General features: G+C 36.2%; 4 protein-coding genes across 14 annotated transcripts in view; 3 read left to right on the plus strand and 1 right to left on the minus strand.

The window, feature by feature from the left end:
- The window catches only part of LOC145040574 (AMP-dependent synthetase and ligase family protein), an 8,304-nt gene extending 2,165 nt beyond the window's left edge, over positions 1 to 6,139 (minus strand). For all 4 annotated transcript variants that reach the window (XM_078988499.1, XM_078988489.1, XM_078988493.1 and 1 more), the window contains exons 1-10: positions 5,687 to 6,139; positions 4,864 to 5,292; positions 4,554 to 4,750; positions 3,737 to 3,940; positions 2,933 to 3,619; positions 1,543 to 2,153; positions 1,298 to 1,373; positions 1,107 to 1,193; positions 189 to 232; positions 1 to 65 (exon numbers count right to left, since the gene is read on the minus strand). The exon at positions 1 to 65 is cut by the window's left edge and continues 44 nt beyond it. In XM_078988499.1, the coding sequence (XP_078844625.1) occupies positions 1 to 65; positions 189 to 232; positions 1,107 to 1,193; positions 1,298 to 1,373; positions 1,543 to 2,153; positions 2,933 to 3,619; positions 3,737 to 3,940; positions 4,554 to 4,750; positions 4,864 to 5,292; positions 5,687 to 5,990 (2,704 nt within the window). In that variant the 5' untranslated portion in view covers positions 5,991 to 6,139. The remainder of the gene's footprint in view (positions 66 to 188; positions 233 to 1,106; positions 1,194 to 1,297; positions 1,374 to 1,542; positions 2,154 to 2,932; positions 3,620 to 3,736; positions 3,941 to 4,553; positions 4,751 to 4,863; positions 5,293 to 5,686) is intronic.
- Positions 6,140 to 22,169: 16,030 nt separating this feature from the next.
- LOC145040592 (uncharacterized) lies at positions 22,170 to 35,434 on the plus strand. 8 transcript variants are annotated; one of them, XM_078988527.1, is made up of 20 exons: positions 22,170 to 22,397; positions 23,202 to 23,285; positions 24,787 to 25,022; positions 25,642 to 25,711; positions 26,036 to 26,113; positions 26,203 to 26,262; positions 26,656 to 26,760; positions 26,834 to 26,944; positions 27,280 to 27,321; positions 28,733 to 28,926; positions 29,033 to 29,154; positions 29,918 to 30,024; positions 30,163 to 30,205; positions 31,609 to 31,700; positions 32,114 to 32,162; positions 32,281 to 32,351; positions 33,611 to 33,730; positions 34,220 to 34,308; positions 34,914 to 34,959; positions 35,093 to 35,434. In XM_078988527.1, the coding sequence occupies exons 3-20, from the start codon at positions 24,907 to 24,909 to the stop codon at positions 35,123 to 35,125; spliced, it is 1,548 nt and encodes a 515-aa protein (XP_078844653.1). In that variant the 5' UTR covers positions 22,170 to 22,397; positions 23,202 to 23,285; positions 24,787 to 24,906; the 3' UTR covers positions 35,126 to 35,434. The 8 variants fall into 8 exon arrangements, with proteins under 8 accessions (XP_078844653.1, XP_078844656.1, XP_078844629.1 ...); XM_078988530.1 differs by having other exon boundaries at positions 26,042 to 26,113; positions 29,915 to 30,024; XM_078988503.1 differs by having other exon boundaries at positions 22,171 to 22,397; positions 29,915 to 30,024.
- A 2,788-nt stretch (positions 35,435 to 38,222) lies between these two features.
- On the plus strand, positions 38,223 to 41,773 carry LOC145040624 (putative serine/threonine-protein kinase PBL22). The gene is made up of 3 exons (XM_078988536.1): positions 38,223 to 39,181; positions 40,597 to 41,526; positions 41,634 to 41,773. The coding sequence occupies exons 1-3, from the start codon at positions 38,750 to 38,752 to the stop codon at positions 41,646 to 41,648; spliced, it is 1,377 nt and encodes a 458-aa protein (XP_078844662.1). The 5' UTR covers positions 38,223 to 38,749; the 3' UTR covers positions 41,649 to 41,773.
- Positions 41,774 to 58,543: 16,770 nt separating this feature from the next.
- Positions 58,544 to 59,962, plus strand: LOC145009198 (uncharacterized). Its single transcript, XM_078967879.1, has one exon. The coding sequence runs from the start codon at positions 58,544 to 58,546 to the stop codon at positions 59,960 to 59,962; it is 1,419 nt and encodes a 472-aa protein (XP_078824005.1).
- Positions 59,963 to 72,089: the final 12,127 nt, after the last annotated feature.

The following is a 72,089-nucleotide window of genomic DNA, read 5'->3' on the forward strand; positions in this document are numbered from 1 at the left end:
GGTTATAGACACAAGAATGAGTTTGATAATCAAGGGCATATAGATTATGATCATAAGATCCACACCTATATATTATTATAGAATATTTTTTTTTTTTTTAAAAAAAAAAAAATTAGGAGTTAAAACAGGAATATTTATCGGACAAATTAAAAAAAAAATGTGAAAGTGTGAAAAAAGGTGAATATTACCAGACTAGATGCCTCTGCTTGTCTACCACTGGTTGTGACTTTACCTTCAAAAAGAAAAAAAAAAAATAGTCAAAAATTATCAAATATATACAATTTAAGGGCACATGTAGGAAGTCATGCAATATTTGCAGAAATGGTCGCTGTTTAACTGGAAAATTACAGATATGGTCCATGTGTTTCATAAAAATACAGAATCCATCCATGACTTTTAGCAAATTTACAGAAATGGTCCATGTGTTTCACAAAGTTACATAGATGGTCCCTGCATAAAAGTGACTTTACAGAAATTGTCCCTCCATTTCACAAAATTACAGAAACGGTCCCTACATTTGACAAAATTACAGAAATGGTCCCTACTTAGCTGAATTATCACAGAATTGGTCCATGTGTTTCATAGAATTACGGAAATAGCCTCTGTCAAATAGGGGATTAACAGACGCAATCCCTGTGTTTCATAAAATTACAGAACTTCTCCATAACTTTTAGGAAATTTACAGAAATGGTCCCTTTGTTTCACAAAGTTACAACGATTGTCCCTGCCTAATAGTAGCTTTACAGAAATTGTCCCTCAGTTTCACAAAACTACAGAAATGGCCCCTATGTTTCACAAACTTACGAAAATGGTCCCTACTTAACTTAATTATTACAGAATTGGTCCACGTATTTCATAAAATCACAGAAATAGCCTCTGTCTAATAGGGGATTAACAAAAATATTCTGTGTTTCACAAAGTTACAGAAATGGCCTCTGCCTAATAACAAATTGATAGAAATGGTCCCTGTGTTTCACAAAAATTACAGAAACGGTCCCTGCCTAATAGCAAAATTACCGACATGGTCCCCATTTTTCACAGAAACTACAGAAATGGACCCTGTGTAACACAATACTACCTGAGTTCAATAAAGAGAGGAGATGTACCTCACCACCTGTGTGGAAAGTCCAAGTGATGCTTCCATTCATGGAATTGAGAAAATATATGTTCCCTTTGTAACACCCAACTACAACCTAAATATGTAAAAGATCTTTTGTCATAATGTGTATATATTATATATAATATAAAAGGGTATTATATAATTATAATTATAATGACTGTTGAAATATAAGTTAACCTGAGAAAAATCTCCCAAAATTGTTGCTGAGCACTCTACTCGCCCTTCTAATTCAACCTCCCACTGGATAACACCACTGTACAATTCAATTCATGTGATTTATTATTAAACAGATACAAAAGTGAATGTACAATTCTACCCTTCTGCTAAACTTGGATTCGAGTCACTATTAACATAAACAAATAGAGATCCTTTTGCTATTTCTTTTTTACTTAACATAAACAATTAAGAAACTAAACACTTACTTCGAGGCTTTAACACAGATAAATTTCCTTGAATGAGATCCAATGTACAAAAAAACTCCCTCTTCTCTCACAACAACAAGTGGTGATGCATCAACACAAGACTCCATGTTAACTCTCCACACTTCTCTTATAAAACCCTTTTTCTCACAAATAGTTGCTTGAAATGATGTATTAATGTTGTCATATTTCTCCCCAAACATTACTTTGTTACAACGAGTAATTGCACAAAAACACATGTGATTTGAGATGGAGTTCCAATGATCATCTTCCATTTTTAAAACCTTGTGAGGAGGATGATTATTAGAGCTAGATTCATCAAGCTCATTAGATAACCTTGTATGTAGCTTTTTTGTTTTCAGATGGGTCCCACTAGATACAATAGGAAGTGGTTTGCTCTCTTTCAACACTTTCATATCGATTTCCTTGTGAACATTTATTTTAGGATCCATGAGAGCAATAAGGAGGTTTAATGGAGAAGGAAAAGAATACAATAACTTCATATTGATTCCTAGTTTATGAGAAGCATGAGCTGCTGAAATTGAATCACCACCCAAGTCAAAGAAATCATCATTGTTGTTGACTTTTTCCACCATTAAAGCATCACAAAAGGCCTGCATAAGTAAGATAAAAATTTCTAGGAGTGGTATAAATTTTATAAATAAGAAATCATTAAGTTGCGTAAGTTACTAATTGCTCTAAAAAACTTAGATTGTATAAAAGTGTTATGAATTTTTTAATACACAAGAAACTGTTTAGTTTCGGATGTTAATACTTAATACAATATAATGATATTGGATTAACTTCAGAATAAAATATATGAAAATGAAAAAGCATGAAGTTTAAGTAACAACAAATTTGATCTCATAAAAGACTATATTTTGTGTTCTTACCAGATTAAACCTCAAACTTATTTTTTGCCTGAAAAATACCTTGTACGTTTTCGTTTTTTCAGAAAAAAAACCCTCAACGTTGTACTTTTTTTTTTCATAAAAAAAGTTTCAACCTTCTAAATGCTTCCAAATAAACCCTCAACTTTTTTTTATTTTTTCTCGAAAAAACCCTCACATTTTACAATTTTTTTTGGAAAAAAAATGACTAAAAGGGCCAAATCGGAAAAAATAATAAAAATACAAGGCCTTTTTCAGGCAAAAAATAAACTTGAGGTTTAATCCGGAAAAAACACAAAATATAACGTCTTTTATGAGATTAACCCTTGAAATAAAATATATATGATATACCCACTTTAAAAAAATAAAAGAGTGAAATATAAACATCATCCTCATGTATAAGAGATACATACATACATACATATATATATATATATATATAAGGAACAAAAAAGGTTATTATTTAGTATTTAGGGAAAGTTGAAGAGGAAAAAGAGAAAAACCTCTTTTATTGTCTGCAAACGATTGCTATCAAGAATCTCATCCATTTCACTACAAATATCTGACACTAAACACCTTGAACTCTCCAACAAACCATAATCCACCTTCCCAGAAGAAGAAGAAATCGGTATCGAATCCACAAACAAAAACTTTCTAGGAATCATTGATAATGGAAGCTTCTCAAACATCCAACCTCGAATACAACAACTCAAACTTCTTCCATGTTTCACAACTACATAAGCTTCAATATATGCAACTTCTCCAACTCTTTTAAAAGTCACAACAACATCATCCACATCATTGTGTAATCTCAATGTATTTTCAATCTCCTCTAATGCAATTCTATTACCATTCACCTTTACAATTCGGTCATTTCTCCCTACAAAAACCAAGTCACCACTAGGAAGTTGTTTGGCAAAATCACCTGTCTTGAACACCACTACACTTTCCTTTTCATCAATTGAAGAGAAAAAAGCGGACCCCGGATGAAAATTTGCAGTATCAAGAGGCATAATGTCATGATTTATGTATCCCGTTGCATTACATATTCCAGAAACATATATTTCTTCTCGAAGAAGTGATACATTACAGTTAGGAAGAGGCATTCCTATTGGAACAGTAGTAAGTGACTCAATCTCCAAAATAGATGGAAGTTTTCTACAGTCAAAATATGTACAATCACCTGAAACCTTGGATTGAAAGTTAAAAGTTAAATCCATTAGGACTAATAAGTAAATAAACAAGTGAAGACACATGATATATGATATAAGGTGATTTTAGGATGTAGTGCACAATCTTTGACTCACCTCTGTGCTACCATATAGGTTCAAGATTGTGGTGTTGGGTAGTAACTTTATAAGAGAACTCCATAAGGATAAATGAAGGATTTCTCCACTTAGTATTAACAATTGTAAAGAGGTTTGAATCGTTGTATAATATGAACTCTGAAGAGATGGAAGAAGCATCCTCATTAGTGATGGTATAGCAACAAGCCTATTGATAGAATAGTCCTGCCAATTGTTCCAAAAGATCATATTTAGGCTATGTTTGGCATAGTAGCTGAAAAACTAGTTGTTAGTTGAAAAGCTAGCTCATAAAAATTGACATTAGGAAAAAAACTAGTTGAAAGATATAAAATGACATAAAAGGGCATTTAGAAGAATATGTTTTTTAATTAATTAAGGGTATATTTGGAAAAACATTAAAAAAGCTTCTGAAAAGCTAGCCTAAGGTTGTGTTTGGCATGCTACAGCTAGCTTATTTTTCTGAGTTTTCTAAAATTGACATGTTTGGCAAGCCAAAAAATAGCTGATAAGCTAACTTTATAAAAAGATACTTAGCCTATGTTTGGTAGACTAGCTGAAAAGCTAGCTGGTAGCTTACAAAAATGATGTTTGGTAAAAACTAGCAGATAAGCTAGCTGAAATATATAAAATGACATAAAAGGACATTTAAAAGAATATATTTATCAACTACTTTTTGGCTTGCCAAACATGAGAACTTAAAGAAGCTCGAAAAATAAGCTAGTTGTGACGTGCCAAACACAGCCTTAGTAAAATAAAACCAGCTTCTTACCTATTTGGCTAAAATTACTTGTCTAAAACTTGACTTGTGTTAACGTACCTGTAAATACTCAGTGATGGAAAGTATATTTTCTTTTAGCACACTAAAAGGGGGAATAACCAAGGTACAAGTAGTAAGTAGAGCTCCCAAAATTTCTTGCAGATGATCAATAAAGCCAATGGATGTTTTGAACAACAAAGTTTCCTCACCACATAAGGGATACATGTCTTGCATCCATACGAAGCGATTAAGAAGACCTAAAAGATGCAAATTCCACAAATAATATAACATGAACAAGTATAAATGTTGTCTTAGTTTTAGGGAAAAAAATCAATTGCATTGTGAATACCGATCGTTGGAGTTTACTCACCTTGTTCAGTGCCACAAACACCTTTAGGTTTTCCCGTTGATCCAGAGGTGTACATCAAGTAACAAAATGGTCTCAGAGTCTTATGTTCACATGGCCAAAGCAAAGAAGGGGAAGAAAAGTAGTTGTTAAGGTTGGTTTTCATGGAAATTACTAAAACAGGACAGCCACCATTATCAACAAGAAAACGATATTTGTTGATTTGGTGAGAGTAGTTTTCATCAAATGAAGTAGAACCACAAAGAATGAGTTTGGAATTTGAAGAAGAAACAACGGATAATACTCTTTCTTTTGGCCATGAAGGGTCTAGTGGCATGAAAGCCTCCCCACATCTTAAAATAGAAAGAACAGATATAATATATTCTACAGAAGGAACCATGTATAACCCCACAACTCTTGGGGTGTTTGTGGATTGATCAATAGGAGTAGAGCCTGAAAAGAGAAAGTTGTAGTCTTGTAGATTAATATCCAACAAATATATAATCTTTCATTGGATCAAATTGAACATTTAAATTATAACTTCCAATTTTGTAGTGTTATTTGGGTAAAAGATTTGTAGATGATGGTATGATGGAATCTCACTAATCAAAGAATCATTAGCAATGTCAAACTGCTAAGCTCACTAGTTTAAAAGAAATACAAAATAAAATATGATGCTTTCACTTTGAATAAGCACACTAACAGATATAATATTCGAACATGATTTGTTAAAATTGTAAACCATACTCCTACACGTATAAAAGAATATTATATTACTTAAACTCGAATTCAAAATAAGAATTTCATTTACATCATATAGCAACATGAATGGAGGAATGAAATAAACCTGGGGAAGGTCTGATAAGATACGGATCAGCTCCACCGTCAAGGATGAACCGTAGACGGCGGCTAAGAGAATCTACCGCTTCTAGAATTTCCGAATAAGTGAAGCATACGTCGTCTTTGTACACCGAATGATGGTCATGCGATGGTGATGTTTCAATGAAATGGTCAATTTCTGTGGTGGATTTGGTATGGTGTCGACGGGAAGAGTGAATGACTGCGATTTTATTAGGGTTTTTGGAAGCCGATTTGTAGAATTCGTGTGAAATACAACAGCTGCGAAGTGAAGAGAGGTTTTTCTGGTTCATTTCTTCACTGAGACAGACAGAGTGGGAGGAGAATGAGAATGAGAATCCCGCGAAGAACTCTGGACTTCAAAGAGAAATGGCACCAATTGAAATACAACTGCTGGGGTATTGGTTTTGTGGTGTTAATTTGGAAGTTTTGGTGCAGTTTGGTTAGCACTTTGGTTCCTATAATATAAAATATATATATATATATATATATATATATATATATATATATATATATATATATATATATATATATATATATATATATATATATATATATATATATATATATATATATAGTATTTATGAATTTTATATGTTGATTGGTTGTCACGAAATTAAACTTGAATTAATTCAATATTTTTTTTTCAAAAAGTTGAATTGGAATTCATATGAAATAATATAATTATTTTTTTATGTTTTGTTTAATTTTATTTTGTTTTCTAATTTAGCATGTAGTATACATTATAAAAGTTATAAAAATAGTAAAATTTTAATTAATTGATTTAGTATTCTTGTTGATATAATGCGAAAATCATGCAAAATAGTTCATAACTTAAAATCATTTGTACACATTTTTATTTAATTGGTTGAGTATTTGTGTCAATATAATACGAAATGCAAAATACTTCATAACTTAAAATCATCTCAATACATAATTTTATTTAACCGATTGAATATACATGTCAATATAATGTGAAATGCAAAATACTTCATAACTTAAAATCACTCAATACGTATCTTAATAACATTACCAAGAAACATAACAATCTATCGCCTTCTTCATTACATATCATAATATTGTTACCAAAAAATACATAACTCAAAATCTTACGATACATCTCAATCGAAGACACAAAAGCTTATAAATCCAAAATATCAATCAACATCCAATGAACATCTCAAGCCTCTCTATTGCCTTCTTCATTTTTCTAGAAAAAATTGTACATTAATGGGTCACTTCTTATTAGGGATGTCAAAAAGTTTTGTGGGACCTCGATCTTGTGGGGGCCTCATCCCGTATGGGGGAATTTGTTGAAAAAAAATAGGGATGGAGGCGGGGGCTGGGGAAAGATTAACCTCCGTTTTAATTCAGGAGCGGGGGGCGGGGGTTGGCAGTCCCGCCCCGAAACCCCCATGGGGGCCCGTTAATAAATTATATATATATTGACATATATTAATTATATAAATATAATAAACAATAAAATGATTTTCACGTACAAAAATTCAACAAAAGCATGTTTTTAAGTTGTTTGTAACATGTAAAATTATGCTATGAATAACTATTTGTTAACCAAAAAATAGTTTCTTTTAGCCCAAATAAGGTACCCTGAAATCAATAGGGGCGGGGGCAAGGGTAAGAAGGGGATCCGTGTAACATATGATTCCTGGTACATATTTAAATTCAAGTAATTTTGTATTTTTCTCTGGGACTCGGCGAGTTGGAGGCCCAACTCGTAGAGTAGACTCGACACTATACGAGGGGTTTTAATGACTTACTCGACGAGTCGTGGGACCGACTCGATGAGTAGAAGCAATCTGGATGACAACCCTAATATTTAAGGTTTGCACCCTATTTAAACAACTTATCCCGTCCCAAACTAGCCTCCATCGCCCCTCTCACTTCCAGAAGACCGTAACTCAAAACCCTAGCCATTTATTGAGTGTTCTTGAGCTTTGTGGTGCCATTTTTGTGTGTTTGAAGTTTGAGGAAGATAAGGAAGCTTGAGAGATCAAGAGAAAGCAAGAAAATCCAGAGGTTTGGGCACATTTCCAGCTCATTTGAGATATAAAGTTGTAGAGTCCCAAATCTGCTTATGTATCAATCAGATCTGCTTGATGGTGCGGAATCCCAATCAAGCTGATGATGCCAGATCAAAATAAAAGAGAAGGAGTGTAACATCCTGTTCTAGATCATATGTGATAAGAGTTCGTGGGCTGCAAACCGGGCAGGAGGAAACCTCGGGGTTGCGATGAGTTGTTAGAAGCATAGGGCATTTCATCACCTTTCTGTAGGTATGAGGACCTTTGGAATCAGAGTTGTATCAAAGAATCTATGGAAGTTTGAAGATTTGGCAAGATAAGCCCCTAAGTTGAGAAATGTGGCAGCGGAGTACGTTGGGCGTACGTATGTGACGCTTAGCATACGAATACGCATGATCCTTAAGCAAGAGCCACCTAGTATGTTAGGCGTACTAGAGGGTACACTAGGCGTACTAGGCACAGTGTAGAAACCTTAATATTCTAAGTGACCCTATATAAGGAATGAGATAGCCTCACTCCTGGCCATTTTTCTCAGAGAACGAACCCTCCAAAACCCTAAACCTTCGTCCATAAGAGTTTGTGAGTGCATGAGAACCCTTGGGGTGACCTTGTGAGTCCTTGGAAATGAAGAAGGAGCCTTGAAGGGAAAGGAGTTGGAGTCCAGGCTTTGGATCTAAGCTTTTATGGGGATGAAGCATCATTGAAAGGTATAAAGCTCAAATCTTTCACATTCCTTTTTGAGTTGTGCATAGTATGGTTCATTTTAGGATTTTTGGTCTCAAAGCTTGAAGCTTTATGAGTTGATAAACTCAAGAGCCCATTATCAATCCTTTTGAGTGTTTTTGATGGAGTAGTTTCATAAAAATGAGATCTTTGATGTTAGAATCAAATCATGCGTGAGATAAGAGCTTAATGAGAAAAGAGAATGAGTGTTTTGTGTGATTGTGACCACATCAGCCATGCAAAGGCTTAAAGTCCCTGACTTTATGGAGTAATAGCTACTAGGAAGCCCAGATATGAGAAATAAGCTAAGGTCTTAACGGGTTAAGACCAAGAAAATGGACTAAACAAAACTAAGCGTATGCCCAGCGTAATTCCAGTACGCCCCGCATACTAGGTTGAGGCCCCCGATCAGATTTGTGCATGGTTGGGTACGTTGAGCGTACCAATGGAGGTACGCCCAGCATAACCTCTTTGTGGGCTTTTGGTCTAGACTTTATTATGAGCCTTAAGGGTTGGGCCTAAATCTTTGTGCTTGTGTATTAGAGACTATGAGCAGAGAAATATTATAAGTATGTCTTAGGCCCTTGAGTTGGACTTGCCATTAGATGTGAGAGAGTTGGGCCTCAGGAGAGCCCATTTATTATTGGGCTTTGGTGAGCCCAATGGGTTTTAGGTCATTGATAGGTCGGTTAGTGGACTACCTTTAGACTTAATGAGCGAGAGTTAAGGATTAGTTCCTATTTGGGATAATTGTGGGTTTGGCACAGAGTTCGAGGCTGGTGCATGGCAGCAACGTTTATAGGGACTGTTCATCATCCGAGGTGAGTCTATTCACTATACTTTGCCTTGAGTGGTATTTATGTGTGACCGGAAGGTCATATGTGCTTACATCGAGTATTATGTTATCCCGCCTTATGTGTTATGATGTGCATTATTTCTTTGTGATTTATGTCATGCGGAGCTTTACAGACCGGACCAAAGGGTCCAACGATTTATGAGGCCATATGGTCCTCAAGCAGGCCGGACCAGAAAGGTCCAACGAGCTACAGGACTAGAGGGTCATGCTGAGACACACAGGTCGGAGGGTCCTATAGAGTATAGCCTCGAGTGGCGAATTTGTTGTATGTGGTATTTTGGGGAACTCGCTAAGCTTTGTGCTTACCGTGCTATGTGTTATATGTTTCAGGTTCTTATCAGAATCGCGGGAAGGTGGCAGCTCGATTGTACATACACAAGAGAAAATAGTCATGAACGAGGATCCTGGATTTGAATAATTACTTTTAAAAACTATTTTGTAAAATATTATGACATCGACACTGGTGATTTTGAGAATTATTTATATGTGGTTATGAGTTTTAAAATTTAAAATTTTGTTTGAAAATTTACGTCGTTACAAGGAGAAGAAGAATAATATTAATATTGTATGATTTGATTAGAATGAAGTTCTCTTACACAAGATTCCCACACTTATGCTCCTTTCTCTCTCTCTCTCTCTCACACACACACACATACGCACACCCTTGCACTCTTCACCTCTAATGCAATATATAGTGGACATGGGTCGTGAATGGGTTTACGGTTGTGAACCAGTTCAAGACCGTAAACACCCACCTGGGTCGTGAACACAACAGCAAACACATATTACATTACAGAAAAATACACTTTTCTAGAAAAGTAAAGTATAAACCAATATTTTAGACCCAACAATATCCCCCTTGGTTTATAGCTTTCTTTTCTAATTGACCCAACAAACTCCCCCTAAAAAGTAGTTGGCTTTTCTTGCTCCTTCATTTGGAGCTTGGCTTTAGCGTTTATCTTCGATTTCTTCACAACTTCAAGATGAACTTGATGAATTTTCAATAAATGACTTCATGTTGAGCAGTTGGGATTTTCTTCAGAATTTGACTTTGAACACACGTCGGGTGTGGAGGCATCATGTAGAGATTCTTGAAAGATGGCGCTTTCAGCTTGAGAATCTTCAGAGAGAACATCAGAGAGAACGAATCTTCTGGATCGCTTCAGCAGGTTCATAGATAGCAGCAAACTGATTTAGGAGGCTTCAATGCAATCTGTCACATAATATTCAATTGTAGCTTCAACTTGCTTCTGGGGTTGAAAGATTGAATGTTAAAAGAATAATCTTCATTTCTTGCTCCTTCGAATGAGAATTCTTCGATGATCACGAATGAAGCCTTGGCTTAGAAAGTCTCGATACAGACTCCACGAGTCTCATCTACATCTGAATTCACTTTTCAAGACAAAACTAAACTAAAACAAAAAAAAAAAAAACTTAGCACACAATATTTTTGGAATTTTCATATTTTATGAAAAATAAAACATAAATAACACTATTTTGGTTTTTTGATTTTTCTGATTTTTGTTTGATTTTTAAAATTTTAATTCTCCCCCTAAATTTGTGCATAGAGGATAACTATGAACAAATTTAATAAAAAAAATATTTAGGATCAAAGTTGTCAGGCAATCCAATATCGTTTATCCATACACACCTGCATGTTTAGATCTGGTCAATCACCGGTATTGTGATCCACTTAAACACAAAAATGATGTTGACAAATTGGACAGGTTATAAATGACAAGACAATGTGATCTATATTCTTAAATGGACACTTAGCTAACGACGACCAAAGATATTGTTGTCCACTTAAATTAAGTAGTGAGATTTATAGACAAGCTATTAAATGGTTCAATTTTAGTTGTACTAAAGCATGTTTCCCACTTCCTGACATACCCCGATAATCAATAACTTCTAAAGAACTCATTACTTTAGGTAAGTATTCAATCACTAAGAAATAAGTCAGATATAGAAGTGCATATGTTGTATCCCAGGTCGGATGTCTTCCAATCACACAGAGGGAACAATATATGACTAACATAGATAGGGGTTAAAGAGGTAGTAGAGTGCATATGTTGTGTCCAAGGTCGGATCTTCCGATCACACAAAGGGGACAACATATGACTAACAGATAGAAAGAATTTTATAAATATGGATATGCATAGAGATAGAGTTGCATATGTTGCATTCCAGGTCGGATATGTTCCAATCACGCAAAGGAAGCAACATATGTCTTACAAATAGTGATGTGTATATTTAATGTAGTGGTTTTTTATTTATAAGTCCTAATTTATCGCGTCTGAACCACACCTTACTAGCAGTGAACCCGATTGAGTATAGTATAGCTTTGATAAGCAAGGGTGTCGAACACAAGGGAAACGGTAGTGAAATATTTTAAAATATTTGATTATAGGTTACACAAAACACATAAAAGCAGTAAAGAAATTGTTTACTAAATCTCAAACGAACAACTAATTAGCAAATCTCGATAAACTGACAAGAAAACAAATCTCTCCAGGTACTTTGGTTTAGATAAATTACACCTTAATAACATAGACAATTGCATACACAAATTAATTTATTCATGTTCACCGATTCCTAAACTGATTAGATTCGCATTCACTATTACTAATCTTTTAGCAAACAAGTCAATTCAAACAATGATTAGTTGATTAAACTAACATGCTTCTTAGTGTTCAGTTCGTATCAAGCAAGACTTGTAATAATAGTTAATCAAATTACTAATTCAATTTAACCTCTTGTTGATGGTTTATCACACAAGGCTTACACATTAACTTACTTATATCCTAGTTAATCCTAGTTTCACATTCGTTATTCCTAGACATATATGCTTGATGGTCATCAAAATCATAAGAGACAAGAAATCAAGCAGATGTTCACACAACTCAATATACTTGACAATTAACACAAAATAATTGTCATTAACATATAAGGATCTTTTAACAAGATTGGCAAGATAAATTAAACATAAATCAAAGAATCCAATATAGAAATTAATCCAATAATCAAGGTTTTATTTAATCATAAACTCAAAGCAAATGGTTTTGACACCAAAATCAGAAAGCAAAAACATAATAGTTGTTGGAACAAAGTTCTTTTAGGATCGTATGATTCTAAGCAAGATATTAAATAAGAACATAATAAAGAACACAAGTATGGCGCTAAATATGTCGAATGATTAATGCAATAACACCTCAGAAGAGCTCGATAAAGAACTTCAATCTGTAGAGGTGTTTAGGGTTACAAGAATCAACGTAATAGACAACCTCTAATATACGCATACATGCATGCATATAAATACTATAACCCTAATGGCTAATCTAGATAACAATGAAACTAATCTAGATAGATACGGATGGACATGCCCAATCCGGATACAAAATAGATAGCCCAAGACGCAACACAAATGGACTCAACAATCTCCCCCTTTGCGTCCTTGGAGCTGAAACCTCATTCCTTTTTAACAGCAGGAGGCTTCTTCACAGTCTTGAACACCTTCGGTATAATGGCTAAGATATGATGGCGAAAAGTAATATACCACCGAAGCATGTCAGTAAAGTTCTTCTTATCAGCCGTTGAGTTCTGCTTGCATCGGTGTATGATACTGATGAAGTTGTAACATCCGGATTTTTACCAGGTATAATGAAAGTTTAATTATGTTATTTTGTAAGAGGGACTCGGCGAGTCGGGGCTCAGACTCGCCGAGTAGAGACGCGGGATTGAGCGAAGGTGCGCGCTTGGACTCGGCGAGTCCAAGGTATGGACTCGGCGAGTCTGCGCTGTGTAGTGAAACCCTAAATCTCCGGGTTTGTGGCCTATTTAAAGGGCCTTATGGCTGTCATTTGCGCTCATCCAACCCCCAGAGTGTGTCCCTAGAGTTCTTGAGCGTTTGGTGAAGGATTGAAAGCAAATCTTGACCTTGTGAGTGTTGTTTAGCAAGAAGAAGGAGGCTCTAGGCAAGAGGAAGCAAAGGAGGTTGCTATTTCGTGGATTTGGAGCTTGGATCATCACTCTAGAGGTATGATTTTCGGACCATTTCCTGTTTGGTGAAACTTGATGCAAGTTAGGGCTTAATATGATCATTTATGGGGTGATTTGGTGCCCTTTTGTCCCCTCTTTGAGTTGATACCATGGATCTGGATCCATAGAGGTCCAGAGGGCCTCACTCATCAAGCTTTATGGGTGAAAATGGAGTCCTTGGCCTTGTGTTGAAGTAATAGAGTCAAAATCATCATTTGTGATCATGTAGAGGTTATTTATGCATCAAGATTGTGACTTTACGTGCTAAATAAGCATGGGGGGACTGGATCTATGGATTAGTGGACTGGATCTGGCCTTTAGAGCAAGATTGAGTCAGTGCATGGCACGGACTCGCCGAGTCCGAAGAACAGACTCGGCGAGTAGCATGAATGTTGCGCGACCACTCAGCGAGTGGTCTCGCCGAGTTGGGAAAGTTGAACTCAGTGGGTCAAGGGAGAGTCAGGATGGACAGGTGGACCGAGTCAAACTGGACTCGCCGAGTTGTTCTTGAGACTCGGCGAGTTGAGTCGTGGTGGCCCCACAACTCGTGCCAGGTGGAGCTCGTCGAGTTGGGGGAAATACTCGACGTGTCAAGGGAGGATTCCAGGGAAATTGGTGCATGCGCACGGACTCGCCGAGTCGCCATAGTGCACTCGCCGAGTCCGGTCAGAGTTGACCGTTGACCGTTGACCAGCGTTGACCAAGAGTGATTTGTTATAGTGTGATCAACCCTGGTTGGGAGAGTGTTAATTAGAGATGTATTGTGCTATAGGGGGACTACAGCTCGGCGGATCGAGTGTTTAGTGATTTCAGGGTTACGAGTTACCGAGACACACGAGGTGAGTCTCCTCACTATACTTTACCTTGAGTAGGTAACCAGAGTTATGTGTTAGAGTATTTGTATGCTATGTATGTTATGTGTTGTACTGCATGACTTATATGTGATTTATGTGGTGCATGTTGATCAGAGCTAGAACCTGAGGGTTCACAGAGTTTGGGTGCACGGACCCACAGAGTTATAGCCTCGAGTGGCTAATATGTGTTTTATGTGGTATTTTGGGGAACTCACTAAGCTTTGTGCTTACAGTGTTGATGTTATTTGTTTCAGGTGTTAGTGACGACCGCGGGAAGGCGCCGGCTTGATCCGTACACACACGTTTGAAGTTTTACATGTTGATCTTGGGATTTTGTACTGTTTTATTGAACAAGTAAAATGGGTGTTTTTATGAATATTAGTGGAATTATGTTTTATATAAAAATCGAAAATTTTGTTTGAAAAATCAGTGTTACAGATATGCTCCAAACAATCTGTTGAAAACATATGCTTATTGACCAGAGCAAATAGAAACTTGTGTCTATCACCTTTTGTGAACATGACAATTAGATTTGTAGAATATATTTGTCCCAATTTCATCTTGTTTACGTCACCAGGTTTAGACGTTGGCTTCACAGTCGACTTTTTATTCATAACCTTTGCTATCTCCTGATCCATAGTTGCAAGCTCATGAATATAGGAGGCCAACATTCTTTTAAGATATTCCAAAATCGGCTCATACTCCTTAAGATTAGAGAGCAGAATGTTGTATAGCAAAATCCAGTCATGCGGATTGAGGTTAGGAAGATCTGCCAGAGAGATTGAAGACTCCATGTTTGCTGAACCACGAGTGATTTTAAAATTGACATTTATGAATCTCCCAACAAGTGAAGGTTTCAGTACCTTGACTTTCGTAATCTTCTGTGCACTCCAAGTCAAGTATTGTGGTTGACCATTCTTCAAGTAAAAATCAATTAATTCCCTGTCAACCTTTGGATGTGGATGTGGAACCTCAGCAGTTGCCTCAAAGCAGTGAAATGTAAAAGCTTTTCTGGTAATATGCATATCAAACTGCGAGTCTTTGGAGTTATCACAATCAAATGAAGCAACTGGTTCCAACCAATAGACGGAAGGAAACTCAATCGCTTGATTGATAAGTGTATCTCTGTTCCACACCGGAAACAAAGCCTTCTTGCATTGCAAGGCCTCCTCATCTTCCTTTGTTTTCTTTTCTATCTATTCTGCTTCCCTAGCAACTTTCATTGTTTCATCAAGTTCTCTGTCTCTTTTCTTTCATTTGAGAGCATCAGCTATTGTTTCTTCAGTATCACTGTCACTGTCAACATGAACCTCTCTCTGCTTTGATTGAGAACCAAAACCCGAAGCTAAATTAACCTTCGAATCTGTTTTGATTGTCAGGTGTGTACTACCCTCTCCCCCTTGTTTTGGAGGTACAAATCCCTCCGAAACACCTTTCATTTCACTGAGAATTGCAATAGCGGGGAGGAGTTTGGATTGAAGATGTTTCTGAATAGTCAAAGTTAAGATTGGATCATGTGCTTCAAACAAATTGGTCAGCATATCTTTTACATCTCCTGCACAACTTTTATACACAGCCCTCTGAGTTTTTAACAATGAAATTTCTTTCTCTGCTTGGGCCAGCTGCACTTTTTGTACGTCAATGGTAGCTTGTTGTTTAGCCAGATCTTCCTTTAGTGTACTCCCAGTTGTAAGATTAGCAGCAAGAGCATCAAAACGAGAATCCACTGATTTTAAGAAAGAAGTGGTTTCTGTTTTGAGCTCAGAGTGTACAGCTTCAAACTTGGCAATTTCATCATGAAGGGACTTAGAAAAGGAATCCACAGAGGATTGATATTTTGCTGCATTGGTGTTAGCATGAGACTTCAATGAATCAAGAAAAATCTGAGTTGTATGAACAACCTCAAAAACTTCTTTGGTAGCCTGCTTACATGTGGATGTAGACTCATTAACTGCCTCCGTAGATTTGTCAATTGCGTCAGTATATTGTTTGATGGCTATCTCCAAAAATGCTTTAAGAACAACACCACCATAGGCTTTACTGTCTGCAAGTAATTGATCCAACTTCTCATGAATGCTCTGTATTTGTCGACTTGTGACAGGAGCATCAGCTTCATCATCGGTTGGAGGTCTATAAGGACTGTAGTAGATGGAGTCAAAATCCTCATCGTCTCCCCCAAGAGTAGCACCAGAATCAGATGTTAGGGTTGGTGAAGATGGTATATTAATGACTGGAGGTTCAGTTACAGTAGTAGCCCCTATATCAGATACATTGACTTCCACTGTGGGTTTGGGAATGGTAGTGGTTGTTGATTCGGTTATAAGTGGAGAAGAGAAAGGTATAGTAGAAATAGGAACTGAAGAATTGGTGGTGGGGTTGTCAAAGTTGTTGTTTGAGTGATAATGGGTGGAGTAACAGTAGGAACAGAAAAGTGGAACTGTCTGTTTCAGTGATTGGGGTGGAGTTGGAACTTTGTCCTAATTTGGAGATTCTGGTGGAGTAGGAGAACGTGGAGGAGTGGGCTCTCGGGGTGATACATGATGAACCTCTTCTTCCTCACTTTGCTCATCAGCAAGATCTGTGCTTGGAGGAGTGTTCTCCCTAGGTCTGCGAGCCATCTTTTTTATTTTCTTCTGTTTTGGTTGAGAAGAATCTCCTTCACCAGACTTGCGTTTAGAGGACTTGGACTTACGTTCCTCAGGATCCTCTTTCTTTGAAACTTTCTTTCCTCTGTTGGCAGGCTTCTCCAGTGCATCCAAAGCTGCTTGCTGCTCAGGAGACAGAACTCTCGGTACGATAGGAGGAAGTTTCCTATAGTCAGCCAAGACGTTGCTCTGTTCCGTAACACAACGATACACCATTTCAGGAATCATTCCATAATGAGGAAACTTGCGTGGATCAGAGAGTATTATCTTCTTTGTATGGAATGTGGCAATAGAAGCAAGTAGAGCATCCTTCATGATCGGAATCTCTAAAGAATCAATTGCCTTCCTTGTAATCAGGGTCCAAAAATGCCCACATGAAATTTCTGAATGTCGTGTTGATGTATTGAGACTCTGCACCACCTGAGACCAGATTATGGAGCCATAATCAAGATTGATTCCGTTGTAGAGGCCGTAAAGAATAGCGAGAAAACCCTTGCTTGTAGTATAAGAACCACCACTTCGTTCTACTAAACCCTTAATCAGTAGAGTAAGCAAGCCATTCTATTGAGAGGGTAAACAGGATTTCTTCACTTTGGTAATGGTTGTGAGCACATCGGTATACCCCATCTCATACATCATTGAAAATAACTGAGATGTGGTGATAAAGTTTGGCGAAATAATTGAAGAATCGACTGCAAGACCCAAAATCGAACAAAACTTCACCTTTGAAATCGAAGTCTTCTTGTTGTGGATGGTAAAATAGATACGATCTTTGTTCTTGTCATAAGTCATCGTAGAATAAACCTGTGATAACAACGACATTAGGACTGCTTCAACCTGGGTTAGGGCTAAAACCAGGGGGAGTATTTTAAACATTCCACAACCTGCATCATATATGAGTCATACAAGAACGGACTAAGTTCGATGATCATATTTTGGTTAGGTTTAATGGTAAGCAAAGATGAGGATGCCGTCTGATCATGTGCTGAAGAGGAAGTCGCCATTGATGAATAGAGAAGAAGATGAGCAGTGTTTACTTGTTGTTTACGTTTGAGAGAATTGAGTGCTGGTAAAAGACAAATAAAACGTTCAACCCTTTATATACCATTGCCTCGAGAGATAAAACTGTAATGATGAGGTCACTAAAACGTCTCCTGAAAAAGCGCGATGTGACAGTGTGGTTACTCCCAGGAATACGTCAGCACGCATGGGTTTAGAAACTGATCAAAATCACGCGCCTAAATCTTATCTTTAATCGGCCACTCTAGTCCTAATATGAATACCTAGTCTACTAGCATGCATATCATATCATAACATATCTCATAACACATATTGTAAGGGTATTTTGGGGATTTTACCATTCGGGCACTAGCTGACCGTACACACTGCTTCTCCTTTAGTTATTACGAAATCTCTTATCAAATTTTTATTGCTTTTATTAATTAAAAATTTTCCTCAAATCCCCGGTTTGAGTTCAGTTACGCCTGAAGGTGCATCCGAATCCCTCAAACCAAGGTTCTAATACCAACTTGTAACAACGTGAATTTTCAAAACAATTTTTTTTTTCATTTTTGCAAACATCAAAACCATCGTTTAATATTCTGAAACCAAATGTGTAACAATGTCATCATAACAAAATACATCCCATGATCATAAAAACAGTTCCTTCGTCAGTGTGTACAATCACACTAGCGCCTTCCCACGGTCCTCGCTAGTACCTGAAACACATAACACAACAACTGTAAGCATAAATGCTTAGTGAGTTTCCCCAAAATACTACTTACGCACATACGCCTTTCCAAACCCTGACCTTCCGGTCCATGTGTCTCAGGGGACTTCCGTCCCGACTCGGTAAACCTTCCGGTCCTACCTGCGTCAACCTTACGGTCCACATCACAACGCCTTCCGGCCCATAACATATACGCCTTCCGGCCCATAACATATACGCCTTCCGGCCCATAACATATACGCCTTCCGGCCCATAACATAATGTCTTCCGGCCCATATCAAGCATATCATACATAGCACATATAAACGATTAACTTATCATATACAATGCATATAACTCATAAGTCATAACATATCCGACCTTCCAGTCACACAATAAAAACCCTTCCGGGTATAGTATAGTGAGAAAACTCACCTCGTGGAAAGTCTAGAATCTCGCGTACTCGCTATCTCCAAATCCCAACAAAGACTCAACCTCGCCTAATCATAATAAATATCATTTTAATTAATATAGACTTCCACAACTAGACTTTACCCCTTATCATCATTCCTTAGAGGGTAAAAGACCATTTTACCCTTCCTTGACTTAAAGTCCACATGTTGACCAAAACCCTAAAAGTCAACAAAAGTCAACATTCCAGTACGCGGGGCGTACATCGCCAACCCAGAAAACGGGGTCTCCACCCAGTACGTTGCGTGTACTGGGAGTTACGCCCAGCGTAACCTTCAGTTCAAAACATTCTTTATTTTTGGTCTTAATCGGTTAAGCCATTACTTCAACTTCTAGATCCGGCTTTATTTAAGCATCTTTACCCATAAAGTCGAAACCTTTAAGCCTTGGCATGGCTGTAAAGGCTCCTACACTCCTTAACATCTTTCTATTCCAACTCAAGGATCTAGATCTCATGCATGGTTAAACATTCACGTCCAAGATTACATTTTTATGAGTCTACAACTCAAATAGACCAGAAATATGATGGATCTAAGCTAATGGAGACCATTTGCGCATAAAGTCTCCACCTTTGGGACCAAAACCCTAGAAAATGGTACTTAAAGCATATCACAAGAACTATATGTCAAGATCCGAACTTTTTACCTTAGAATGAAGCTCCAACCTTTGCAAAGCCCAGATCTACCCTTGAACACCAACTTCTAGCCTTCCCAATGAACTCTTCTTCTTCTTTACTACCTTGAAATGGCACCACCAAGCTTAGAACACTCACAAATGGACTTGGAACGAATAAGCACTCTCTTAGGGTTTCTTTCTGAGGGATGGTGGCTGATGAGTCAAGCCAACACATTCCTTTTATAGCCAACCAACACAATTAAGGTTTTTAGGTCTGGACCGGTTGCACCCAGCGTAACCTTGGGTACGCCCAGCATACCCGAGGGTGAACGCGTTCAAATGAAGCGCATGAGTATGCGCAACGTACTCCTTGTACGCCCAACGTACTCGCTCACCATGCAAAACCCTAAATGACTTAAATTAAATATGAAGGGCTTAAATAAAAGGGTACCTAGATTTCGGGCTGTTACATCTAGGGTTTGCAAGTCTTGGATGAATTGCATGTACAATATAGAAGCCTATATCCAAGCATTAGGGTTTGCATTAGCACATAGAATGTTATTTTGTGTAAAACCCATCAAAAAGACCTCGGGGGGTTCCCGGGGCACGTTGGTGTGAGATCTTGGAGGGTTTCCACGACATCCTAGGCAAAGACCTCGGGGGTGGGGGTGGGGGGTCCCGAGGCATTTAAAAACCTAAGAAAATAAAAAGTTTAAAGGTTGTAGGTATAAAATAATTTAACGAGATCAAAATTTATTACCCTTATAAAACTTACTACCCTTATAAGTCACTAACCATGGGATCAAGGACTATCGGTGTTTTAAAAACCGGTTTTTTAATTGAACCGATATGGTAATGGGTTCCCGGTTCAACATGTTCGATCGTCGGTTTAACCGGTTTCTATAATTTTTTTAATCCTTTTCCTATTTTCCTACATACATGGACATCCACAAGTTTAAACATTAAAAATACATATAAATATAAGTTGTAGATCAATCAAAATACATGAAAAATTACATAACCATAAGTTTTACATCATTCTACGTAAATCAACAAGAAAATAAAATATAATACGGAAACAAAATATAATTCTAGATGAATACAAAAAGATTAAAAAACTTTATAACATTTGTCATTTGTTTTTATTCAAAGAAATCTAAATAAATATAAAAAAACATCAAATGCAAAATGATTCATTTCCATTTTCATATATTTTTATTTAATTTAATCGGTTCAATTGGTTTAATTTAACCGGTTAAATCGAGTTTTGTGAAAACTGACCGATTTATTCTAGTTCAAAAAGAAATAAATATAAAACCGATGCTATTTTAACTATTCCTTTCATCGGATCCTGGTCAAACGGTTTGACCACCGGTTCAAATCAGTTTTTAAAACATTCATGACTACAGAATTTTTAATATTTTCAATTCTATAATTTTATAAAATATTTCAATTTCGATCCAATTGTACAATCAAAATAAGTTAAAAACAATCATAAATAAAAATTTGATTTTAACAACTTTGATTTGTTCTCAAATATTCAATTTGGTGATATATAACGTGAAATATCAATTTCATTGCATCATAAGATCTAGGAACATAATTGTACTTTATATATACTATAAGTCTATAATCATCACTTTCTAAATTCGGAAGGCTGCTGCTCCGAGCCTCCAACGTTGGTTCCTCCTAACACGATCCCACTTCTTTCTTTCTTTTATAACTATTTCATTCGATTTACTATGAAATATTCCTTAGATAAATAAATTATTTAAAAAATATTTGAATTATAATTAACTAATCAACAAATAAAATTCAACCCTAGGCGTGGTTATTTTCTTGATAAACTTTGCGACTTGAGTTTGAAACGGTTGGTGTTATTATTTACTACTTAGCCATTTTAACCTCTGTTACATATTTAAATAATCAAATATTAAATATTATATTAAAGTCAATTGATTCCTAGAAAAAAATGATCTTTGACTTGAATTTTTTTTAAAGATTTCTTTATTAATACTAAATATTTGCAGCAATACATATATATAATAAAACTTACATAGTAAAATCAATATACTAAATATATTATCATAACTATAAATATTTTATAAATGAATTTGGATTAAGATCTTAATAAAACAACAAGTTGTTGGTTCTGAATTTAAATAAAGTTATTTATGTGATGGAGAGTTATATGGTCTGACAACCATTTAAAGTTTTCAACTTGTTCATATGACAAAAAATATATCCTATTAAATTTTGTTTATTTTATATTATATAAAACAAAATGATGTTGACGAAATAAAATAGTAACAAAGAAAGAAATGAAAGCATTAGACTTCGAAAGTCAATGTCAAGTCAAGGTTCAATACTAATTTTGGGTTCATCATTTCCCGAAAATTAAACCATTTTCTAATTAAAATTATAAAAAAAATCAATATTTAATTGTTGGAAAAAGCTAAAATTGTCAAAATTAAATAAAAAAAAAACCATTTTCCAAAAGAATTCCATGGGCGTCTCCTTCTTGCTTCTTTCTCTCTTCTATATAATCTTCTTTCCATTATTTTCTTTCACTTTCTTGTTCATATCTTCTGACTACAAGCAGTTTTCGAATAAATATTGATTCAAATTTTACGATTTTTTTGGAAAATTACTACCGACGTTCATAAACCCTGATATCTTCCTCTATCTGTCATTCAATAATTGATAGATCTGTCATTTTCCCATTTGGGTTTTCCGACAAATATCCAGGTAAAGAAACGCAACTTGCATCTCTTTTAGTTTCCAATTGTGCGTATAGTTTCGCTGATGAATCCCAATTGTATAGTTTCCTTCTCAAGATTCGATCAATTTTTTTCATTTTTGCTTCTACTGTTATGTTTATTCGTCTTCCAATTTTAGTGGGTGGCATTGTTCTTGAGCTTTTCCGAACGATTTCTGCTCCATTCACTTCGATTCTGACGTCGAACGAGTTTTTATATAGAAATTGTGTAGATTTTGAGGAATAACCTGTTAACTATACTAAACTAAAACAGCAAGTACCAGGTTAGGGTCGTTTAGGTTTGAAATTTGCAACAAAATTAGTATCGATTTTGCATTTGAAAGTACTAGGTTTGACATTTGGAATTAATAAATGAATAAATGAATAAATCAACGATTAGTGAGTCATGTCTACTTGCTTATAAAACTAGTTTGTGCAATTGGAAGACTTTACTCTGCTTTTTGTAGATGCATCACTACATTTTGCAACTTGTGGCCTAAAACTTCATTGTAAACTTATGAGTTGACTTTTATAAGAACTTGTTTAGAAGGAATCTTGAAAGTTGAAACTTTTTTCATGGATTTGTTAATTTTGTTAACTTCTTCTATAGCCAACATGCCTTTTGTTTCCTTTAAGAAAGACTTGTATATAGGATTTTAGGCTTACCTTTATATGTACTTTACTTTCACGATTGTTATATATATGTTTTGTTTGATCTTGAATTTGATGGGATTCATACTATGTTTTTGAGATTTATGGACATTAAGTCATGATGAAATATATTTTAATTGTAGGGAACAATCAAAAGGTTTGAATTTATTCGATTTGCAAAGCATTCAAAGTGGAACAACTCCTTTGGCTCTATAAGGGTTAAGGTGGTAAGTCTTTGTATGCAACTTCTCCTTTTCATTTTGCAAAATAGTACGTATGATTAGTCTTGTAAGTGATCTTAATTAGCCTAAATTTGGTTTACACATGAAGAAAGTAGGGTTTGTTGACTTGTTCTAGGCTCATGTAAGCCTAAACCTCGTACATCACTAAATTGCCATTTTATCCAAGGCTTGCTTCTTGAATCTATAGTTTTAGAAGTATAAAAATAGCAAAGAAACTTGAAAATTGAAATGTTGTTACAAGTTCATGGTGAGTAGGATCCTTGACTTTGAATTTGGCTTACTTCAATTTTAAAGTTTAAACTATATGATGAAGTCTATATCTTTATTGAGGTCGTCTTTGACTTGGAATTTGTTTATTTCAATTTTAAAAGAAAACGGTTGACTTTTCCTTTACATGGTTGGAAAGTATTTTTGTTGACTTTTCCTTTACATGGTTGGAAATTATTTTTGTAATTTTTATCATTGGTATAGTAAATGAAAGATGACTTTGAATATCTATCATGAATTTGTGATTACATGCATCTTATGTAATAAGAAACAAAAAAGTCGGTGGCAAATTAAAATAATAACAAAGAAAGTAGTAGAAGCATTAGACTTCCAAAGGTAGTGTCAAGTCATAGTTAAATACTGTTTTTGGCTCACCATTTTGTAAAAGTAAATCATTTTCTAATTTAAAATATAAAAGTCAATATTTTGTTATTGAAAAAACCAAAAAATGTCAAAAACTAAAAAAACGATCACCTTTCTAACGAATTTAATGCCATTCTTCTTCTTGCTTCTTTCACTCTTCCACGCAAGTTGTATATAAAAATCTTGTTTTTATTCCTTTCTCTATCACTTTCTTGTTCATATCTTCTTCCCCTTTACTTCAAGCGGTGTGTGAAAACTAAAAAATCTAGCCTCAAATTTGACAAATTTCTACAAAATTTATCACAAAAGCTCATAAACACCGATATCTTCCTCTATCTATCACTCAATAATTGATAGATCCACCGTTTTCCAATTGGATCTTCTGAAACATACCTAGGTAAAGAAACCCAATTTGTATCTCTTTTAATTTCCAATTGTGCATATAGTTTTGTTGATAAACTCCAATTGTAGAGTATTTATGTCAAGATTCGATCAATTATATTGTTTTTCTTCTTTGTTATGTTTATTTACCTACCAATTTTAGTGGGTGTCAGTGTTCTTGAGTTTTAGTGTATGATTTGTGCTCCATTCGCCTTGATTTTTGATGTGAAACGTGTTATTCTATTAGAGAAATGTTATAATTTTTTGGGAATCACTTGTTAATCATATCAAACAAGATAAATGATGTTAAAAAATTGATGAGAAAACAATGGCACACATAGGGAAAATTTGTAGAAAGTTAGGGACTTAAATGTTTATGCAAAGCAAGTGGTGTGTACACAAAGAACATTTCTTTTTCTTGATGGAATAAATGAGCAATTGACCATTTTGCCCTTACTATATTCATAATTGTTAGGTGTGGCCACTTATGAGATGATGGATTGATATCTGGTGAGAATGGATGATGAGAATAGATTTGGATAAAATGCTACTCCATTCATCCAATAAGAATGGGAAATTCGTCTTTTACAATTAAATGTGGTCTTCTAGAGGACTTGAAAATCTCAATTCAATGTCTTCTGATAGGAGCCTAATGAATAAGAACAAAACCACCATTGGTATTCAGACACAAGCCTCCGATTCCTCAACAAGGTAATAAATACCATACTTCATGTATATCATTATGTCTAAATGAAAGAAATAGCAATGTACTTTCATTTATTTATTTATTTTTTCGGATTGAACCTCAAAGTTATTTTTTGCCTGAAAAAGACATTGTATTTTTTTTTCATTTTTTCCGAATAAGCCCTCAACTTTGTCTTTTTTTTTTTTTTTTTCCGAAAAAACCCTCATCCTTTTAAGTTCTTCTAAATAAACCCTCAACCTTTTTAGTTTTTCTCTAAAAATTACAATTTTTTTAGGAAAAAAATAACTAAAAGGGTCAGATCGGAAAAAAATGAAAAAATACATGGTCTTTTTCAGGCAAAAAATAAATCTGAGGTTTGATTTTTTGCGATTAATCCCAAAAAAATTTGTTATTAATGCATTATACTTTGAAATATCTACCCAATTATAGCATTTTACTTGCATTTTTTTTATTACTCTGAAAATCTATTCATTTATATTTGCCATTTGGGTATATTTGTCAAAGTATAATGATGTAATAAGAACAAATGAAAGTATAATAAACAAATCAATGGAAATGCATTGCTATTTCTTGTATTTAATCCTATATTCTCATCCCTCTCATCACCTTTCTTTCTTTCTACAGGCATAATCCTCAAACAAGTTCTTCTTTTCCAAATGAAAATGATAACACCGAATATGCTTCTGAGGAACAGGTATACAATATATGATGGAATGGAATGGTTAATTCCATTGGAGTGAAAAGAAGTGTTTGTTTTGTTTGATGGAATGGAATTGACCATTCTTGAAGGAATGTTATTCCTTTCATTCCTTTGAGGTGGTATTCTTTTTTCTTCATTTCTTCATGAAAATTGCATTCTAACACATTTTTATAATGATAAAATGATACAATTTGATGAGTCTAATTAACTTAATTCCATTTTTTTTGTGAAAACTAATTCCATTCAATCCAATTGTGCATTGAAGAATGAAGAACCAATGCTATTTTTATACATTTTTTCTAATTGATATTTTCATAGGAACAGCTTGCACGTGTTAAAGCACAAAAGGAGGAAATACAATATCTTAGAGAACAAATTACTTTTTCAAGTGTCAAGGTATATTTTCTCCCTCTTTTTTTTTTTTTTGACTTAATGTGTGTATATATGAATATTTTAAACCAATACTTTGATTTGTTTGATATCAGGAACGACAATTATTAAATGAAAAATATACATTGGAAAAGAAATTTTCTGAGCTACGATTGGTTTGTGTCCTATTTCCTCTTAATTTTATGAATTTATCCTTTTCTTTTATGTTAGATTATGTTGATTGTTAATTTGTTTTATGTGGAAATATTTGGGGCCTTTTTTTTCTTCCTATTAAGTGCTGAATGTATAAATGATGTCTTACTTGACTAAATGACCATTTTACCCTTCTTGAACAATGATACAATTATTTGATTATGCTGATTATTTTATGAACATACTTGGGACCCGTTTTTTTTTCCTTTCCAATTAAGTGCTGAATGGATGAATGATGTCATACGTGTTTCATATACAAAGACTGTTTCTTTTATAGACCGAGTGAAACTGTCTGAATATGAGTAAATGACCATTTTACCCTTGTTGAATAATGAAATAGCTGTTTGATATTATAGGCTCTGGATGAGAAGCAAAATGAAGCCATTGAAGCTGCTGCAAATGAACTGGCACGTAGAAAAGGTGTTCTTGATGAGAATCTAAAATTAGCCCATGACTTGAAGGTAAGTCATGTGCCTTTTGTAACCTTTGGATTAAAATTAACCCCCATGAGTAAATGACCATTTTACCCTTTAGGTTGCTGAGGATGAGAGGTATATTTTCATGTCATCTTTAGTGGGGCTATTGGCTGAATATGGAATTTTGCCTCGTTTTACAAATGCTGCAGCTATTTCAGATAGCGTAAAGGTATGATATGAATTGTATTAAATACGATTATAAACAACATTAATATAATTTTATTTAATAAAATGATTTTAGGAGGTGACTTTGACCTAGTTTCACCTGTTTGACCAATTCTCTTTTTAAAGATGGAATATATGTAAAACCGAAATCGACTCATTTTTCCATTTCCTTGAATCTTTTTGTGAAAATTTTGCTTAGGAAAATTTCGTAGTCCAAGGGCATTTTGGTCCAGATGCCCAAAACTTTTGATGACTGACTAATCAAGACTCTTATTATGTGCTAGTTTTTCTCCACACATTAATCATATTTATATTCCATATGTTTTTTTTTTCTTGCAGCACTTACATGATCAAATGCAGCAGAAGATTAGAGCATCACAAGTATGATTTTGGAAACTTAATCCTAATTTTTAAGTTTTGTATAGAGTATAGACAGAGATATTTTTCCTTTTTTTTTTTTTAGCTCCAAATATATTCTAAAGTGATTATCTTTCATAGTTATTATAGCAACCACCATTTTTTTTTTATCAACAACAGAATTAATTAATAGGGTTAATCTCAAAAAAGACCTTATATTTTGTGTTTTTTCCGGATTAAACCTCAAATTTATTTTTTGCCTGAAAAAGACCTTGTATTTTTTCATTTCTTTCTGATCTGACCCTTTTAGTTATTTTTTTCCAAAATAAATGTAAAATTTGAGGGGATTTTTGAGAAAAACTAAAAAAGTTAAGAGGGTTTTTTTGGAAGCTTTTAGAGGGTTGAGGATTGTACAAAGTTGAAGGCTTTTTCGGAAAAAATGGAAAAGTTATAAGGTCTTTTTCAGGCAAAAAATAAATTTGAGGTTTAATCCGGAAAAAACATTTTATTTTTTTTTATTTTTTATTTTTTTATTTTTTATTTTTTTTTAAAGATTAATCCTAATTACTAAAAGGAATTCCTTGAAGCCAAAAGGTAATTTCTGTAATATCTCTTAAATAAATTTGCAATGCTTCAATAGAATTGCAACAATTTTTTTTGGCTAGTTTCCATTATAGAGTTATATATTTTCAAATTTTCAATATACCAAAAACATATATTTTTCCTGATTACCTGATTTTGATATCAATGAAAATACAAAAAAACACAACATAGCTTATATTTTCACTATTTTGTTGATTTAGCGACTAAACTATTATTATTTTTTTTTATACCTTTAGCGACTGAACTATTTTTATATAATCATAAAAAGTATAATAGTTCAGTGGCTAAATTAATAAAATGGTGGAAGTAAGTTATGATTTTATGCATTTTGCTTTTTTTTTTTTTTTTTTTTTAAATTTTATTTTAAAAAAAACTAGGTAACCAGGAAAAATGATATTTTATAGGTTTAATCTCATAAAGGACCTTATATTTTGTGCTTTTTCGGATTAAACCTAATCTCAATTTTTTTTCATGAAAAAGTCCTTATATTTTTTCATTTTTTCCAAAAAAACCATCAACCTTCTAAACGTTTCCGAATAAATTTTCAACTTTTTTAGTTTTTCCTGAAAAAGCCCTCACATTTTACAACTTTTTTTTAAGAAAAAAACGACTAAAAGCGTAAGATTTTAAAAAATGAAAAAATACAAAAGATATTAATCCTTTAAAAAACACAAAATATAAGGTCTTTTACGAGATTAACCCTATTTTAAACATTCAAAAAAAGTACAATAGTTTAATCACTTTATAAAATAGTTGAAATTATATAATATTTTTCTATATAAATGAGTTTATTACGCATGTAATTATTTATTATTTTCTTTCTTATTTGCAGGGTCAACAACGATTTTCACCTTCACCCTATGACAATTCAACAGGTGGCGGGCATTTAGAACCATTTTATGATAATTCCAAATATACCCCTGAAAGAGACCATAGAGAAATAAATAGCTTGATTATCAATAATGGTCAAATGAATCAATCACTAGATAACAATAATCCCCAAAGATTTGCAACCAATCCTCTCAGGTTTCAATATAACTCATATGTGATTAGATACATATAATCAAATCATTATTCACTCCCAAATAACTTACCATTTTTTATTTTTTATTTTTTTTTTATTTTTTGTCAGGCAGGATGTTGATCATGTTTATGATTCTAATAAGATGAATAATAGATATGAAGGTGTGGCGACTGATGTCAGTTATTTTCAACCACCACCTATAAATGATGCTGGTGATTCTTACTTACAAGGTAAAAACAAATATTTATTAAAAATGTTAAATTCAAGACATATCAATGTATTTCTATATATGTTCGTATTATTTTTAAAATTTATAGCATCCTACATTCGTTTCTTTCCAATTTCCAATTTTTTTTTCCTCTTATTATACGAGTGAAAATTGCTTTGTATCTAGTTCACATTTCTATAATTGGATATAATTTTCTAAGTTGGATTCTATCATAAACAAGTCAAGAAATACAATCTACTTTCATATATTTATATGTATCATATCATAGCATCCTATTCCTATCTTTCTTTTCTTTCTATTACAACATTATATATATATATATATATATATATATATATATATATATATATATATATATATATATATTCAATTACTTTATTAACACATTGCACTTTGGAATATCATCCTAGTTATAGCATTTTTACTTTCATCTTATTGTCTTATATTTATGTATAAGAATGTAAAATGAAAGTGAAGAAATTCAATGTACTTTCATATATAATTATATTTATCATATCATAGAATCCTATTCCTACCTTTGTTTTCTTTCTATTACAACATTATTCATTCATTCATTCAATTCCTTATTAACACGTTGTGCTTTCATTTTACTTTCTTATCATAACACTTAAAAAACCGTTTTGTATTTAGTGGACATTGCTATTTCTTGCACTTAAACCTTATTGTATTATTCATTTCTAATTCTCCCATAAAAAATCATTTGTATAATTTCTTTTTTATTTTTTATTTTTTTTTAATAGAAGATGGCCCAGGAATCGAAGGGTTCCAAATAATTGGGGAAGCAAAACCTGGAGGAAAACTTTTAGGGTGTGGATTTCCAGTGCGTGGGACCTCATTATGCATGTTTCAGGTATATATATATATATATATATATATATATATATATATATATATAAAAGCTTCTAGAAGTTTTAAAAATTTGTATATAAAATAAAAATATGAAGAGATTGATATTATTAATTATTATATTTATTTGCCTCTATTTCAGTGGGTTCGTCACCTTCCAGATGGGACTAGGGAGTACATTGAGGGTAAGTTTTTAAAAATAAAATTACTTGACTAAATGCAATACATTTTTACTTAAGGGTTAATCTAAAAAAAAAGACATTAAATTTTGTGTTTTTTTTCGGATTAAACCTCAACTTTTTTTTTTTGCCTGAAAAAGACCTTATATATTTTCATTTTTCCCGAAAAAACCCTCAACTTTGTCTTTTTTTTTTTTTTTTTTTTTTTTTTTTTTTTTTTTTTGGAAAATACCCTCAACTTTCGAATCATTTCCGAAAAAACCCACTTAACTTTTTTAGTTTTTTTCGAAAAAACCCTCGACCTTTAAACCATTTCCGAAAAAACCCTCAACTTTTTTAGTTTTTTTCAAAAAAAAACACAAAATATAAGGTCTTTTTTGAGATTAACCCTTTACTTAAATGCCCCAAGTTTTAAGCAATACTTTAACAAATTGATATGTTTAAGGATATAAAGATGGACCCTTATATGTATTATTCATATTTATGACACTAAATGCAAGCATTAATTTGGCCATTTTTGGTATTATAGCATTATAATTTCATTTTATTCTATTACAATACTGTACTTTGAAGAATCTGTGCAATTGTAGCATTTTACTTTTAATTATTTTCTTATTCAAAAGTTATACTTTGAAAAATATACCCAATTATACTTTAATTATTTTCTTATTCAAAGTATAATGTTGTAATAAGAAGAAATGAACGTAGGATGCTATAATGAACAAATCAATGAAAATATTTTGTTATTTTTTGTTTTTAACCCTTTTTTAAAAGGGTATGGAATTTGTAATGCACACTCATTGGTTAATTCTCGGGTTAATCTCATAAAAGACTTTGTATTTTTTCTTTTTTTCTGATTCGGCCCTTTTAGTTATTTTTTTTTTCCAAAATAAATGTAAAACGTGAGGGTTTTTTTCGAGAAAAACTAAAAAAGTTGAGGGTTTATTTTAAAGCAGGCTGAGGGTTTTTCTTTGGAAAAAATACAAAGTTGAGGGCTTTTTCGGAAAAAAATGAAAAAATACAAGGTCTTTTTCAGGAAAAAAATAAATTTGATGTTTAATCCAGAAAATAACACAAAATATAAGGTCATTTATTAGATTAACCCTTAATTCTCATGCATTATAGCATTTTACATTTTCTATTATACTTTGGAAAATCCACCGATTTTTAGCATGTTTTTTTTTTTTTTTTTTTTTTTTTTTTTTTCTTATTAGATAATTATACTTGATTACTTAGAAAAATCTACCAAATTATAGCTGTGAAAATCACCTTGTAATTGCTATGATCAAGTAGATTTTTCAAAGCACAATGTTATAATAGAAATAATCAATGAAATTACATTTCTATTTTTGCATTTAATCCTTTTTCTCAAAAGGGTAAAAAGGTAATTCATTCCAAATTCTCTACAGGAGCAACAAATCCAGAGTATGTAGTTACAGCTGATGATGTTGATAAACTTATTGCTGTTGAATGCATACCAATGGATGATCATGGTCGACAGGTAAAAAAAAATATATTCAAATCTATAAATTTTAAATTCAAAATCTATATCAAATTTTAAATTTTTAGCTGGATATATTATATATAATAATATAATGGTCAATTACTAAATTGTAGGATGTAGTGTGAAATTACTGAATTGTATGTAATAAGTTTGTGATATTGCATACAAAATTGTTAAAGAATATGATATATATATATATATATATATATATATATATATATATATATATATATATATATATATATATACAAAACTATATGAAAAAGTAATCTTCTATTAAGTTAATACAACACCTTTTTGCTGATTCTGTTTTATTTTTTTATAAATAACGATAATGCATTAAATATGATTAAAAAAAGTATATTATGAAAGTAATAATCTAAAACTTTGAGAAACTTTGTTGTTTTCAGGGGGAAATAGTCCGACTTTTTGCCAATGAGCAGAACAAGATAATGTGTGGTAAGTTAGCCAACCTTATTAACAAGGGTAAATTGGTAATTTTGACGAATAATTTATTAAAGATTAAAAATTTGTGTTTTTATCTTTTTTTGATTTTTTGAAATATGATAATTCACAGATCCAGAAATGCAAGAAGAAATAGACAAATATATGGCAGCTGGTCAAGCATCATTTAATATTTTGCTTCTGGTAAATTAATTTTCTTTTTTCTTATTGACATTAACCCCTCACTTTTTACAAATTTGCCCTCATTTAGTTTTGGACTTATTTCAAGAAATAACGTGCTTTTATTTATTATATGTTATCATAATATCTAAATTCCTACATTCATATTTTTTGTTATCAAGGGGTATTATTGTACTTCAAAAATTCGACACAATCATAGCATTCTATTTCCAATTTTTTATTTCTCATTAGGGGATTATACTTTCTAAAATCTACTCTATTTTAGCATTGAAAAATGTTTTGTATATTGATTGCATTGCTATAATTGGTAATTTTTTCAAACTACAATGTTCTAATAGCAAGAAATGAAAGTATATCGACCAATTTGCCCTTAAAAGTTTTTCACTTGCAAAATTGGAATAAATTGACCAATTTGCCCTTAGAAGTTTTGTTAACTTTAAGTTTTTTTTTTACCCAATTATGTCATAAAACTTGAGAGTGATTTTGTAGTTGGAAGTATATTGAAAGTATATTGACCGATTTGCCCTTAGAAGTTTCTGACTTGCAAAATTGGAATAAATTGACCAATTTGCCCTTCGAAGTTTAGTTAAATTTAAACTTTTTTTTTAACCCACATATGTCATAAAACTTGAGAGTGATTTTGCAGATGAAGTACATTGAAAGTATATTTGACCAATTTGCCCTTAGAAGTTTTTGACTTGCAAAATTGGAATAAATTGATCAATTTGCCCTTCGAAGCATAGTTAAATTTAAACTTTTTTTTAACCCACATATGTCATAAAACTTGAGAGTGGTTTTGCAGATGAAGTACATTGAATATATATATTTGACCAATTTGCCCTTAGAAGTTTTTGACTTGCAAAATTGGAATAAATTGATCAATTTGCCCTTCGAAGCATAGTTAAATTTAAACTTTTTTTTAACCCACATATGTCATAAAACTTGAGAGTGATTTTGCAGATGAAGTACATTGAAAGTATATTTGACCAATTTGCCCTTAGAAGTTTTTGACGTGCAAAATTGGAATAAATTGACTAATTTGCCCTTAGAAGTTTTGTTAAATCTAAGGTTGTTCTTTCACCCAAACATGTCATAAAACTTGAGAGTGTTTTTGCAGATGAAGTATATTGACCGATTTGCCCTTAGAAGTTTTTGACTTGCAAAATTAGAATAAATTAACCAATTTGCCCTTGGAAGTTTTGTTAAATTTAAGGTTTTTCTTTAATCCAAACATGTCATAAAACTTGAGACTAATTTTGCAGATGGATTCTTCTGAGAATTGGGAGCAAACAACTTTCACTTTAAGGAGATCGAATTATCAAGTAAAGATTAATCGAACACAAGAGATTTTCATCCAAGGCAAATATACCAATGATGTATCGGTATGTAAAATAAATATATTTTTCATTTTTTTTTAATTTAGTTTAAAGATGTATTTTAATATTTGACTTTCTAAATATATTTGGCTTCTACTTTCTATCCCAAGCAAATCATCGTTTCTTGAAAGGAAATTGAACAAGCGATTTTGAACAAAATATGTTCAAAATGTAATGTAATGGCCTAAAAAGTAGATACCTTCTTAACTTTTTGTCAAATGTCCAAAATACCCTTCAACAATGAGAAAAGTTGGGGAATCTTTGATCTTTTGTAATGATTATGGTGTATGAATAGGTAAATTTTAACTTGGAAAGTTTCCAAAAATAAAAATGTGTGATCCACTCTTGATCTTTGGTCTGTGCAAAAGACGTAAATGCCCCTGTCATCCATTATCATCGAAAATAGCCCTAGAAAGCTTGAGATTTTGCAGATTGTTTATAATTTTAATAAATTGTCATATCTCTCTCTCTCTTTCTCTTATAATGATTTTGCAGATAAAGATTCCTTCAGGGCTTACTACACAATTTGTGTTGACATATTCGGATGGATCTTCACACCCTTTTAATACTTTCCATGATGTTAGGTAAAATATTCTAACTTTATGTTCTTATTTTACTTGGTGTTATTTTCTTATTTCAAACAAAGAGATGCTACTCTTTGACTTTTCAGGTCAAACAAACTTCTTTTCAGATTCAAAATTGTTGTTGTCTATTTTTTTTTAAAAATTATTTATTTTTTAATGGCAGAATTAATGCCTACACTAATACATTTTGACCTCAAAAGTCGAAATGTACAACCTTTTCGCTTCAACTTTAATACTTGGCCTTGATATTCAACAATTTATTGAGGGCTTTGGTTTATGTATCAATTGTCAACAAGATATCACTGTATTGTATTTTCTTTTTTGGGATAAATGTAAGAAATAATAACATACTTACATTTATTTTTGTATTATCACATCCTACTTTCATTTCTTTATGATATAACGTTATACTTTCAGTTTATATTTTATTAAGTATTGTACTTTGAAAAACGCTTTGTATTTAGATGACATTGCTATATTGGGTAGATTTTTTCAAAGTACAAAAGAATAATAGGAATAAAAAAATGAAAGTAAAATGTTATAATTCAAAGAATCAATAAAAGTACATTGCTATTTCTTGGATTTAACTCTTCTTATTTTTGTAGAATGCGCGATACATTGGTGCTCACCATGAGAATGTTCCAAAGCAAGGTATCTTTCAAGTCCTTAACATTCTAAATTGTTTACCAATTTCATTTATTGACAATTTTTATAAGGTTTTATATTGCCTTTCCAAAAAGGGAAATTTCTTTTTGAACACATTTCTTTCTTTTTTCTGAAATAGGCATTGGATGAAAGAAGGAATGCAAGAGCATGAAACTTTTATTCTTCGATATAGATACAAGTATTATATAAATATATACTCATTCTTTGTAGAAATGAAGTAAAGAACAATAAGACTATTGTAGAAGGTTTTGTTGTTTAGATTCGAATCAATGAGTGTGAGTGAAAACAAGGGTGTGTTGGTTTACAATGTTCTTATTTCTATTTGGTTTTGACTTTCTGTAAAGAGTCAACGGGCTATTAAGACTCTATACGTCTAAGAAGGTCTTTATAACCCATATATAATATTAATATACGTCAATGTGACGCGAACTAATGAATTACATGATCTATCTTGAAACAAGATCTATACCATACTTAAACTATACTAGGATCTTAGGATCTTGACTAAGATCTAAACTGGATCCGATATCATCTCTTTAGTCTTTATTTAGTCGAGCTTCATATATTCATCCATTCAACATGAAAACAAGCATTATAGGTTGCAACAAGTCTCATAGAGCATTACCATTTCATCTGTTCATCTCGAGTTAAGTAGAGTGTCATCTCGAGTTAAGTAGAGTATCGTGACACTCATGTTATTCCCTTTGTGATCATATGCCTTTAGTTGTACATGGTTATACTGTCTGCTTTAGATTTTTTCTTCCTAATTTTTGCGGCTTTCCACAACAAGAATTATGTTTCATACTTTATAAATTAAAACCATAAACACCTTCTTCAATCTCACCCACCCCAAATCCCAAAGTGTACATACAAAATTAATGGGTATATACACCACCCGTATGTGTCGCCTAACCAACATGATAAATAGTTCATAATGTCTATTATTGAAGAAGATAATGTTCCTATTTGAACATGATTATATCTTCTCACATACTTACAATTACAATGTGTATGAAACACACGGTAGAGTAATAAACTATGAATGATGAAAAATGAACAAAAATCCTTTTCTTTCGATGCCAAACTTAGGACTTGGGATCATAATACGTATGTGATAGAAATGAACTGATATATTTATTTGTTGTGTACATTCTTGATGAATGGGGAGGAGTATTTATACTTTTAGGAAGACTTTTGGTTGTTTCATATATCCGAGTATTGACATTGTCCTTTGGTAGTCACTAATGTTTTTATAAAATAATATATCCCGGGCCTTTTTCCTTGATTTATGGGATATCGTTTTTGTACCCAGAAAGCATTTTATTTTGAGTATGGATTGGGGGTTCCTTTGTAGGTCTGGATGGTAATCTCGGTTTACTTTGCTTGACATGGTTACTAGGTCTTTGGGCTGGATAAGGTTTTTTGCCAACTTGGGGAGTGTATGGATTTACACCATACCCATTAAGCCCCCAAACCAATTGTTTAACGCGAGTTCTATATGGCTTCAATAATTGAGTTTAATTTGCCTAAAAGGTTAGCGAAACGTTGATCTTTGGAGTTGCTACTGGGCTCCAAGAATTGAGTTGCCCAATATGGTGTTTGTTTTTAGAAGACCATAGACTTAAAAAGGTTTGCATGTAGAAGACATTCTTCTAAAAAAAGTCATTTTTTCACGCTTTCTTCCAGATTTTTTTTTCAACCTCTACCATCCCTATCACGAACACCTCCGCCACCTTCACCATCTCTGCCTTAGCCACCTCATCCATCATCATCATATTCGCCACCACCACCACCACAACTTTTGCCAACACCGCCCCTTGCCACCTCCTCCACCATTATCACCGCGACCATTGTTGCCATCTATGACACCACCACCAACTCTCCTACCTCCACCACCATCACCCACGCCACTACAATCACCACTACCACCACTACCTTTGCTACCTCAACCACCACCACCACCTCACCATACCACTGTCATCACCATCTACCACCACAACCATCTTCTTTAACTATCCTATAGAGATCAATGTGGTTAATGTGTGTATGTATATATGATTTGTTTGTTTTATCATTTCTGATCAATGTGGTTTAATATCATTTATATAATGTGCAAACTTTAAAAAACAAACAATTTTTTTACGGACTAAAGACGTTTTCCATATTTTCTTCTATATATGATTTATGAACTCCAAACATTTACCTTTGCAAAACAAACACCTTAATGTTTAAATGAATGCAATGTAGAACTAGATCTAGACAACTATATTTATTTTAGATCTCTATAAAGTCAACTTAATCGACCATCTTAATAGTTTTCAATTCATCATTTTGTTTATTTATTATTTCACAATATATAGAATATCCATCAATAATCTAGTAGGTACCCACCATTGATTTGTTTATGAATAATTGCAAGTTGACAAATAAACCAACCAAAAGTTTTCTCATGAATAAGAAAATTGACATATGTTGCAAAAGCATTATACAGTATATTTTCGTTTATAAGTTTATACTTGCTAAAATATTTCAACAATGACAGAAAAAGCAATTATATACATGTTTCAACAATAACCATGTATGAAAATACGTTAAAATGATATTGATATTGAATGATGAATAGGAAACATATAGTGTAACCAGAATATATCAAATTAAACTGACCAAAAAATACAACAAATTGATTTATTATTATTATTATTATGATTTTTTATTTTTTATTTTTAAATTTTTACTGATTTATGATAATATGCATATATTAATAGTACCATTTAATCGTTTGAGACTTGAATATCATACATTCAATCTCTCTCTTCTATTAAAAACATCATAAACTTGCTACTTGTTATTATTATTATTTTTTTTATAATTTATAATTTCTTTTCTACTGTGTAATACATAGGTTATAACCTAGTAACAGAATTGCAACAAAATCTCAAATTACAAGGAGTATTTTTGAATTACACATTCCCCAAAGACGACCCTTACATCTTTATTTTGATAAATAAACACGAAAGAGCATCCAATTTATTATAATTCATTGATTATTATACGTTTCATTCCCACTCTTGCATTTATTTTATGTCTTGCTAATGTAAAATAAACACGTTGCGGCATCATTTGCAGTAGTCAACCATAATATATAATATTCTTTTAACTCTTTAAGCCACGACGTTTCCAAGAAGAATATCCGTTTTGTTTTGTATATATAAACAGAAAAACAAAGTTGCTTCCACCATAACCATACATAATCACCAATATCAAAAAGAACACTAGCAAAAAACAATGTCTTCTTCAGAAGTAAACCTAGAAAAGTATCGAATTCCACTTGAGGAGATCATTCACGCAACAAACAACTTCAGTTTCGATACTCTGATTGGAGATGGTGGATTCGGTATGGTCTACAAAGGCCAACTCTCTAAACACTCGCAAAACCACATAGTAGCCATCAAACGTCTTAATCAAGATGGTTATCAAGGAAACAACGAGTTTCTTCATGAACTCAAAATGGTTTCAAGTTTCCATCATCCAAACATCATCTCTTTTATCGGTTACTATAATGATGCTAATGAGATGATCTTAGTTTATGAGTATGCTGTAAACGGAAGCCTTGATCATCACCTCCAAAACCCTAATAAGAGACGTTGCATGACATGGGCACAACGCATGAAGATTTGCTTAGGAGTAGCAAGAGGAATCAAGTATCTTCACTCGGGTCTTGGGGAACACATGAGAGTAATACATAGAGACATGAAGAGTGCAAATATATTACTAGATGAAAATCTTGATGCAAAAATTTGTGATTTTGGTTTGTCAAGATTTGGTCCAAGAAACCAACCAGATTCCGAAGTACTCCTTACAAAGGCTTCGGGTTTATAATGAAAGAGGTAGATTGTGGAAAGAGTCTGATGTGTATTCGTTTGGAGTGGTATTGTTTGAGATGTCGAGTGGGATGCTTGCTTATGCAAAGTGCTTTGGAGAAACTAAGGAACAATATTTGATGGATTTAGTACGAAGTTATTATGAAGACGACCAAAAAGATGATGAACTAGAAAAGTTGATTGATCCCATTCTAAAGGGTCATGTTGATATGAGGTCTTTTCGTATGTTTAATGAAATTGCTTATGAGTGTGTTAACTTGAGTTTAAAGGAACGCCCTACTATGGAGAGGATCATTCGGAAGATTGAGCAAGCAATGGATCTTCAAGTAAGTCTTTCATTTTTGATTATTTTAAAGAAAACATAATTTTATAGAATGAATGAAATTATTGTTAGACTATATAATAAGATAAACTTGTTGATTTCATCATGTAATGCGTTAGCATGTGCCACAAGTCAGTGACTAATTAACATCAAGATAACCTAGAATATTATTTTTGTCAGTAACGTTTTTCACGACTTCTTTGACTCCCATATTAATATAATTATTATATATTTAATTTCAATTCAGAGACGAATAGTATATTTTTATGATTCATATTTTTGCTAAAACATTTTTATATATTGGTTTTGTCCTTATTATTTTTGGATTTCATACTTAAGTCTTTCACCAGAAGACTTTTATGTATCAGCAGATTTGTCCCTATATTTTTGTATATTGTCATATTTGATCCTTATATTTTTTGGGTTTCAAACTTTAGCTACAAAAATTTTGTATATTGCCATGTTTGGTCCCTAGAACTTCTTATTTCACTAGGTTTGATCTCCCTCGACCAGGGCCGGTCCAGACAGTGGGCAACCCAGGCGACCGCCCAGGGTCCACCACTATAGGGAGCCCAAAATATATGGGCTATGTAGTGTATATATATATATATATATACCAATTATTACCAAAATGATTTTTAGAGCCTAAAGTTGGTTCAAACCTAAAGTAGTTTAAACGATAAACAATTTGACTTGCTTGTTAATGCTAATTAAACGTGTTTATAGTGAATTATAAATGATATTTATTTATGAATCTTTATTATATTTGTATTTAAAGGATCATTTTTTTCTTTTCGCTCTGGGTTCCATATATGTTTTGATCGGCCCTTCCCTTGGCAAAGGGTAAGATCATCCTAGGTGTTATATAATAGTGAAAATACATATGTGTTGTAGCAATTTATTAAACCAGTATAAACCAAAATAATTAAAAAAAATCAAAGTCTGATAGATGCCTATTTCAACAATTTCATTATCATACAAGGATAATTTTTGTAAGTTTGCTATTACACAAGGGCTATTTCCATAATATCACTATTATGTAAGGATATACTTGTAAATATACTATAAAATATGGATTATTTCTGTAAATTTACTTTTAAATAGATCATTTATGTAATTTTAATTTTCTAAGGAATAATTTTTGTAACTTTGCATAAAAAAAATCATTTTGACCTTCTGAACAATAGTTTCATTATATAATGCCTTTATATTAACAAAATTTATTTAAACCGGCCATGCAACTTTATAACTTTTAATAGATATTAATATTCAATCTTTCATGACATGTTTAATTTATACGAACCACTAAACAATATGGAAATAGAAAAAAGAAATAGTCGTATGAGTAGAAATGAATTTAATTTTTTGCACATAAAAGTCAACACCTATATAAGCAAACTCGGTTTTTTATATTTACAGAACATCTATGCAATTTCTTCAATTACCACAAGAAAGCTAGAAAGTTTTCGAATTCCACTACACGAGATCAACTTGGCAACCGACAACTTCAAAGCACATACATGTATCCAAAGTGGTAAATTTTATGTAGTGTATACTAAACTCTCTGAACAATGGCAAAACCAACAAGTGGCCATCATCCGCATGAACCAAGGAGAACATGAATACTTTCATAATGAGCTCCATATCATTTTGAGTTTCCACCATCAAAACATCATTCCCTTCATTGGTTATTGCGATGAAGGCAATGAAATGATTATAGTTTATGAATACGCTACAAATGGAAGCCTTAATGATCATATCAAAGACCCTAATAAGAGGAGTTCCCTTACATGGGCACAACGGTTGAAGATATGCATAGGGGCAGCAAGAGGACTTGAGTACCTTCACTCGGGTCTTGGGGAGGACAACGATGTTGTACATGGAAATTTCAAGAGTGAAAACGTATTATTAGATAAAAATTTTGAAGCCAAAATTTGTGATTTTCATTTTTCAATACAAGGCCCCATAAATAAGCCAAGTATCCGACACAATAAAAAACCTGTAGATATCGAACTCTACATGAATCCCATATTTGAAGAAAGCATTTTCCATAAAGAAGCGGATGTGTACTCATTGGGTATGATATTGGTTGAAATGTTTAGTGGAAGATTGGTTAATGAGCCTAGTAGCTTGGGAGATGATAAGCCACAATATTTAGGAGATCTATTCATACGCAACTATAGTGAACTCGATAGATTAATTGATCCCCTTATAAGAGATCAAATTGATAGCACTTGTTATGAAGCTTTTACAGAAATTGCATACGAGTGCATAAGCTTCTATGGTTTTGGAGGATGCCCTACGATGGAGACAATTATCGAGATGCTTGAGGCTGCAGCAGATTTTCAAGTAAGTCCTTTTACTTGATTATTTTGTATAATTTTGTTTGCAAACGTAAGGATGGAAATTAGCATGGATTATAAATGAATTTCTTTATTCATGTTTTGTTTCTTCAGGGAATTGAAGTGTAAAAGAATGAAAGCCGATGACTTGTAGCCGATGTTAATACTTAATGATGTTAATGAAGGTTCATGCTTTGTACATGTGTTCCTTATGTTTTCTATAAGAATATATTTCTTATACATAATTGTTTACATTTTGACTTATGTTGCTGGTAAAAAAAAGAAATAAATATACGAAGAAAATCAGGTTTGAACTTGAAAACAAAGATAACTTTGAAGATTTTTAAAAGTTATACAAATCCAAATCTCTTAACACAAATAAAAAACTACAAAAATAAGAACATTAATGAATGCAAATCCACAATGTGTGAATTGTAACACTAGGCTGATTAAGACGACGGGACAACTCTTTCGAGTTTCGAGTGTGTGTGGAACTGTGAGTGAAAAAATGATAGCGTTCTCGCAATCATGAGTTTAATTAATTACCGGCTTCGACAATATTTGCAAAAATAGCTCCTTAACTTTCGGCATTTTTTCACTTTAATATCCCAAGTGCAACGGGATAGAGCTTTATCCCAATTCCCAACATCTAAGTCAGCCTGCTCCATTAATTCTTTAGCCCAAAAACATTTATAACAAGTTACTATTCTTTTATGTTAGCAAGAGGAGACATGGGAAAATAATTTACTAACATGGTATCAGGCCAAATTCTACCCTAGCCGCTTCCCTCCCATTCTTTCTTCTTCCTTAATTCTCCTCTACCATGACTACTGCCTTGGATAAATTGTATGGCATCACCAATATCAAATCGTATGTTCCTATCATTCTTGATCTTGACATGTTAAACTATGATGCCTGGCGCGCGAGTTCTTCAAAAATCATTGCATTGCCTATAACGTTTTTTGCCACCTTGATGGCACCAATCATAAACCCGATGATCAAGATTGGTGTACTGCTGATTCCATTGTCAAACAATGGCTTTATGGTAGTCTTACACAACCTCTTATTCAATCTATTTTGATACCTGATGCAACAACAGCTCAACTTTGGAAGGCTATTGAAGATCTTTTCTGTGACAACAAGGAAGCAAATGCCATTGAACTCGAGAACCAACTGCGGAATATTACTATAGGCGACTCCACTGTCATGGAGTATTACGCATGCATCAAATCCATTTATGATCTCTTAGCTAACATCGGTTCCAAAGTTCCTGAAAGAACCCTAGTTACTTATGCCCTCAACGGGTTATCTTCCAAATTTGACCACATCGCTACTACCATCTGTCACAAGACTCCGTTTCCAATTCTCCTTGAGATGCGTTCGATGTTGTCAATTGAAGAACAGACTTTGCAGAATCAACTCAGCTGAATCCCTCATACATCTCACACAGACTCATCTTCTTCTCATCAGGTTCTGATTTCTAATCACCAGCCACAAACAACCAATTCTGGAAGCAATCGTGGAAATCAACGTGGTCGTGGCCAGAATCGAGGTGGTGGTAGAGGGCGAAATGACGGCAGAGGTCGTGGTGGCCAATGACTTAATGGAGGCGGTGCAATTTCTCAGCACGCAACAGCTAACCCCAACGGTCGCTAGGTCTTTATTCCTGCCGAACAATAGGCTGCTGGGCTGCTCCCTTCTCCCCAGCAAAATCGTTGGCCCAATTCACCACAAGCCCACTCTCGACAGCAGCTTCCTTGGCTCACTCAGCAACCAGCCCACCATGCTCTCCTTGTTGGACCTCCAAATCAGCAACCATTTAATTGGCAGCAGACCCAATTTTTTGATCAGCCCACAGCTCTCCCTCAAGCATTTAGTACCATGAATCTTCAAGATCCAGGGAATACAGATTGGTACATGGATACTGGGGCAACTGCTCACCTCCACCACGACTCAGGTATTCTAAAATCTGTTAGAAATAATTGCAATAATATTTCAGTTGTAGTTGGTGATGGATTTGTCTTCCCATTACTCATGTTGGTAGCACTTTCCTTAGTCAACATCCTTTTCGTACATTATTTCTTAAAAATGTCCTTATTACTCCTCAAGTTATTAAAAATCTTATCTCTGTTCGTCAATTTACCCGTGACAATAAATGTTCTATTGGATTTGACGAATTTGGTTTTTCTGTGAAGGACTACCTCACCAATCAAATTCTCATCCGATGTGACAGCACGGGCGACCTTTATCCTTTTACCAACCCACTCCATCAAGTTTTTTTGGCTGCAAGTTCATCCACTTGGCCTCATTGACTTGGTCATCCTAGATCCCAAGTCTTCAAGCATTTATTATCAAAAAAATTCATCTCATGTAATAAAAAGACCCTAATGTCTTATGTCATGCTTGTCAACTGCGCAAACATGTCCGTTTATTGTTTGATTTGTCGCAAACTAATGTTAGCTCTCCTTTTCAAGTTATACATTCTGATGTTTGGACTTCTCCTTTACTAAGCCAAAGTGGAATCAAATATTATGTCATTTTTCTCGATCAATATTCTCACTTTGTTTGGGTATATCCATTACGAAAAAATCTGATGTTTTTTCTAAGTTTCTTCACTTCCGTGCATATGTCACCAACCAATTCAAAATCGATATTCAAATTTTCCAATGTGACAATGGCAAAGAATTTGATAACATCCAATTTCAGCATCTATGTGCCTCCAATGGTATACACATGCATTTTTCCTATCCATACACATCTCAACAAAATGGAAAATCAGAACGCATGCTTCGTACTATAAACAATACTATTTGAACCCTCTTATTCCAAGCCCATCTTCCACCCACATATTGGGTTGAAGCTCTTCATATGCCCACCCATCTCCTCAATATTCTTCCATCTACCACTCTCCAACACGACACCCCTTTTCACAAACTCTTTAACGAACTCCCACCCTACAGACACCTTCGTGTTTTCGGTTCTCTTAGCTACCCCCATCTCAACACTATTACCAAATTGGAACCCCGTTCCATTCCTTGCATCTTCCTTGGATACCCATCTAATCACAAAGGATATCGTTGCCTTAACCTCCATACAAAATATCATTTCCCATCATGTTACCTTTGATGAATCCATCTTTTCATTCGGTTCCTTAACTCCAAATAAGGCTCTCGATTATGACTTCCTTAACATCGAAAATCACAGAAACTACTTCAATGATCCAACTCGTCTACCTCAACCCTCTCCTATGATTCCTGAAACTAACCCTACAACTCATACCATCGCCATTCCCATTGTCAGCAGCAACCCTGACACTCCTCCCATTCCCCCTGTTGCTGCCGATAACCCTTCTTCCTCTCACTCTTCCACCTCCGAACCATCCACCTTTCAGTCAAATTAACCTCCTTCAGCCCCTACTCATTCTCTAAATACTCATCCTCTTCCTTCTACCTCATCTCACACTCATCATATGGAGACTCGTGCTCATCACAACATCTTCAAACCCATTGATAAATTAAATCTTCACACTGATCTCTCCTCTTCACCTCTTCCCAAAAACTACTCTCAAGTCTTTCTTGATCCTAATTGGTTTCGTGCTATGACTGAAGAATTTAATGTTCTTATTTCTAATCGGACTTAGATACTTGTACCTCGACCCCCAACTGCTAATGTTGTTAATTGTATTTGGTTGTCTAAAAAGAAACATAATGCATATGGATCATTAGCTGTTAGCATGAGGAGACATGGGAAAATAATTTACTAACATTTTAATTTTATTGGTTAACATTCCAATTTAAGATTAAATATTTATCAAAGGTATATATTTTTATTTTATCCCCTAACTTCTTTTACGTGAAAGCAAAAAAAATATTTTTTTATGAAAATGTAAAAATATGTTTCCGTATCTATTTTACATAAAGTATTTATTTTAAAATATATTTTTATATAATATATTACTACATTGCTATGATTCTAAAACATATTTTCATGTTTTCATAAAAAAAATTCTTTCACGTAATTTTTTTTACGTGTTTATTTTATGTAAAATATGTTTTTTTTATGTAATTAAAAACGACATTTCCGTATAATACGTTATTACGTTGTTATAACAATAAAATATATTGTTATGTTATGTTAATGTTTTTAGTAAATTTATAACAAAACGACAAGTATTAAATAAACTAAATATGTCAACATAACGTAAAAGTACAATCCCTGCTGATATGACCAGTCCGGCCGCGCTTAAAGTAGCCTGGACAACCAACCATCCACGCCCCCTCGTGCATCTTGCCACAGTGGCTGCGGCCATACTGGCTATGACTGAAGAATTTAATGTTCTTATTTCTAATCGGACTTGGATACTTGTGCCTCGGCCCCCAACTGCTAATGTTGTTAATTGTATTTGGTTGTCTAAAAAGAAACATAATGCAGATAGATCATTAGCTGTTAGCATGAGGAGACATGGGAAAATAATTTACTAACATTTTAATTTTATTGGTTAACATTCCAATTTAAGGTTGAATATTTATCAAAGGTATATATTTTTATTTTATCCCCTAACTTCTTTTACGTGAAAGCAAAAAAAATATTTTTTTATGAAAATGTAAAAATATGTTTCCATATCTATTTTACATAAAGTATTCATTTTAAAATATATTTTTATATAATATATTATTACATTGCTATGATTCTAAAACATATTTTCATGTTTTCATAAAAAAAATTCTTTCACGTAATTTTTTTTACGTGTTTATTTTATGTAAAATATGTTTTTTTTTATGTAATTAAAAACGACATTTCCGTATAATACGTTATTACGTTGTTATAACAATAAAATATATTGTTATGTTATGTTAATGTTTTTAGTAAATTTATAACAAAACGACAAGTATTAAATAAACTAAAGATGTCAACATAACGTAAAAGTACAATCCCTGCTGATATGACCAGTCCGGCCGCGCTTAAAGCAGCCTGAACAACCAACCATCCACGCCCCCTCGTGCATCTTGCCACACTTGTCACAGTGGCTGCGACCATACTAGCTCCTCAATCTGGGATCCGATACCTTGGGGCTCTTGCCCAAACTCCCTGTTTGAACCCCGTCTGGTTTCCTCTTCCTCTCCATCTCCAAATCTAGCTCCCTCTCCCGAGCCCTCACTATCATATCCTCCAAGATCTTGTAGCTGGATCGGTTAACAAACTGCTAGATATCACTCCTCAGTATCTCATGGTACCAGACATTTTTCATCTCCTCGTCTGCCACATACTGCGGAATGAGAAGGGACCTCTCCCTAAACATGGCGGTGATCTTAGCCACCATCTTAGTAGTCTGTTGGAGATCCTAGAACTCCCGAGCTAGCTGCTGCACCTTGATCACGGGTGCAAACTCGGCACTGAACCTAGTCGAAAAATCACCCCTAGTCATCGCATCAATAGCTGCATCATCTCCAATAGCACGCCCAACCTCCTCCCACCAATCACGAACCCTGTCCTTCAGGAGGTAGGAAGCAAGTCGGACCTTGTACCCCTCAGGACAACGACTAGTATAAAAAGCATTGCAGACATCCACCAACCACCTGCTGCTAGCAATAGGGTCCCTAACCTAATGATAGTCTGGAGCTCCACAAGCTCGAAACTCATGAAATGTCAACGTGCATGCCCCCCATCATGGCCGTTATCTAAGTGCGGAATGTGCTCAGCCTCTCATCAAGAGTCTCTAAGATGCCATCCTTAACCGAACCGAAGATCACATAAGTCTGGTCAATGATATTGTGCGTAATCTTAGATGAAATGAACTCCCTTATCTGATCATCGAGCTACCCAACTCCAGGGCCTGAGCCTGATCCCTTGCTGGCACCAGAACTGCTAACTGGTCTACCATATAGCGTCACCATACTGAAAATACACATAACAATCATCAAAATACTCATCATAAATCGCAGGATCACACACACTACAAGTTCCATGGTTTTATCTCTGCTCTCGTTGACTCGAGTACGGATCCTGTGCTGTAACACCTGGTTCCTGGTATGAGTTTAACTTATAAATTATTCATTTTTATAGGGCAAATCGACGAGTTGGATGCCCCAGACTCTTCGAGTAGGGATGTTGAGGACCGCTAGTTTTGAGAAAACCTACTTGACGAGTTGGGAGGCCTTAACTTGACGAGTAGGCTGAAGGAAATGAAACCCTAATTTACAAGGTTTTGCACCCTATTTAAAGAACATAAAATCCCCTAACCAGCCTCCCTAAACCTTAAATTGTATTGTGAGCTCCTTGTTGGGAATCTTGAGGTTTTGAGTGGATTTTTGTGTGTTTTTGCGCCTGGTGAAGGACTTGGAAGAGCTTGAAGGTCATTGAGGTTGAGGGGAGGCACTAGATCTGGAATTTCACCCATATTTGGCAACTTTATGATGTATAAAGTCTCAAACTTGGTGCCTAATAGATTAGATCTCTTGGTTTTGGAATAATAGCCCTTTTAGGTCCCATTGATGAAAAATGACAAGTCTTATGGTCGTGATGCTGGAAGTTCACCATTTCCAGTGTTTTTGGTCCCTTGGTTCATAAAGTGGTCATGTTTTGGATTGAAATCCTTCCATGCATAAGAAAAGGCCATTTCCATGGAAGTACGTTGTTATACTTTGAGGTTAGGTCTAATTGAGGCATGCAAAGCCATCAAGATGTCAACTTTATGAATTTAGACGCCGGAAACAACCTAGATCTATGTTTAGGAACCTTAGATCTGAGGAAAGGGCCTAATAGATTAAGAACTATGAAGAACTCGACGAGTTGTTATGGAAATGTCCGGACGAATTAAAGAGGGAATCGACGAGTTGGATTGGGATATCACAATTCTGCTGGTTATGGAAACTCGATGAGTTGAATGGTAATTCGGCGAGCTGGGTCAACTCAGAGTGTTGACTTTGACTTTGACCAAAATTGTCCCTTAAGGGGTTGTGAGCATAAGAGGGTACTTAAGGAAATATTCTATGTTTAGGGATTGAGTTGGTTGGCTTCAGAGTCGGGGATTGTTTAGCTATTTCCGTGTGATTAAGGCGAGTTACCTTCCCGATAGCAGTGGGTCTAAGGCACCAAGGCCGGCCCACTAGTAGTAGTTTGTAGTTAGATTATTGTCTTCGTAATAATTTTCTGGTATGCGACTATCTATTATAATTTATGTGCTAGTATGATATGATTGTTGGAATAGTGTCTAAGGCTTAACTATATCCGGTTGTGCATGGTCCTTTTGGGTTGCCTTCACCATAGCAACTTGAAGGATGATTTGTTAAGAGAGAGTAAATATTATAAGGAATAATATATGGCTATTTGATTAATATAAGTCATAAATTAATTGGTATTAATTTGGTGACTTAAAGAGATTAATTAAATAAGAGGGTATAAACTATCAATTGTTTGATAGTTACACTTTAGACTGTAAATCCTTATCCTAGATAGGATGGACGATTTCTAGGGCTTGGATAAGCCAAAATCGTCCATAGGGTTATCTATGGAATGGATTTGGATAGCCTTAAGAGAAGATTATCCAATTAGGGTTTAGGTTGTAACCCTTAAGGAGTCTACAAGTATAATTTGACACACAACCTAAAGCAAGGAACCTCTGGCCAAATTCCTCCCCTCTCCTCTCTCCTAAATCATCTTGCTTGCTATTGGTGTTTGTAAGCCATTAGAGGAGTGACATTTGTGACTCTAGAAGCTCCAAGACAAACAAGATCAACAAGGAACTCAAGGTATGATTCTAGATCTGTTTCATTATTGTTATTTAAGCTAATTAGCTATTAGAAGTCTTGGATTCAAAGCATGTTTAATTAGAAAGCCTAGATCCAAGCAATAGGGTTTTGCATGCGCACATAGGAAAGTTCTTATGGCTAAAACCCATCAGTGGTATCAGAGCCTAGCTTGGTTTTCTTTAAATTGTTGCTTGATTAACTGAAACAAACCTGCAAAATTCGATTTTTGGGTTTATGAGTCACTGACTCGGCGAGTTCCAAGGTGGACTCGGCGAGTAGGCCTGACTCGGCGAGTCCCCTTGTGAACTCGACGAGTCCAGGCGTCAGGAATGGCCAGATTCGGGATTTTTTCATAATTATCTTATGGAAACTTACCTTAATCATATTAGATCAATCTAAATCCGATTTTTTGATAAATATGACTATTATCTTGATCTAATTAAAGATATTTATCATCTAATAAAATATTTAATTTCCTTATATGATAATGATTAATTATTTTGATAATTATCTTGAAAGAAATCTTAGATAAATCAAATAAAGATAATTAGGATATTAATTGTTAATTGGAATTATTTGTTATTTGATCCTCCATGTTTTAAATGTTTAAAACCTACCCTAAAGTTTTGAAATTTATATTTGTGATTAAAAGTTTTAATTTAGACAACTTAAATTTCAAACCCTAGATTTTAAAAGGTTTTAAAATACAACCCTATACTTATATGATATTACTAGAATAATATATATATGTATAACTAAATGCTAGTCTTACCGCTAGTAGGACTCATTCACGAAGCCGATCTATAAGGTGGGTATAAGGTTGCGGCCTATAAAATGGCGCTTAATGGGTGTACACTCACACCCACCACTTGCTTGATTGGTGGAGGGTCGTTAGCCGAACGGGTAGGATAGGGCAACCTCATCCTCTCATTAAAAGTATAATAAGAAACACAAAGTAACTACACGTTTTAAAAATTTCCCAATCTTAGTTACTTTAGGAAAAGTGAATTGATGCAATCCCATAAAATTACACTTTGCACCTTGCTAAGAAGTTAGTGGAGCGTGTGTGGTTTACCGGCACACTAATTGGTTCTAAGCGAAGGTGGCAAAGGGTGATTCATTGTTTATCATAGTTCGATGGAGCGTGTGTGGTTTACCGGCACATCGAATAGGTGATCGTTACAATGAAGGCACCATGTGAATTTGCATGGTAATTCACACCCGCTTTGTGATCCTCGGCATCCCAGTCACAAACAAGAGGGGCATATCGAGATTTAAACATGCCATTGAATAGTTCAATGAATCTCATCCGAACCTAGGAATTCTAAAAAACACTTAGGACTAATAGTTTAAGTTTTGTAATGGAGAATTAGTGAATCGTCATTCACTTACCTTCAATTTATTTGCATATTAGATTACGGCATCCCTTTTCTAGTATGTAAATGTTATTGTTGGATCCTAGCCCTAATTTTTCTTATTGGGTGATAATTAGGGATTCTTGTTCTAATCTATCTTTGTCCTTTCTATAGATGTCAAACGCAAACAACACTGCTGCTAGTTCTTTCACGTTGATGAGCCTTTGCCAAAAGGTCACCTTCGATGGAACGGACTTTAGCGAATGGATAAGATACATTCTCACCATTGCTCGCTATGAGGATAAAGAGTATGTCCTCGATGAGAAGCTCGAGAAAATCAACCCCGAAGTTGCTACTCCCGCCGAAATCACTGCCTTTGAAACTCATGAGCGAGATGCAACGAAAGTACATTGCATCATGATCGCCACCATGAACTCCGAATTCCAAAAGTCCTACGAGGACATGTATCCATACGAGATGCATCAAGACTTGTTGGAGAGATATCACCAAAACGCGAGACAAGAGCGTTATGAGATTTTCAATAACATGATCTCCGCTAAGATGGGTCATGGAGAATCTCTTACCGTGCACCTGCAAAAGATGCAAAGGTATGTCGACCGCCTTCGCAAGTTAAATGTTGACTTCGGCAAAGACTTGGCGATCGACATGGTGCTTCACTCTTTGCCTCCGATGTACAACCAATTTAGGATGACCTACCACATGAACAAAGAGGAGGTCACCCTAAGCAAACTCCAAGGTCTCTTGAGAGTTGCTGAGAGCAACTTCAAGGACAAGTCTGTTGCACCAACTCCCATCCATCCGCTGCTCCTGTCTTGGCTATTGGTCAAGGGAAGGGAAAGAAGAGGAAAGCTTCATCGAATAACTATCGAAAGGTGAAAGCCCAAGATGGTTCCTCTTCTAGTGGGACCAAATTTGTAGCACCTGGTTTCCAGTATGTGAATTTTATTTGGGCATTGCCCTAATTTAGCCTTGGACTCGGCGAGTCATAGGGTCCGACTCGCCGAGTAGGGACGAGACCCAGGACACGTTTAAGTTGGCGACTCGGCGAGTCCATATCCTGGACTCGGCGAGTCACCGCTGTTGGATGAAACCCTACGTTTCAGGGGTTTGCTCCCTATTTAAACTCTCATTCCGCCCCAACTCGTCCCCATTCACCCCCATAACTCCCCCAACATCGTTTTCCCTTGTTTCCTTGAGAGATTGAAGTGTTCTTGGTGTGTTCTTGAAGGTTTTGAGGAGAAAGAGGAGTAGATCAAGAAGAGGAGAAGGAGATCAGCCATCTTTGTGTCATTTCAACATTTTCCTTGAGGTATATCTCGTTTTTCCCATGTTTCTATGCTTAGGTTTTCATTTGGGGCACTCTTGAGCAATCCTTCAAGCTTGTTTGTGCTTAATGTTTCGTAATAAGTGGATTAACCTTTAGATCTAAGCAATATTGAGCTCCAGGAGCTCAGATCTGTGAGCTTTATGGCCCCATGTGGCTTGTTCATCCTAGATCTACCCTTTTGAGGCATTTTGCACCTTAAAATCCATATTGGTGAATATCTACACGTAAAGCTGGAAACTTTACGTGTGATTTGTGTCCTAGTAGTCCAGATCTATGAGTTTCATGAACTGAAATCGAGTAAATCGATGTATTTGGTGGATGCATGGCGACGACTCGGCGAGTCGTATAGGTGACTCGGCGAGTCTGGTCGCAAGTCACCGATTTGGTCCCTTCTTCATGTGTCGAGGTGAGCCATGAGTCACAGGGGGTGACTCGGTGAGTTGGGAGCTGAACTCACCCATGTTAGGACTCGGCGAGTCAATGCCCTGACTCGGCGAGTCCAAGGCAATCTTCATAGATCAAGAACAGACTCGACGAGTTGTTCATACAACTCGGCGAGTCTTAGCATAAAGTGTTCTTCGGATGAAGATGAACTCGACGAGTTGTTCATACAACTTGGCGAGTAGGATGAAGGAGTTGAATGACAGTTAGAAGGTGAACTCGTCGAGTCATAGCCCGACTCGACGAGTAGAACCAGGGACCCAGGACATTGGTTTGCTAGGGACTCGGCGAGTGGAGATCCACTCGGCGAGTCGGGTCAACTGAAAGTTGACTCTAGGATTGGCTTAGAGCTAGACCGGGGGTAAAATGGTCATTTTACCTAAAGGACAGTTAGCAGTGTTTGATTGAGTATGTTGTGGGAATTGCAGCCGGAGGACTCCCGGAGCAGCAGCAGTCAGTTAGTTCCCGATCAGTTCAGCAGCTACTTTGAGGTGAGTTACCTTCTAGTAGTGGTGGGTCTAAGGCCACAATGCCGGCCCACCAGTAGGAGATGTATGATAGATGATTGTCTTTGTGATATCATCTAGGTTTGCTATTACCTGTTATGTTACATGCTATCATGATACGCTATATGCAGTAGTAGTAGAGTTCGGTTGTTAGGACCGCTGGGTCGTCAGACACCCCAGAATTATCTGACTGTATGTGATAGTATGCTCGCATGTTGGTCTGTTATGCTACGCGATAGGGGTAGCGGGCGGGGACCAGTCCCCGAGGATCGGTTGTTAGGACCGATGGGTAGTCAGCACCCCAGAATGGCTTGACATGGGTAGTCAGCACCCCAGAATGGCTTGACACGGGTATGACGGCACCCCAGAATGGCCGTATGGGTAGGTCGGCACCCCAGAATGGTCGTACCGGGTAGTCAGGCACCCAAGAATAGCCTGGCAGTACATATGTTATGTGTTTGTATGGTATGTGGTACGTTGGGGGAACTCACTAAGCTTTGTGCTTACGTTTACAGTTTTGGTTTTCAGGTACCTCCTCAGCTAGGGGAAAGGAGCCGGCACGGTAGCAGCATGTCACACACACACTCTTCGGTTTCCGCATTACGAGATTCACTGGGATTGTACTCTGATATTTGATGGATTGTATGGTTTGAATATTAAAACATGGTTTGCGACGTGTTATGGCGTGATCAAACAATGCTTTTATTTATTAATGTTTTCTATAAGTAATACTTTAAAATGAAAATTTTTGGACATGAAAATTGGGTCGTTACAAAAGTTGATCCCTCTAAGCCCTGTTCCAACCCAAGGGAGGCAGAGTGCCACCACTGCCACAAGATAGGACATTGGAAGAGAAGCTGCGCGGATTACCTGCAAGCCATCAAGGAAGGAAAGATCAAGCCATCTTTCGCAGGTATATACACAATCAAATCTAACGATTCTAATCATGCTATTTCTTGGGTTCTTGATACCGGTTGCGGTTATCACATTTGTTCTAATGTGCAGGGACTAAAAAGAAGTAGGGATGTGGAGCAAGGAAGGATCAATCTAATCATGGGGAACAGAAGATCGTCGCCTGTGACCAAGATTGGAGTGTATTCTTTAGTGCTTAGGAATAGTTTAGTTTTAGATTTGAACAATTGTTGCTATTCGCCAGAAATGGCTAGAAACATCATTTCATTTCATGGTTTATATAGACAAGGATTTAGATTTTCTTTTAATAATGAGAATGGTTCTATTTTGGCTTATCTAAATGGTGTCTTTTACTTTGAAGCTATACCATGTAATGGAATATATGAAACTGTTATGATTGTTGATAACTTAGGAAATGATGTTTTGAATATTGATTCTTCCACTAGTATGGATAAATCATCCTTGTGGCATTGTCGTCTTGGACATGTCAACAAGAAACGCATAGCCCAACTCCAAAAGGATGGAGTGTTGGAGTCATTCGACCTTAGGGAAGATGACACATGCGAGTCTTGTTTACTTGGAAAGATGACTAAGTCACCCTTCACGAGTACTTGTGAAAGGGGTGAGGGGCTATTGGACCTAATACATACCGATATATGTGGACCCTTTAGATCAACCACGAAGGATGGGAACCGCTTCTATGTGACTTTTACCGATGACATCTACTTAATCAAGCAAAAGTCAGAAACTTTTGAAAAGTTCAAAGAGTTCAAGAATGAAGTGGAGAATCAATTGGGCAGGAAAATCAAGATGCTTCGATCCGATCGAGGAGGAGAGTACCTAAGTCTTGAATTCCACGATTATCTCAAGGAGTGTGGAATAGTTTCGCAATTGACGCCTCCTAGGACACCGCAGTTGAATGGTGTGGCAGAAAGGCGTAATCGAACCTTATTGGATATGGTTCGCTCTATGATGAGTCGTGCTTCACTACCTATCTTCTTTTGGGGGTATGCCTTAGAGACTGCCGCCCATATCCTTAACCGAGTCCCAACTAAGAAGGTTGCCAAAACACCTCACGAGATGTGGACAGGGAAAGCTCCCTCGTTGGCACATATCAAGGTTTGGGGTTGCGAGGCTTTCGTAAGACGAGATACTCACGACAAGCTTGAACCTCGAAGTGAGCGATGTATTTTCATCGGCTACCCGCAAACTTCCTTTGGATATCTCTTCTATAGACCGAAAGACAATGTTGTTTTCGTTGCGAGGAGAGGAGTTTTCCGAGAGCGAGAACTCATAAGCCAAGGAGACAGTGGGAGGCAAATCGAACTTGAAGAGATTCAAGAGTCGATAGATGAAGGAACCTCTACCGCTGGCATTCAACCCGAGGAGGAAACTCCGGTTGAACCGATTGACGAATCCTTACCTCTTAGACGTTCCGATAGAGTTAGAGTTCATCCCCAGTTTTATGGTTTTCATATTACTATCGAAGGGGACACGTATATTAGTGATGGTACACTAGTAAATCTTGATGAACCTAATAGCTATAAGGAAGCCATGGCAGGCCCGGAGTCTGCGAAATGGAAAGAGGCGATGGATAGCGAGATCCAATCCATGTACGATAACCAAGTTTGGAATTTGGTTGATTATGTGCCCGAACGTAAGACCGTAGGGTGCAAGTGGATCTTCAAGAAGAAGACCGACGTGGATGGGAACGTACACACATATAAAGCACGATTGGTCGCGAAGGGCTTTACTCAAACTCCCGGAGTTGACTATGATGAGACCTTCTCACCAGTTGCGAAGATTAAATCTATTAGAGTGATGCTAGCAATTGCTGCATTTCATGATTATGAGATTTGGCAAATGGATGTGAAGACCGCTTTCCTTAACGGAAAGTTGGCTGAGGATGTTTACATGGCTCAGCCAGAGGGGTTTGTGGATCCGAAGCATCTGAATAGAGTGTGTAAGCTTGAGAAGTCCATTTATGGACTTAAGCAAGCATCTCGCAGATGGAATCTTTGCTTCAATGAGAAAGTCAAAGAGTTTGGATTTGTACGAAGCGAAGACGAATCTTGTGTATATGTCAAAGCCAGTGGGAGTATAGTAAGCTTCCTCGTTCTATATGTCGATGACATATTACTCATAGGAAACGACATCCCGACTCTGCAGGAGGTTAAGTCCTGGCTCGGGAAGTGCTTCGCTATGAAGGACCTCGGAGAGGCTTCTTACATTTTGGGAATAAGGATAGTAAGAGAAAGAAGTAAGAGACTAATTGGACTTAGTCAGAATACTTACTTAGAGAAGGTACTGAAACGTTTTAGTATGGAAAACTCAAAGAAGGGAGAACTACCGATACAAGGAAATGCCAAGTTGAGTAAGACTCAAAGTCCGAGTACCGAAGTTGAGATAGCAGAAATGAGCCGAGTACCATACGCTTCCGCAGTTGGCTCAATCATGTACGCTATGACTTGTACTCGCCCTGATGTAGCCTTCGCTTTGAGCATGGTTAGCAGATATCAAGGGAACCCTGGCAAAGCACATTGGATTGCGGTGAAGAACATCCTTAAGTACCTTCGGAGGACGAAAGAATGGTTCTTAGTCCTTGGAGGGAGTGATGACTTGAAGGTGCGAGGGTATAGTGACGCTAGCTTTCATACCGACAGGGACAACTACCGTTCGCAGTCGGGCTGGGTCTTTACCCTAAATGGAGGAGCAGTGACTTGGAAGAGTTCCAAGCAAGAAACCGTAGCTGATTCAACGTGCGAATCAGAGTACATCGCAGCGAGCGAAGCGTCGAAGGAGGCAATATGGCTAAAGAACTTCATTGGTGATCTTGGAGTTGTACCGGCCATAAAGGAGCCCATGGAGATTTTCTGTGATAACGAAGGTGCGGTTGCCTTGACCAAGGAACCGAGGGATCATGGTAGATCTCGACATATCGACAGAAAATATCACTTCATTAGACATCGTGTAGAAGAAGGACAACTCGTAGTGAAGAGGATATCATCAGAAGATAACCCAGCAGATCCGCTTACGAAGGGACTGAGTAGGGTTAAGCACTTGCAGCATGCTAGGAGTATTGGGCTGAAGGATGATATTAGTATAGATTAGATAGTATTAGAAACGTATAATAGATAAATGTAATTAACATTTGATGATTAAATAAAGGAGTTTTATTTATGAGTAAAGTTACTGTCACATGTTAGTTGTTTAACTATTGTTTCACTTTGCATGTTTTGACTTCCAGAATAATTGAGTTTATTAGGAATAATCGAATTATTCAAATGGTCCACAATCGTTCATATGTTGGGAGTAGATATGAATGAAGATTGTCATGAATTGGTGTGTAGAATGTCTAAATGGTGTTAGACATAACAAGGGTTACTGCAACGTTCATGAGTGCTTATGAACTGGTTTTGAGCATTGGAATAAACCCGCGCTTGCTGGAATCACCTTATGGAATATGATATAAAAGGTGATCGCAAGAAGATAATATCATATAGTCTTAAAACCTAGATATATGGTTTATTATTTGTTAATTGATTGTGCATTGATAATGCGAAAACGCATCAGTAACTTGATGTTATAAAACGCATTGTTGTGTATTGTTGGTTAATGAATAAGTAAATGCATATAAGTCGAAGTTTATCTGTAAATTTTATCCTAAGAGGGTAGAAGAGATATCTTGGCCACTCGATGATTTGATTTGACTTATGTGCCGGGCCCGGTCAGAACTAAATTGATGTGTTCGATTAAGTTCTATGTCGAATGAATCGGAGATCGAGAAATTTAAATGCATGACTAACCATTCCATAGGATTGTCATCATGATATCTAACAGAGGACTGTATGATCCCTTATCTAAAGGACAAGATTGATTAGATCAGAGTTGACAGCGTCTTTGAGAGCTACGATTGCAAACCGAATTGTACTTGTATAGTTACTAGACTTATCCAAGTGGGAGACTGTTGGAATAGTGTCTAAGGCTATAACTATATCCGGTTGTGCATGGTCCTTTTGGGTTGCCTTCACCATAGCAACTTGAAGGATGATTTGTTAAGAGAGAGTAAATATTATAAGGAATAATATATGGCTATTTGATTAATATAAGTCATAAATTAATTGGTATTAATTTGGTGACTTAAAGAGATTAATTAAATAAGAGGGTATAAACTGTCAATTGTTTGATAGTTACACTTTAGACTGTAAATCCTTATCCTAGATAGGATGGACGATTTCTAGGGCTTGGATAAGCCAAAATCGTCCATAGGGTTATCTATGGAATGGATTTGGATAGCCTTAAGAGAAGATTATCCAATTAGGGTTTAGGTTGTAACCCTTAAGGAGTCTACAAGTATAAATAGACCCTAGGGGTGAGGGAATTAGACACACAACCTAAAGCAAGGAACCTCTGGCCGAATTCCTCCCCTCTCCTCTCTCCTAAATCATCTTGCTTGCTATTGGTGTTTGTAAGCCATTAGAGGAGTGACATTTGTGACTCTAGAAGCTCCAAGACAAACAAGATCAACAAGGAACTCAAAGGTATGATTCTAGATCTGTTTCATCATTGTTATTTAACCTAATTAGCTATTAGAAGTCTTGGATTCAAAGCATGTTTAATTAGAAAGCCTAGATCCGAGCAATAGGGTTTTGCATGCGCACATAAGTAAGTTCTTATGGCTAAAACCCATCAGGTATGTGGTATTTGTGCAATGATGGGTCATTATACGGATAAGTGTCCCACACTTGGAAGTGAACCGGAAGATGTGAATGCAATGGGCGGATATCAAAGTCAACCAAGACCCATGGGATTTCAAAATAACTTCAACCCAAATTGGAGGAATACCCAAAACAACCCTTATCCACCAAAGCAAAATCCACCAAATCTTTTGATGAGACCCCAACATCCACAATACCAATCCCAAAAACCTCCATATCCACAAAATTCTTATAACCCTCCACATTACCAACACCCTCCACAACAAGGTCAATCAAGTGGTAACCCTCAAATGAGCCTTCAAGAACTTGTTACTTCTCTTGCTCAAAGTCAAACCCAATTTCAACAAGAAACCAAGAATACTTTCTCCAACATTCAAGCACAAATTGGAGACTTGGCAACCGCTCTCAACAAGATAGAACAAAGGGGTAAACTTCCATCACAAACCGAGAAGAACCCCAATGTGAATGCCATCACCTTGCGAAGTGGGAAAACACTTGGAGAAAGTCAACCTAAAAAAGTTTCAAGAGAAGAAGAAGATGAAGTGATCATCATGGAACCTTCAAAAGTTATAGCTCCCCCAAAGGAACCAGTTGAGCCAAACGTTGATCAACCCGACTCTTCCAACAAACCCATCAAACCATTGGTCATACCACCTCCCTTCCCTTCCCGGTTAGCCTTTTCCAAGAAGATAGAGGAAGAAAATGAATTATTTGAAACTTTTCGCAAGGTCCAAATCAAGATTCCACTATTGAATGCTATTAAGCAAATTCCAAGTTATGCAAAATTCCTCAAGGATTTATGCACCAAGAAGAAAAAATTCAAGGCAAATGAAAAGATTCAAGTCAATGCAAATGTGTCTACGATTATCCAAAAGAAGTTACCTCCCAAATGCAAGGATCCAGGAATATTTGCTATCCCTTGTACCATTGGTGATTTGCATGTCGAAAGTGCTATGTTAGATCTTGGAGCCTCGATCAATGTGATGCCATATTCTGTTTTTCAATCTCTCAATGTTGGACCTTTGGAAGAAACTGGAGTAATCATTCAATTAGCAGACAAGTCAAGTGTGTCTCCAAGAGGAGTGTTGGAGGATGTGTTAGTACAAGTTAATCAACTTGTTTTTCCGGCGGATTTTTATGTCATTGATCTTGAAGAGAAGACTCCTTCCAAATCATCTATGATCCTCCTTGGAAGACCTTTCATGCATACCGCTCACACAATCATTGATGTCCGTAAAGGAAAGATAACTATGGAGTTTGATGGAGAAACCATTCACTTCAACATCTTTGAAGGAATGAGGTACCCTAGTAACATTTCTCCATTGTATCGGGTTGATGTGATTGAGCCAATAAACAGGATAAGCCCTAATGTATGCACAGACAAGATAATCATGGAAGATGATTGTAATCCTTAGAGGGAACCTCAAAGAAGATTGGATCCTCCAATGATGGAAGTGGTCAAGAAGAAGATAATTAAAAGGTTCAAAAGGTGAAAAGAGAAGAAAATGGCATTTCATGACAAGCATATAACCCAAAAACACTATATTCCGGGTCAAAAAGTTCTTCTTTATCATTCACGCTTAAAGTTATTCCCGGGAAAATTGCGATCTCGATGGCATGGACCTTTTATTGTTATAAAAGTGTTTGATCCTAGTTTGGTTGAAAACAAGAGTTTGGAAACAAACCAAATCTTCAAAGTGAATGGGCACCATTTGAAACTATTTTATGAAGGCTTTGATATGGGAGAATTCGACAACATAACATTGGAAATCCCAAATTACGAAAGTTGATGGAAGCGGGGCTATGTCTTGGCAAAGACGTTAAATAAATGCATTGTGAATAAATAATCTCCGCTTGAAGTTTTGGGTGTTTCTAAACTTGAAGTTGGCCTAAAAATAAGCATATAGAAGTCTTCCAGTGATTTTGGTGAAGTTTGGAAAATTCCAAAAATTTGACTTTCGCGCGAGTTCCAAATTACACCAACATGGGGTGCTTTCTGATTGCTGCGCGCAGGTGCCCGCGCAGCTATTGCGCGACCGGCCCCCAACCGCGCAGATTCCAAGTTCCAAATTACCCCAACATGGGATGTATTCTGACATGTGCGCGCGACTGCCCCCCACCCGCGTAAAGTTTGCGAGGGTACCCGCGCAAATATGTCATTTCATAAGAAAATTTCGAGCCATTTCATGTGCGTCCTTTGCACGACCAAGCTTTCATCCATGTGTATTTAGGATGCCAAGAACTCCATCCAAGCATCATTATGCGATCCATGTGTTGCTTCCATACCATCCTCGCGGGCCTCCTCCATCTTGATCCCGGTATGATCCTTCCTTACTCTCATCCTAAGCATTGAGGACAATGCTTAATTTTAAGCTTGGGGTGAGGTAATCTAATCTTTTATTTTTAATGCATTTAGGTTGTATATAGTTGCATTTAGAGTTAGTCATTTAGGGCATTCATAAAAATTGCAAAAAAAAAATTCAAAAATATTGCATATTTTCTTTCTTTCTTTTCTAATTTTCATACTTTTTAGACGCATTCTAGTTTAAGTTCATGCATTTTTGTTCTTTCTTGTCTTCTCATCCCTACAGGTACCATAGCACCGGTACCATAAAAGTAATAGATAAACTTTGACTTATATGCATTTACTATTTACTAATCAACTATACACAACAATGCGTTTTATGACATCAATTTACTGATGCGGTTTCACATTTTCAATGCACAACCAATGAATAAACAATAAACCATATATCTTGGTTTTAAGACCATATGATATTATCGTCTTGCGATCACTTGCGTTACACTCCATATAGTGATTCCAGCAAGTGCGAGTTTATTCCAATGCTTAAATCTTGTTTATTCATGAAGGTTGCAGCAAACTTTTGCTATGTCTAATACCTTTTAGACAATCTACACACCAATTCATGACAAACTTCATTCATACCTACTTCCAACATATGAACGATTGTGGACCATTCGAATAATGCGATTATTCTTAATAACTCAACTATTCAGGAAGTCAAAACATACAAAGTGAAACAATAGTTAAACAATTAACATAAGACAATAGCTTTACTTATAAATAATACTCCTTTATTGAATCATCAAATGTTAATTACATTTATCTATTACATGTTTCTAAAACTATCTAATCTAAACTAATATCGTCTTTCAGCCCAATGCTCCTAGCGTGCTGCAAATGCTTAACCCTACTCAGTCCCTTCGTAAGCGGATTTGCTGGGTCATCTTCTGACGATACCCTATTTACTACGAGGTGTCCTTCTTCTACTCGATGTCTAATAAAGTGATATTTTCTGTCGATATGTTGAGATCTACCATGATCCCTTGGTTCCTTGGTCAAGGCAACCGCTCCTTCATTATCATAGAAAATTTCCATAGGATCCTTTATGGCAGGCACAACTCCAAGGTCACCAATGAAGTTCTTCAACCACATCACCTCCTTTGACACTTCGCTTGCTGCAATATACTCTGATTCGCATGTTGAATAAACTACGGTCTCTTGCTTGGAACTCTTCCAAGTCACTGCTCCTCCATTAAGGGTAAAGACCCATCTCGACTGCGAACGGTAGTTGTCCCTATCGTTCTGGAAGCTTGTGTCACTATACCCTCGCACCTTTAAGTCATCACTCCCTCCGAGGACTAAAAACCATTCCTTGGTTCTCCGAAGGTACTTAAGTATATTCTTGACCGCAATCCAATGAGCTCTGCCAAGGTTCCCTTGATATCTACTGACCATGCTCAAGGCAAAGGCCACATCAGGGCGAGTATAAGTCATATCATACATGATTGAGCCAACTGCGGAAGCGTAGGGTACTCGGCTCATCTCAGCTATCTCGACTTCTGTACTCGGACTTTAAGTCTTACTCAATTTGGCATTGCTTTGTATCAGTAGTTCGTCCTTCTTCGATTTTTCCATACTAAAACGTTTTAGTACCTTATCCAATTACGTATTCTGACTAAGTCCTATTAGTCTCTTACTTTGTTCTCTCACCATCCTTATTACCAAAATATAGGAAGCCACTCCGAGATCCTTCATAGCGAAGCACTTCCCGAGCCAGGACTTAACCTCCTTCAGAGTTGGCATGTCGTTTCCTATGAGCAATATATCATCGACATACAAAACGAGGAAGCTAACTATACTCCCAATGGCCTTGACATATACACATGATTCATCTTCATTTCGTACAAATCCAAACTCTTTAACTTTTCTCATCGAAGCAAAGATTCCATCTGCGAGATGCTTGCTTAAGTCCATAAATGGACTTCTCAAGCTTGCACACTCTATTGGGATGCTTCGGATCGACAAAACCCTCTGGCTGAGCCATGTAAACATCCTCAGCCAACTTTCCGTTAAGGAAAGCGTTCTTGACATCCATCTGCCATATCTCATAATCATGAAATGCAACAATGGCTAGCATCACCCTAATAGACTTTATCTTAGCAATTGGCAAGAAGGTCTCATCATAGTCAACTCCGGGAGTTTGAGTAAAGCCCTTCACAACCAATCGTGCCTTATATGTGTGTACATTCCCATCCACGTCGGTCTTCTTCTTGAAGATCCATTTACACCCAACCGTCTTACGTCCGGGCACATTGTCAACCAAATTCCAAACTTGGTTGTCATACATGGACTGCATCTTGCTGTCCATTGCCTCTTTCCATTTCGCAGACTCTGGGCCTGCCATGGATTCCTTATAGCTATTAGGTTCATCTAGATTTATTAGTGTATCATCACTAATATACGTGTCCCCTTTGGTAGTAATATGAAAGCCATAAAACTGGGGTTGAACTCTAACTCTTTCGGAACGTCTAAGAGGTAAGGACTCATCAATTGGTTCAATCGGAGTTTCATCCTCGGGTTGAGCGCTAGCGTTAGAGGTTCCTTCATCGCTAGACTCTTGAATCTTTTCAAGATTGATTTGCCTCCCACTGTCCCCTTAGCTTATGAGTTATCGCTCTCAGAAAACCCCTCTCTTTGCAATGAACACAACATTGTCACTCGGCCTATAGAAGAGATATCCAAAGGATTTCTGCGGGTAGCCGATGAAAATACACCGCTCACTACGAGGTTCGAGCTTGTCGTGAGTTTCTCATCTTATGAAAACTTCACAGCCGCTAACCCTGATATGTGCCAACGTGGGAGCTTTCCCTGTCCACATCTCGTGAGGTGTTTTGGTAACCTTCTTTGTAGGGACTCGGTTAAGGATATGGGTGACAGTCTCTAAGGCATACCTCCAAAATGAGATAGGTAGTGAAGAACGACTCGTCATAGAACGAACCATGTCTAACAGGGTTCGATTACGCCTTTCTGCCACACCATTCAACTATGGTGTCCTAGGTGGCATCAATTGCGAAACTATTCCGCATTCCTTGAGATAGTCGTGGAATTCAAGACTTAGGTACTCTCCCCCTCAATCGGATCGAAGCATCTTGATTTTCCTGCCCAATTGATTCTCCACTTCATGTTTGAACTCTTTGAACTTTTCAAACGTTTCCGACTTAAGCTTGATTAAGTAAATATACCCATATCTACTATAATCATCGGTGAAAGTCACGTAGAAGCGGTTACCATCCTTTGTGGTTAATCTAAAGGGCCCACACACGTTGGTGTGTATGAGATCCAATAAACCCTCACCCCTCTCACAAGTGCCAGTGAAGGGTGACTTGATCATCTTTCCAAGTAAACAAGATTCGCACATGTCATCTTCCTTAAGGTCGAATGACTCCAACACTTCATCCTTTTGGAGTTGGGCTATGCGCTTCTTGTTGACATGTCCAAGACGACAATTCCACAAGGATGCTTTATCCATACTATTAGAAGAATCCATACACAACACATCATTTCCTAGGTTATCTACAACCATAATAGTTTCACAAATTCCATTACAAGGCATTACTTCAAAATATAAAACACCATTTAGATATGCATAAATCAAACCATTCTCATTATTAAACGAATATCTAAATCCTTGTCTAAATAAAACATGAAAAGAAATGATGTTTCTTGCCATATCTGGCGAGTAGCAATAATTATTTAAATCTAAATTCAATCCATTACTAAGCACTAGAGATTACACTCCAATCTTGGTCATAGGCGATGATCTTCTGTTCCCCATGATTAGATTTTAATTGTGTCAATACCTGCGAATGATAGCTTGATCTTCCCATCCTTGATGGCTTGAAGATATTCCGGGCAACTTCTCTTCTAATTCCCTATTTTGTGGTAATGATGGCACTCTGCCTCCTTTGGGTTTGGGTTGGGCTTAGCAGGATCAACCTTGGTCCCAATAGAAGAGGAACCATCTTGGGACTTTCCCTTGCGGTGGTTATTTGAAGAAGCCTTCCTCTTCTTGCCCTTCCCTACCCAATAGCCAAAACAGGAGCAGTGGGTGGATTGGGAGTTAGTGCAACATACTTGTCCTTGAGGTTGCTCTCAGTAGTCCTTAGGAGCCCTTGGAGTTTGCTTACGATGACCTCTTCCTTGTTCATGTGGTAGGTCATCCTAAATTGGTTGTAGAATGAAGACAAGGAGTGAATAAAAATGTCGATAGCCAAATCTTCCCTAAAGTTGACATTCAACTTGCGAAGACGATCAACATACCTTTGCATCTTTTGCAAGTGCACAGTTAGAGACTCTCCACTTCCCATTTTAGTAGTGATCATATTCGTTATGATCTCATAGCGCTCTTGCCTCGCGCTTTGGTGGTATCTCTCCATCAAGTCTAGATGCATCTCATAAGGATACATGTCCTCATATGACTTTTGGAATTCGGAGTTTATCGTGGCTAGCATGATCCAATGGAATTTCTTTGGATTACGCCCATGGGTCTCAAAGACAACCATTTCTTCGGGAGTAGCAATTTCTGGATTGATCTTCTCGAGCTTCTCATTGAGAACATACTCTTTCTCCTCGTAACGCGTGATCGTGCGAATGTATCTTATCCATTCGCTAAAGTTCGATCCGTAAAAAGTCACTTTTTGACAAAGGCTCATTAGCGTGAATGAGATAGCAGCAACGATGTTCGCGTTAGACATCTACAAATAGAAATGAACAAAGTTTGATTAGAGTTAAGTCCCTAATTAACACCCAAAAGGAAAAATTAGGGCTAGGACTCAAAAGCATTATTTACAAATTAGAAAAGGGATGCTGTGATCCAACATGCAAATAATTTGGAGGTAAGTGAATGACGATTCACTAATTCTTCACCATGAAAAACACAAGGTTATGTTTTAAATGTATTGAGAATTACTAGGTTTCTTTGAGATTCATTGAACCCTTCAATGCGATTTTTAAATCTCGATATGCCCCTCTAGTTTATGACTGGGATGCCGAGGATCACAAAGCGGGTGTGAATAACCATGCAAATCTACATGGTGCCTTCATTGTTACATTCATCTATTCGATATGTCGGTAAACCACACACGCTCCATCGAACTATGACAAACAATGAATCACCCTTTTCCACCTTTGCTTAGAACCAATTAGTGTGCCGGTTAACCACACACGCTCCACTAATATCTTAACAAGGGTGTAGAGTGTAATTTCATGGGATTGCATCAATTCACTTTTCCTAAAGTAACTAAGATTGGGAATTTTATGAAATACATTTAGTTACTTTATATAGATTAATTATACTTATTAATGAGGAGAGGATTGCCCTATCCTACCCGTTCGGCTAACGACCCTCCACTAGTCAAGCAAGCAGTGGGTGTGAGTGTACACCCATTCAACGCCATTTTATAGGCATCAACCTTATACTCACCTTATAGACTGGCTTCGTGAATGAGGCCTACTAATGGTAAGACTAGCACTTTTAAATCATATATATATATATATATATATATATATATATATATATATATTAAGCTTGTAATAATATAATAGTATAGTGTTGAATTTTAAACTTGTAAAATTCTAGGGTTTGAAATTTAAATTATTCAAATTAAACTTTTAATCACAAAACTTAAATTTCAAAACTTGAGGACAAGTTTTAAACTTTTCAAAACATAAGGATCAAATAGCAAATAATACAAATCAAATAATTAGATTATTTAAATTTGATCTAATCAATATTACTTGCAAGACAATTCACCAATTTAATTCAAATAATCAATTATTATCATATAAGGAAATTATTATTCAATTAAATGGTAATTATCTTTTGTTTGGTCAAGAATATACTCCAATATATCATAAAATTCAGATTTTAATGACCCAAAACAATTAAGGCAAGTATCCTCAAGCAAAACAGCAAGAAATCCCGAAATTGACTCTTTCTGGCGCTAGAACTCGCCGAGTTCCTCTGTGAACTCGCCGAGTTGGAGCTATTCGCCAAGTTCACCAGTCAGAAGCATAAAAATCGAATTTTTTAAGAAAAAAGCAATTAACCAAGGCATCAATTCAATAGAAATCAATCAAAGCTCTGATACCACTGATGGGTTTGTGCCATAAGAACTTTCCTATGTGCACATGCAAACCCTAATGCTTGGATCTAGGTTTCTCTAATTGAACATGCAATGTATCCAAGGCTTACAATTCTAGATCTAGTGTAAACAATTGAATCATATCATATGAAATCAGATCTAGAAGAATACCTTAAGTTGCTTGCTTGAAACTTCTTGTTCTTGGAGCTTAGAGTCACAATTGTCACTCCTCTAATGGCTTACAAACACCAACTAGCAAGAGGATGATCTTGAGAGAGAGAGAGGAGGTGAGAAATCGACTCTAGGGTTCTTCCTTGCACGAGTATCACCGATTTCCCTCACCCAAGGGGTCTATTTATACTATGAGATACTAGGGTTACACCCTTAACCCTAATTGAATAACGTAGGCCCTAAGCAATCCAAAGATCCTCCTAGATATGAGGCTTGGACGATTTTAAGGTATCCTAACCCTAAAATCCATCCACCCTAATATCCATAAGGACACATAGCCCAAAACACAACTATCACACATTTGATAGTTTATGCCGCTTTATTCAATTAACTTCTTTAAGTCACTAAATTAATTCTCAATTAATATATGACTTATATCAATCAAATAATATTATTATTCCTTTAATATATTACTCTCATAATATATTAACAATAATATCTCTTCTCTCTTTACAAATCATCATGTCAAGTTGCTATGGTGAAGCCAACCCAAAAGGACCAAGCACAACCAGGTTAAGTACTTACCAAATATAGTTACAGCCTTAGACACTAATCCAACTGTACCTACCAAGGGCATTTTGGTATTTAGAGTGATTATTGATTAGACCACTTATGGGTACAGGCGAAGTTGTTGGAGCTATATCTGGAGGTGTGACCAATATCATTTCCGAGCTACTAGCAAGGTGAGTTATCCTTACTATATCAATAGGGTCTAAGGCACCAAGGCCGGCCCTTTTGGTTGTTATCTTGGTTATAGTATGCTACACATGGTTATTATCAGTTAGATCGGTATCATGATAGACAGTATGTTGTTATGCCCTTATGATCCGTTAGGATTGGTATGTTAGTGATCTAGTTAGGTCTGTGCTCTGGTTATGAGAGATTGCTATGTTCGAAGATCTGTGATATAGTTATATCAGATATTTTTTATGCCTGTATATGATAGTTATGTGCACATGATTATTTGCTTGATGTTTGGGTTAAGGCGGTATTGCTTTTTGCTGAAGGCCAACATACCCTATGAGCGGTCCAGTTAAACTATAGGCCCGTATGGATGTCCAGTCATACCGAAGGCTCAGGATAGATCCAAGTAGACTGTACGCCTAGCAGGGCGGTCCAGTCAGGCCAAAGGCCCAGTATGCATGTTGTTGATTATCTATTATTGATATGGTACTATCAGTATGGTATTGGTATTTTGGGGTAGCTCACTAAGCCCTCGGGCTTACAGTTTCAGTTTATTATTTCAGGTACTTCCGGAGATCGTGGCAATGCGAAGGCTTGACCGTACCGCTCCTCATCCATATGAATATATTTTAGGGACACTCTGATGAATAATATTTTGAAAACATTTATTTAAACACTATTTGGTTCATGGTTTAAAAAGTTTTTAATTTGGCTTAAATTTTTTTGTATGTTACAAGTTGGTATCAGAGCCTTGGTTTGAGTGAATTGGAAGCACACTCGTGTGAATCTAGTCTTAAATCAAGGAAAATTTTGGAATAAATTTTAAAGTGGTCTTTCAAAATAAGGGATGGAGAATGCGAAGTGTACGATCAGTCGGAGCTAGTAAGTAGATCCCAAAACACCATACAGTTATTTGATGTTATGATATCTTAGGACAACATGCTAGTGCTAGGCTAGGGATCTTCAAGAATTGCATGATAGACTTGCATGATTATATGATGCTTACTATGTTGATGTCTATTGTTAGGGTGTTGTGGTGATACTTGAGACAAATATGGGTAGGTGTGGAAGGTAGTATGGGCCCGTACTACTGAAAGCACATGACCCATATGCGTAGCAAGGAAGTTACAACCTCTAGTGTTTGTGGAAATTGGTCTCCCGATATTATGTTGTTTATCTGATGTCTTGGGTATATTTTCAGTATGGTGATGACGAGACGCTTTACGACTGCATCAGGATCAGGATCAGGGGGCGGAGGCCTGGATGTGCCTATTGCACCTGAGCCCATGGTGCAGATAGGGACAGAGGAGTTGGACACAAGGATTTGGGAGATCCTGCATGATGAGATTGCTGTTGCGTTTCGAGCGCAACTACCAGAGATGTTTGGGTTGATCAAGACCGCTATGGTCGAGTACTTTGATGAGCGTTATGCAGCCTTAGCAGAGACGGCTGCCGCGTCATCCACATCGGCTGTAACAGCAGCAGGGGGTGGAGGAGGAGCCAATCGGGCATTCCAGAATCGGGACTTCAATAATACGAAGCTCATGACGTTTGATGGAATGCTTGATGCAATAAGGGGTATTAGGTGGTTATCTTACGTGGAGGGCTATTTCTTCACGTGCTCGTATCCTACTGACCAGAAGGTTAGGTGTGCCCTGAACCTGCTGAGGCTTAGGGCTAAGGACTGGTGGAAACTGACAACTGGGTCGTACACTGATGATCAGAGAACTACTATTTATTGGTAGCAGTTCAGGGATATGTTACGCTCCCGATACACGTTGCACGTGTGGAGCGGGAGCGGCTTGCTCAGAAGTTTTTGACATTGAGGCAGGACGGAGAGTCGGTGATGGAGATCACCCGCATGTTCACAGAGAGGGATTTGTTTTGCCCGGAGTTTGCTTTTGAGCAGTCTTAGATGATCCGTTATCTGAGTATGCTCAAGACCGATATCCGTCAGTTTGTTGCTATGGAACGTTGTGATACTCTTCTGGATCTACAGGAAGTCGTGAGGCAGCATGAGTTGGAGATAGAGCTGCAGCTGAAAGAGCAGCATCAGGTTCCGACACAGTCTCAGCTGACACCTAAGCAGTCTAAGACCGCTGATACTAGGACCGGATGTCAGCAGAGCCACACTTGTCGAAAGTGTGGTAGGGGTCATTCTGGAGTTTGTCGAGCAGGTGGTGGGTGCCACAAATGTGGCAAGGAGGGGAACTATGCTAGAGACTATCACCAGTGCGCCCCTTCGGCATATATGAGGATATGTTATCACTATCATCAGGTTGGTCATGTGAACACAAACTGTCCGCAGCTCGCCGCCAAGTCGACGCAGGTTCCCGTACTAGCTACGTTGAGTATTGCGAATGGGAGGCCAGTCAAGACGGAGCCTCCAAAGGCTCCGGGGCATGCCTTCCAGCTCACCGCCGAGGAGGCCAAGGCAGCACCGGATGTGGTTGCTGGTATGTTTCTATTCTCTATTTTAGTTATCATATCCGTGTTATGCTTATCTGTTGTACCTATGTTCAGGTATGTTTTTAGTGAACTGTTTGCCTGCATTGGTTTTATTCAACTCGGGGGCGAGTCGGTCGTTTGTATCTCAGACTTTCAATAAGGGGTTTAGTGTGCCGGTAAATGAGCTTGAGTGTCTGTTGTGGGTTTCTATCACCAACGAACACGGGGTTTCTGATTCTTCGGTCTACCGGGGATGTGAGTTGGAGATTTTCGGGGTATCCTTCCCGATAGATTTGATTCCTATTCCCATAGGGGAAGTGTGTGTAATCATGGGGATGGATTGGCTTAGTTGATTTAGCGCCATGATCGATTGTGAGGGACAACAAGTGGTAGTTCGAACCCTGAGTGGGGGAGAACTGGTGGTATATGGTGAGGGCATCAGAGTAGGATCAAGCTTTTCTTCGGTAGCTAGGGCTCAGCAATAGATTCACCACGGATATACCAGTTATTTAGCGTGTGTGGTGGATACACGGGTTAGGGATCAGACTTCAGTTTTAGAGGTCTCGGTGGTTAGAGAGTTTGCTGACGTGTTTCCAGAGGATTTACTTGGAGTGCCTCTGTAGAGGCAGGTGGAGTTCAAGATTTATCTAGTGCCGGGATTGGCCTCTATTGCTAAGGCACTATACCGTTTGGTACCGCCAAAGATGCAGGAATTGTCATCTCAGTTGTAGGAGCTGCTGAGTAAGCAGTTTATTCGTCCGAGTAGTTCGCCATGGGGAGCACCGATCCTTTTTGTCAGGAAGAAGGACGGTTCGCACCGGATGTGCATTGATTATAGGGAGTTGAACAAGTTAACGGTGAAGAACCGTTATCCACTCTCGAGGATAAATGATCTTTTCGATCAGTAGCAGGGTGCATCTTGGTTTTCCAAGATCGATTTGAGATCCGAATATCACCAGGTCAGGGTGAGAGAGGAAGACGTGGAGAAGACCATGTTTCGGACCCGTTATGTTAATTACGAGTTCGTGTTGATGCCATCTGGGCTCACCAATGCGCCATAAGTGTTCATGGATCTGATGAATCGGGTCTGTAGACCGATGCTTGATCGCTTGGGCATAGTATTCATAGATGATATTTTGGTGTATTCCAAGACCCGAGAGCAGTATGTAGAGCACCTTAGGGATATATTGGAAGTTTTGAGGCGAGAACGACTTTATTCCAAGTTCTTGAAGTGTGAGTTTTGGTTGCGATAGGTCCAGTTCATTGGGCGCCTCATTAACCAGGAGGGGATTTTGGTAGATCCGGCCAAGGTTGAAGCAGCTATGTAGTGGGAGATTCCGAAATCTCTCTCAGACATCAGGAGCATCTTGGGATTAGCAGGGTACTATCAGAGATTCATTCGATATTTCTCCAAGATTGCAGTACCCCTCACTTGTCTAACAAGGAAAGAGTGGACTTATGGTGGGCCCCTAAGCAGCAGAGGGCGTTTGAGACCCTCCGGCAGTGTTTATGCGAGGCGCTAGTGTTGACACTCCCCGAGGGAGTTGAGTATTTTTGTAACATCCCAACCGTGAGGTATCATTATTATTCCATTAGATTTCATGTTTTAAGGCCTACTCGACAAGTTGACGTTGTGACTCTTCGAGTAGCAACGGGTCAGGACACATCATTTAATGAGTGACTCGAATAGTCGGCATGGGGGACTTGACGAGTAGGAGCTGGCTGTGGAAA

This window comes from Lactuca saligna, chromosome 1, assembly GCF_052625555.1.
Source record: "Lactuca saligna cultivar CGN05327 chromosome 1, ASM5262555v1, whole genome shotgun sequence".
NCBI classification, from domain to species: Eukaryota; Viridiplantae; Streptophyta; class Magnoliopsida; order Asterales; family Asteraceae; genus Lactuca; species Lactuca saligna.

What these genes read in the sequence shown, in the direction of transcription:
- LOC145040592 (XM_078988503.1), top strand. Translation starts at nt 24,907, where the DNA reads ATGTGGTCTTCTAGAGGACTTGAAAATCTCAATTCAATGTCTTCTGAT. An exon ending in CATTTAATATTTTGCTTCTG is followed by an intron (nt 32,352 to 33,610) that starts GTAAATTAATTT and finishes CTAATTTTGCAG; the next exon opens with ATGGATTCTTCTGAGAATTG. An exon ending in AATATACCAATGATGTATCG is followed by an intron (nt 33,731 to 34,219) that starts GTATGTAAAATA and finishes ATGATTTTGCAG; the next exon opens with ATAAAGATTCCTTCAGGGCT.
- LOC145040624 (XM_078988536.1), top strand. Translation starts at nt 38,750, where the DNA reads ATGAAAATCTTGATGCAAAAATTTGTGATTTTGGTTTGTCAAGATTTG. An exon ending in AGCAAGCAATGGATCTTCAA is followed by an intron (nt 39,182 to 40,596) that starts GTAAGTCTTTCA and finishes TTATATTTACAG; the next exon opens with AACATCTATGCAATTTCTTC.
- LOC145009198 (XM_078967879.1), top strand. Translation starts at nt 58,544, where the DNA reads ATGGGTCATTATACGGATAAGTGTCCCACACTTGGAAGTGAACCGGAA.